General features: G+C 36.9%; 1 protein-coding gene across 1 annotated transcript; it reads left to right on the top strand.

The window, feature by feature from the left end:
* The first annotated feature begins 14,802 nt into the window (after positions 1-14,802).
* On the top strand, positions 14,803-44,243 carry LOC145597745 (uncharacterized). Its single transcript, XM_081653990.1, has 7 exons — positions 14,803-15,258; positions 19,540-19,787; positions 22,211-22,375; positions 22,466-22,622; positions 30,478-30,617; positions 31,051-31,086; positions 42,610-44,243. Exons 1-7 carry the CDS (start codon positions 15,180-15,182, stop codon positions 43,516-43,518), a joined length of 1,734 nt encoding a protein of 577 aa, XP_081510116.1. The 5' UTR covers positions 14,803-15,179; the 3' UTR covers positions 43,519-44,243.
* The last annotated feature ends 27,846 nt before the right edge of the window (positions 44,244-72,089 follow it).

Here is a 72,089-nt window from a genome sequence, read left to right as displayed (position 1 = left end):
CTGCTATCATGGCCTTCCTCATGTCTGACTTTTGGTAGTTTGCTTTGCTGAATTTTTCTGTTCCTTGCTCCTTAGTATTTCCTTTTCCTTTATCATTTTCCTAGAGGGGACAGTCTCTGATAAAGTGATCTGGGGATCCACACTTGTGGCAGCTGTAGTCAGGTTTTGGATTTGAGGTCTTTTTCCCGAAATTCCTTAAGGTGCGGCCTTTCTTGAACATCTTCTTGAATCTTCACACAATTAGGGCAGCCTCATCCTCATCCACTTTAGAGTCTTCCTCCTCTTTAGCTTTTAGAGATAACTCCTTGTTCCTCATGGATTCAGTGTTGACTCCAAGGTGTAACTCATGAGTCATGAGTGAAACTGCCAGTTGTTCGATGTTGAACTTGGTTAAGTCCTTAGTTTCCTGAAGGGCAGTCAACTTAGCTCTCCATCTCTCATCCTGTGGAAGACTTTTAAGAACCTACCTAACCTGCTCATCTGTAGGAATCCGTCTACTAAGGGAAACCAGCTCATTTATGATGTTAGTAAAACGGGTTAGCATCTCTTGGATGGTTTCCTTAGGTTGCATCTCAAATATTTCATACGTAGACATAAGTAGATCGATTTTTGAGCGTTTAACCTCATTGGTTCCTTCATGAGTAATCTGCAGCAAATCCCAGATTTCCTTAGCGTTCTTGCACCCCATAACATGATTATGTTCATGAGGTCCAAGTCCACAGTGGAACAATTTCACAGCCATAGCATTTATTTCCATTTTATCAATATCCTCTTTCTCATATTCAGACGTAGGCTTAGGGATTACCTCATTCTGAGCATTTGTTTTGGTGACTTCGAAATCACCAACCTCAATTACCCTCCAGACTTGGTAGTTCTCCGCCTTGATAAATATCTCCATGCGGCTCTTCCAATAGGTATAGAACTTGCCATTGAACATAGGAGGCCTTTAAGTTGAGTATCCTTCCTCGAGCTTTTCATGAGTATTCATTTTCTCCAAGACCTTTCTTCTTTAGGGTTTCCTGATTTTCCTAGAAGTTAGGCTCTGATACCAATTGTTGTTTCAATGAATACTACAAGAAGGGGGGTTTAATTGTAGTGTGATAGTTTAGTCAAAATTTTTGTGGAATTAAAACTAAGTAAGCTAAAGGAACAGAAAGATAAACTGAAGAAACTAAAAGATGCAAGAGAGATTTTTACGTGGAAAACTCCTTGGCCCTAACAAGGAGAAAAACCACTACCACTTGGGACTTTGGGAAAAGAATCTTCACTAGAATAAAGAAAATGGACCTATTACAAACTAAAGACTCAAACTTCAAGTTCCTCAACGAACTTGAAACCCCGAGGAACAAAGCACCCAACTTGTTACTTTTCTCTTCTCTTTCTCTTCTCTATATCTCTTCTCTTTCTCTTCTCTTTCTCACTTCTCTTTCTCACTTCTCTTTCTCACATACAAAAGTTCACTCAAACTTCCCCATTCCCCAAATTACAATTCGAATTAAATTACTCTAGTATAAGAACATAAGAACACTCTATATTACTTATGTGGAATTGGACTCTTAACTCAAATTAAAAGCTTAAAAACTTATGTGATCAAGGGTGAGTTTTTCCATCATATTTCAAAGACTATTTATATATCAAATTCGTTTAGGAAAAACTCCTTTGTACAGCAAATCCATTACGCCACTACTCCAACCCACTAAGAAGGTCATGTCCCTAAAATTAAGGAAACATGAACTCCTCAATGTGTAAGACCATGACTTGAAGAAGAACATGGGGGAGTAGGCCGCAAGTTTTGGAAAACTTAAAATTAGATTTTATTTGTTAAAAAGATATTTTGAAAATCAGAATAAAATAAAATCCTTTTTTGTTAGAAAAGATAAACGTTAAAAAACTATTTTCCTAAAAACATGCTAGCACTATTTAGACTAATTCCACACAACAATTTTCGAGTACAATTCTATCCTTATACTTACATAAATCCTAAAATATAAAAAATATTTAGTCTTCATGTTCTCTGATGAAGCTTCTACTCCGAGGCTTCTGTTCCTCAAGGGGAACTTCTCTTCTCTGGTGAAGCTTCTGATCTGAAGCTTCTATTCCCTGAGGGGAACCTTCTCTTCTCAAGTCTTCATCTCTGAAGCACCAGTTCCTCCAAAGGAACTCTTCTTTTTTAATAGCTTTGCTTCTGGCCTTCTTGTTCCTCATGGTATCTTCACAAGACACTTAGTTCTCCTAGTCATTTCATCTGATCACACACTTAAACAATCAAGCTCTTATTAGTATGTAAGTAAGTGAGGTTGTGTCATCATCAAAACCATTAAGTCGAACACCCAACTTGTTGCAAGCACGACAAGCAACTAGATTTCCATCACAGTCCTTTCCAGGATGGTTATTCTTGCATCTCTTGCAAAAATAATGCCTCTCATTTCTGTTATTCCCTTGGTTATTGTTTCTAGCCCCTCCATTGAAGTTACATCCTCCTTGACAATTGTTACCTTGGGAATTATTATTGTTTCTGTGGAAGTTGTTGTTGTTGTGGTGGTATTTCTACTTCTTTAAATTGTTCTGGTTACCCTATTAGTTTCCAAAACTATGTTCTACCTCTTTCCTCTTTTCTTTCACTTCCACATCAGCCAGTTCCTTCTTTTTCTTCATCTAGAGAGCATACAAGTGCGCAGCTCTACCATACACTTCATCCAAGGTTTCAAACACTTGTCCACACAACTTTAGCTGCAAATCAGTAGTCAGACCACTCTCAAATTTCCTAGCCTTTACCTATTCTGTAGAGACAGACTCTTCAGCAAAACGTGACAGTTCAATAAACTCGGTATAGTACTCAGTCACTGTCATTCCCTTCATTATGAGGTTTGAGAACTCCTCAGCCTTCTACTTCTGTAAGAAGCTAGGGTAAAACTTGTCTCTCACCTTTTCTTGGAACTTAGTCCAATTGAATCCAGGTAGCGCTCTAATAGTTGTCTCATTTTACTGCCACCAAAGATCAGCTTCACCTCTCAAGTAATAAGTAGCACAGCCCACCTTAGAATTTTCTGGGCACCCAACTGCCCCAAATAGTTTTTCAAACTCCCTTAACCATTTTTCTAATATAGTAGGGTTGGGTTCTCTTGATAGGTTGGTGGTTTGCTTTGAGCCACCTTCTTAAAAAGCTCACCCTGTGCATCCACATTGTTGGTTAATTTCTAGCCAACTGTTAGGCTACAACCGCCAACTGTCTCTCTACTTCACTCAAATCATTTCCATCATTGCCGGAATTAGTCCCCCCTGCCATTTTGCTTCTCCTAAATTAAGATCAAGGGTTTATATTAGATAAGGCTTTGGTTTTCTCTCAGGGTATACACTCATCTATTACTTAACACCCTTGAAACAATCACAATAAAATTTGAAGCTAACAAATTGGGATAGCAAAAGCTAAGAATTCCCCGAATTTGTAGCTTTGTCAATCATTTATTGATTGCTAACAAACCATGCATTTAATCAAGCATCACATCAAAAATAAAAAGTAATTCCCATAGATTCCCATAGTTTAGAAATAATGTATTGGAACTAATTTGCTTTGAATTTTGGCTATTGGGATGGTGATGTGAAATGGAAGATTTTTGGAGAATAAAATAAATTATTTATCAATATAAATAGTTTAACAAAGAAATAAATAGGATTTTTTTATTAATTAAAATAAACTAGAATTATCAAAATAATATTGAGTTCTAGAACTTATGTACTACGTAAGCTCACTGACTCAATGTGGTCATGCTACTTATTAATTTAAAACTGAAATAATAGCAATAAATTGTAATTAAAACTGATTATTCAAAATGACAAAACTATGAAATCTAATCCTTTTGGACATTGTCTCTCTTGTCGGTGGATTGTTTGTAGCTTTCAGGATCGAACTCAGAATCATATGTCTCTTCCATAGGTTGAGGTGTTTCAGGTTCGGGTTCTAATTACACAAACTCTCCCTCTTCCTCCTCATCAAATGAGATGTCTATAACAATCGGAGTTGGAGGTGGATTTGGATTTGAGATCTCCATAAGTGAACCATCTTCCTGTTGTTGTTCCCCATTTTTTGCTTGATTTCCCACTGAAGAAGAAGAAGAAGAAGAAGAAGAAGAAGAAGAACTATCGGGCTGATGACCTGGTGGAGGATTATTCCCTACTGGATTGTTATATTAATAATCAGGGTATGGAAGGTGCAAATGTTGACAATGTGCTTTTTCAACCCTGACAAGGTAATTGGTTAAGAAAGCATAATCTGGGTACCATTGACCATAATAATCTTTGTATTTGTGGTAGTTTGGAATGTCTCGTAGAAGATAAAAGTCGGAAAATCTTTCTTTGATGGCAAGATAAGGAGGCTCTTCTGGGAGACAATGAACAATCATTGTTGAAATGCGGTCAGGGGTGTCATAAACTATGTCTCGTAAGACATTACTCATATAGGAACAAAAATATTGGATCCTTTCTATATAATCATAGGGGTGTTCATTATGTTTCTTAACGAGTGTGCCCAACTGGGTGAATTTGCTAGGTAAGATTGGCATCCTATAAAGGAAAAGACTTAGAAAGAATTCCCTTCCCAAAAATAAAAATAAATAAATAAATAATACAATTCTCGCATGAATTAGGTTCAATGTTCAATCAAACAATTTTAATCATTCGTAATCACATAATCACATGCTCACAAGTTATCCATAAAAATGATTAAACATCATAACCTAAATATTAATGCATACAAAAACATGATTATTTCTAACTTATATGCCCAAATTTCTTTCCTACCCAATCTCACCAACATGCTTTTCAAAAGCTATTAACACATAATACTTACCTTAATCCTTGCTTTCTTGCAAAATGAACAAACAAAAAATATTTTTGGCTCCTTTATAATTAAATTTTTCGAAATTAATTAAGAAAGAAGGAAAAATTTCAGACCTCCCTAAAAATGAAATTTTGACCTTCCCTCTTAAAAAAAATTCGGACCATTTAAATAAATAAAAAATTCGGCCCTTTTAAAAAAATTTCAAACCAAATAATAATAAAAAAATCGGTTTTAAATTAAATCAATAAATATTTAATCTTCCCAAAATAAAATAATTAGAATAAAATAAAAATTAGTTCTCTAAAAGTTTTACTAATAAATAAGTACTTGGCCAAGTTTACAATTAAAACACTTTAAAACACGTTTTTAGCTTTAGTGGTAATAAAATCTCAACCAAAGCTCTGATACCATTTTGTAACACCCTAGAAATTCCTTCCTTTTAAAATATCTGTTTTGCCATGTTAAAAACTTTTAAATATGAATATCTAAGACATTACCGCCATCGTGATAACGGTTAATGCAACTATCAAAGACACACAGCGGAAGACTAATTTCAAAATATTTCAAACCAAGTCAACATTGAAAATCAAACAACGAAAGTAAAGTCAAACCAAAGTCAAGGCGAAGTAAAATAAAGTCAAGCTACAACTTGGGACCATTGTAGGCCCTTATTAAAACAAAACCAAAATTCAAAATCCTTTTCGTTAGTCACATATAATAAATTAAGTTATAAATAACTAAAGTAATAACACATTCATATACTTATGGAAACTAGCATGATTCGCGATTCACTCATGCCCATTCTTGAATATGCTTCATCACCTGAAAAGCTTATCTCTACTTGTTTCCACTACTCTCCACTAAAATGGGTCATCATAGGGCTAAGAAAAAGACAAGGCCAATAAACACACAAAATACACAATCAGCAAAGCTGACATAATCGTAATTAACACACTAACATACAATTTCCTATCAACACACAACTTACCTCGTTGCACCTGTTTTCCAAGCATACAACATTCAATAAAATTTCTCTCTAGACACTACATAATTTATTTAATGTTGACTACTGTAGACACCTAAAAATGTCTCCCCAAAACAAAACCCGAGGATGAACAACCTTTCACCGCCGTTATTGGCCAAGTTAATTATTTCATCTTTAGAGTACTTAAATCCATGTTCTATCCAATATATTTTATGAACCAATCAATGTCTAGCTCATTTCCCTAAACCATAACCTATTTTCCACTTTTCGTATCCACATCACAAAACCGAGCTGAACAGATTTTATGGCTATACAATTTTGATCCAATTATTATTTGGTTGGATAGGCCTTTTAATAATATTTCCAACCATATATCATAAGCCCAATTCCGAGCAATAACAAAAAATATATGAGCAAAACACTAAACTCGGCCCAAAACCGACACCCTTCCACTAAAACGGCCATATTTTAAAATCTACAAATGATTTTGACCTGATTCTAATTGGGATGGAAAGTAAACTAGATAATATTTCCAATGATATATTATATTCCTTATTCTAAGTTACGGATCAAAAGTTATCGCAATTTTAAAAACGCGTAAAAAACTGGAATCGTCGCACAAGTAACAAAAGCACCACGTCGCGGGGAATATGACGTGGCACGGGGCCAGGTACCGTGTCACGGCAGTATCTACCCTACCGTGTTGCGGTACACATACCGTGACACGGTGCTTTTCCGCGTCATTCCCACGTGATTTTTTTACCGTGCCACGGTGGACCTTGCCGCGTCGCGGTGTTGTTTGCCGTGTGTAGACACCCATTTGTGTCTACCCAAAAGCAAACCCAGTGATGAGTACCTTTCGCGTCGAATCATAATCGAATGAAGTGAAAGTGTGGAAAGTCTAGTGTTGCGGATAGTTTTATTTCTTTTCTCTTCTCTCTGTTTTTGAAAACTTATTTTTAGAAAACAGCCAATCCAGTTTGGTTGTTCCATGATATGGGTCCAATAGTAGGGTAGTTGGATGGGGCTTGACAAGACCTTTCCAACGATATATTATAAGCCTAATTCCGATGAATATTGAGGAAGTTATGGCCAATTTACTAAACTGGGCCCGGTTTGAGCCTTATATGCGGCCCAATGATCTAGGGGAGGGCCTAATATGATTTATCATTCCTAATGCAATTAGGAATTGTTTTAGTCTTCTAGATTCTTCTAGAAAGTTCTTTTCATTCCTAATTCAATTAGCATTGATAAATTGACTTTTGTTGACTTTTCAGAGTTTTAATTAAAATCAAGTAGCATTTTTTAGGAAAATATATGATTTTATCCTCCAGTACGGCAAACTTATCTGATTTCGAAAACGCGTTAAAAACATGCTTGGCGCCTGACTCCAGGCATTAGCGCCTGGAACCAAGCCTGGCGCCTGGCGCTAGCCATTGGCGCCTAGCGCTAGTTAGCCAGGGTTGGCGCCAACTATGTTTTTTGTGTGTCAGACTCTGTTTTGTTTATTTTATCTTTTTGGCTGATTTTCTCTATAAATAACGTATTAAAAACTCCGTTTTCATTCACCAATTATCATCAACAATCAGTTTTAATTGACATTCGCCTACAATCAGTTTCCATTCAATTAATCCTCTCATTCTCTTAATCAATTCCATCTCTCTCTTTTCTAAAATTGCTTTTTTACATACAAAATTCCACATTCGCAAGATCTAGAAACACCTAGCCATATTCGAAGTTGCCTTCGCCCTAGACGTGAAAGGTTTAATTTTTGAGGGTTTGGTCCCAAATCTCTCTTTCAATTATTTAATTTAATTGTTTTAATTATATTTTCCTTGAAGTTACTAACGTGTGTATTTTGTTATTAGAAAGAGGTACGAGGCATCAAAGTAAGTACTTTAATGGTTTTTATTGATGTTATGATGTAGAAATCATGTTTAAATTGTTATTACGATATTCCTAGTATCATGTCTAGGGTAATTTTAATATCAAATATGCTTATTATGATTGTTACGATGCTTCCTATGCTCTTCCTAATATTTGTGATTATTAGTATCATGTTAGGGTTAAATATTTGATTTTTATTGCTTAGTGACATGCTAGGGTTTGTTATTAATCTTGTTAGTATCATGCCTAGGATCTTGCTATTATTATTATGCTTTAATATTAACATGAACATGATTATGATTATAATTGTTATAATGATTATGAATATTATTATTTTGATGATTATTTTATTTATGATAATTATTTCAATTATTTTTAATATGATGATTATTTTATCTATGATGATATTATTATTATTATGATTATGATGATTATGATTATTATAATTATTATTCATGATATTGATTATTTATTATGTTGCTTGATACATTATTTATTGTTATTGCTTGATCACACCTTTTGTGCATGTTTAAAGGGAATTGGTACTTGTAATCACACTTAATAAGATATTTAATAATCTTGTTTAGGGTTAATGTGATTATAATTTCAAGTGATCGCCAATAATAGATTTGTTTGTGCATTAAATTCAACCAACATAGATAAACAGGTTTAGGGTTAACCCTATTGATTGCATGTTAATTAAAAAGCGCACATGAATACGATCAGAATAAAGTAGAGGCCTATTATTAGGGCAGGTTCAATCTCTTTTAGGTTGGATTTGTACCATCATCCCCGAACCCTTATTTGGTTCAAGACCTTATGGAGTTGACGATCTCTTGGATTGTTAAGGGGTGTAACCTTCACCCTGTGAACGGTTTACAAGTTCCTAAAAAAAAACTTGTTGGCGACTCTTTTGCTCTATCTTCTTTCCCTTTGGACGCCACCGTACTTTAGTGTATGATCACAGTGGGGTTTAAGCTAGGGGTTAACGCTTGAAATTTATTCCCCACACCGTGTCACGGTGCTTTTTGCGTCATTTTCCACGTGCTTTTTTCACCGTGACACGGTATAATGTACCGTGTCACGGTGGACTTTTCCGTGTCACGGTGCCTATATCTTGATACGGGATTGCTCCGTGTCCTTTCCGCGTAAACCCTTCACGCGTTTTTACTCCCGTAACCTAATTTTATCCCGCGTCACTCCAGTTTCCCCCGTGTCACAGATTTTCCCCCATCTGACGGTGTTTGGCACCGTGTCGCGGCGTGCTCTGCCGTGTCGCGGTGTTATTTTTTTAGGTTTTTTTTTTTATCTTTTTAGGGTTCCGTGTGTTCCTTCTACTCATTTTCCCTATAAATACCCCACTCCTTTCTGCAGTTCGGGGCATCAAATCATTCTCTCTTCCTCTCTTTTACACCAAAAATCATTTTTTTCTCTCTCTCTCATATTCTAAGCCTAAAACCTATATTCCTAATTACACCGTTCTTCCCCTAAGCACTCCAAGGAGTCCATACTTAACCCGTGGTTCCGTCTTTAAACCAAGGCGTGAAAGGTATAAATAACTGAGGGTTTGGACCAAATCAACTCTACTTTTTATTTAATTTAATTTAATTTTCATTTGAATTATTATTTATTGAAGTTATTAACAATTTATTCATGATTTAGCGATTTAAAGTAACGCTCGGAATATGAGTGATTAATTAATTTAATTACTCTTATTTTATTTTAATATTGCTAGTATCATGATTAGGTTAATTTTATATTTGATTTGACTAACACTATTATTGTTGAATTGCTTCCAATATTAATGTTTATTTTATTATATTTGTTGATCACAATATTGCATGTTTAAAGGGAATATGTAATTGAAAATCACGCCTAATAAGATAATTTGGACAACCGGTTTAGGTTCCTTTTAATCTTGTTATTAATTCAAGTGATCACAATATTTTAGAATAATGTGTTGCATTAATATTAAACCAATTTAGCATAATAATAGTTTAGAGCGAATTGAATCTCTGTTTGTATGCCTTTGAGATCGCAGGAATGTTTTTCACTATAAGAATCGAGTAGAGGCCAATACGGGCGAATGTGACTCCATGACTCACTTCGTACCATCATCCCCGATCCTCCTTTCGTGGTTCCGAACCATATGAGTTAGTAATCTCATGGATTATGAATGGGGTGTAACCTTCATGGGTCAATCATTGTTGCCTATCGTTGTCCCTTTATCGTGGTTGCCTTTTATGATTCGTGAACGGTTTACAAGTTCCTTACAAACTTGTTGGTGGCTCCCTGATGTCCCTTTATCGTGGTTGCCTTTTATGATTCTCTCTCTTAAATTCTCTCAACTTTGTTCGTAATTCCATTCCATAATCCAGATTTCTTTTGGTAACAATTTCTTCTCTTTTAATTTCAGTTATTTCTTTCATCATGTTTTATTTTATTGTTTTGATTAGTTTAGATTTAATTATGTTTGAGTAGTTTTATTTCTAGGGTTTATGGGGATCTAATAAATAATATGAAGGGGTAATTTGTGATTGTTGATTATTAATGCTTGATTAATTTCCTATTGATTGATTTAATGTTATGCAATTAGGTTTGGCCAGATTTAATTGTATGAGTTTAGAAATATTGATTCGAGAGATCAGAATTGATGTTTAAGCTTAGTTTCAATAGGCGGACTAATTTATAAATGGTTAAGTCGAGATTCGAGAGATGAGAGTTAATACCGGTAAATTAACTCTGTGATTGTAATACGTAGCGAAAACCCTTTATAATCTGATTAATTGATGCATTGATGATTGCTTATTATGATTTACCCTGGAATATTGTTTATTAGTGAACCTATGCCCTAGGTTTTCTCTTCATTGATTTATCTCCTATTTTATTCCCTTCCTACTCTTACCTTTTAGTAGTTTAATTACCTTTTTACAACAATTTGGTTACTTGATAATTTAGATTGCATTTAATTAATTAGGAATAAATTGACTTGTTTCCTTGTGGTTCGACCCTTCTTCCCTATCTACATAGTTAGTGGATTTAGGTTTTATTTTTTATTAGGTGAATACGACTTGAGCCTGTCACTCCCTACTTTCCTCGTCCCTAATCGTATATGTCAATTCCCACTTCCTATGAGTGCCAAGCATATTCACACATGCTTAATGTAGGCGCACTTCAAACGACGCCTACAACTACGCATCGAACCGGTTTCCCACTCAACCTCCCCCAAATAAATTTGAGGTTACTGACACGGGAGCTAACCGTGCCAGCATCAATAACCACTCGTAAGTGGCGAAATTCCTGCGCATAATACTAATAAAAGGAATGTACAACGTCCTATACTCCAGTAGAAGTTATGGTTAAATATAAAACCCCATAACTCCCCCCCCCATATGTTCATACTCAGGGTGTATACGTTCCAAGAGTTTTGTGCTTAATCTTTTTCACTTTACGTTATTTACAGATTATTAAACTTGGTGATGACTCTCAAACCATAGTCATTCAATCAACAATAATTATTCAATCAACCAAATATACCAGTTTAATTCTTGAATAATTAGTGACCACATAATATTTAATGTTGAATCCTTTTTAATTCTACCTCGGTGCCAATGACACCTTAAACGCATAAAGCGCCACAAATCCTATCCCTCGGTGTTAAAAACACCTTAAGTGCACTAAGGCACCAACATACAATTTATTCCTTGTGTACATAGACACTTATATAGTTCTTTCCTCATGCTTATAGCATCAATAAAAATTATATGAACCCATAATAAAATTCCTTTTCAATATTCCAAACCAAATTAAACATTTAGTTTTATTAAACATGCTCTCTAACATGCCATTAATAAATATGTGGTTCATAAATAATATTCCAAACTATTATTTTCCATTCAATAATCCATCACAAATAAATCATGCTTCATAATCCAATCACCAATAACATCCAAATCATAGGTTCCATTCCAAACCTAGCATGATACTACTTGTAATCAATCAAACACATTTAGCATGCTACTACATCAACATAATTATGCTAAGTACGCGAACGTACCTTGTATACGACCTTAGAATCGCCACGACTAATAAAAATCGCTCACTTCAAAGTCTCCTACAATTTAAAATTGTAGAAGAGTATTAAAATCCACTTTACACAAACTTTCAGCAATATATACTATTATAAAACCCCTCATAATTTAATTAAAAAAAGCTGAAATTATATTTAAAACATCATACTTTAATCCCAATTAATGGGTAATTAAAATTCCTTAAAGAAACTTGATTTTAAATGCTTTACTAAAAATTTCAACATTATATTTTAATTAAAACTTGTTGTAATTAAGTCTTAAAACACTTTAATCAAAGGTCTAAACCATTATACATCATAACCCTTCAATAATTTACAAATCAAGAACCTAGGATCTTAAAAATTGGGGCTTTTTAATTAAAAACATAATTTGAAAATTAATTAACATAATACTTATAATCAAACATCAAAGTCAAATCCCAAAACTCATAATTAACAATTAGAATTAGGCATAGATTAGTTTTCAACATTAAAGTTTTTTTTATATGTGTTCGAAAAAGGGGGAGAAAGAAAACAGCGGCAACCACTACGCCAGTGGCTGCCTGCAGGCGGCGGCGGCTACCTGCTGTCGGTGGTGAAGGGGCAGCCGAAAAAAAAAGAAAAGGGGAAGGGGAAAAAGGAGAAAGAAAAAGAAAGAAAATAAGGAGAAATGAGAGAGAAGTTTATCTTGGGTTTTCGCCACTCTAGGTAAAGTTGATTTGCCTCATAAGTGATTAGGCAATCAAACAATTTGATTTCCTCAAAGAACGAAAAGGAATCTTGTAGAGACAAGAAGTTTAGTGGGAGTAATTGGTCTTCTTGGTCATGTATGTAGATGACATACAGTTCATATGAAATGACTCTAGTCCGACTTTGTGAAATGACTTGAGTGGTGTAGGATAAGTGGGAGCTTCGGCGCAAGTGAAATACCACTACTTTTAACGTTATTTTACTTATTCCATGAGTCGGAAGCAGCCCGCAGGTGGCGCGCCTCACGCAATCAATTTACATGCGCGCGACAGCTGCGTGCAAGACATCCAGTTATTATTATACCAATATGAGATCTAATTATACCAAACAACACTTATTATTGTCATTGATGACGAGAGTAATTATTGGCTCCCTTTATAGGTTGAAGCAAGCTCCTACAACATGGTATGAAAGATTATCTAAGTTCCTTTTGAAAAATGGTTTTAAACGTGGTAAAATTAATAAAACTTTGTTTTTAAAATCAAATGGAACTGGGATGTTTATACCCCTTCTCTACAAACCCTTTTTCCCTAACTTTCCTCTTTTAATTTTCCTAATCCCATCCCTAATAAAACTTTACTAAATTAAAAGTTTCTTTAAATTAAACCCCAACTTAATTAAATTAATTAATTAAATAAACTTTCCTTTTATAATTATTTCCAAACTTATTTAAAATAAACAATTTAAATACTTTAAATAAAACAATTCAATTTAATTAAATACTTCACAAAATACTTATTTTAATTAAAATACGTATAAAAATACGATGTATTACAATGTATGTATGTTCGTTGAACGAAAAGTGCACATAAATATTAATAAGAATTGAGTAGAGACCTATTTTAAGGCGAGTTTAACCTCTTTAAAGGTTGAATTCGTACCATCTTCCCCGAACATCCAATCATGATTCTAGACCACTATGGAGTTAACAAACTTTGTGATAGTGAATGGGGTGTACTTTTCACAATCGTGAACGGTTTACAAGTTCCTAAAATTTGTTGGCGACACTTTTTTCTCTAGCTTCTTCTCCTTGGAGCACCGCCATGCTTAAAGACATGATCCATAGTAGGGCGAGTGAAAATTCCCTACATTTTGTCACATGTTTATCTACTCGTTTCTTTAAGCATATTTAACTTGTTTTATTTTCTTTGGGAAAGCTTCCTTATTGTTTGTGTTCTTACATTTGCAATGCTATCAATCTTTGAAATCGATAACTCAAGGGGAAGCCGCCTAATACTCTAGAACAAGATATATTTTTTGACTTATTGGCAAAGAACAATATTTGCCTCAACAAGATCATACTTTTTTTGTGGGATTTTACAAATTTTGATTTTATTCAAGATTATGAATGTGGGTTTTTGTTAAGGGGAAGCATATCGATTGCTGTTCTTGAAAGTGGTGATAAATCTGATTATGATAGATTGGGGGGAGGGGGCTCTGATTGGTTGGTTATGGTGATGATAGTAGAAAAAAATGAAAAGGGGAGATGAGGGGGGGGGGGGGGGGGGTTGTGATGGGTTGGGGTTGGTGAATTCGGGTTGAATTTGAGGTTTTCGTGGTGGAATTGTTCGATGGTTGATGTTTACTTTGGGTGGTGGCTAGGTTATCGGGACTAGGGGGTGTAATCTTTGGGGTCAGGGTTGGGTTTCGGAGCGGCAAGAGGGTAGTGTTGGGGTTTTGGGATAGCTAGTGGGTAGGGCTTCAAGGCAGCATCACAGGCAACATGGGGGTTTTGGGGCAAAGGGAGGGACTGTCAACAAGTGGTTTTTGGGTGGTGGCTATCATGGAAGGGAGATAGGGAGATAGGAGGAGAGTGATTTTTTTTTTAAAAAAAAAAAAATAATAATTTTAACCTGTTTAACAAGTTATAGGTCAAATGAATCTTTAAATGAAGATTAGGGACAATGGTGAAATTGTTTTAAAATAATCCGAATGTTTGATTTTTAATTTCCATTCTTAAAAAAAAAAAAAAAAAAAAAAATTCAAACTCCACCTTTCTTGGTATTTGAAGAGGGAGCCCCAGTTAATCTCAGAGATTAACAATTTAATTTATCTCCTTTCACAATTTTATATGTTGAAATCTGTGCCACTTTATTATTTTACTTTTATCATTTAAAAAATAAAACAAAATAAATAAATTGTGAGAGGAGATTTATTCACATCATTTATCTCAGAGATCAACTTGAATTTACCTCTATTTGGAAAAACCTTCCTTGATAATTTGGTAATTATATTTCCTCTCCTTTCACCACCTTCCTTTCTTACCTCCTGTAAACCCCACGAACACCACCACCACCACAATCCATCCAACTAAACATCCATCCATCTTTATTTCACCCCCCACAATTAAAACCTAGAATTTCAAACTCAATTACTTTTCTATTTCACTCCACCAAAAACCTCTCTTCTCTTTAATCCGCTGAATCTAAAATTGCTCTCCAAATCGCTCTGCTAGGGGTTTTGTGCTACTCGACAACGCCAAATAGGGAACAATTTTTGCGACAATCACTTCTACTAGTTGCTTCAATTGTTGAGTGACATTATTTTTTGCGACGGCTCGGGTTTTGTTGTTGGTGCCCGGAGCTGGTTAAAGGTTTTTAATTTTCGGTGTCGCGGCCGGGTTTTTGTTTTGTTGATGTGAAGGTGGCAATATGAGTAATGATGTGTTTGATGGTAAGGTATTATCTGAGAAGTTGTCTAAACTTAACAATTCTCAACAAAGTATTGAATGTATCCTTTTGCAAAATTCCCTTTTATTTATTTTATTTTATGCAAATTAATTACATACAGTAGTTTAGTTATAATTGTCTGTGTTATCATTTATTTGTGTCTCAATTTTGTTGCTTTACTGTGATTGTTAACGATATTCAGGTGTTTCTGTTAATTTTGGTATTTTTTTGTACTTGAACTTTGCAAGGGTTCTGAAGGGTTTTAGGTTAGTTAATTCGGTCTGAGACGCGTTCGTTGATATAAACATTGTTATTGAACTTGTTGCTAAGACATTTGTTACTGGATAAATGTTGATGTGACTTATTTTCCATATTTATGCTTTTTAGTGGCGTTGAGTTTTGGCTGTCTAAGGCTTTCAGGTTGCTATTTAGTTCTTATTGTTGCTTTTTCGAACTACTAGAAGTATCGAGTGGACTTTGAGGTTGTAGTCTTGCAGTTTTAATTTTTATTTCAAAATGATTGCTGTATATCTCAAAACATGTTGATAGGCTTTAACAAAGATTCGAATCATTTGGTAACAATATATTTAGTGTCTGGAGGGTGGATTAGACAATTTCTATGGCTAGTTCAGAACTTCAAATAAGTTACACATTTCCGAGTGCTAACAAGCAATAAATGAAAGGACTTTATTATTGGCATTTTGGAGTCTTTTAATCTCTTAGGTTATCTTTGGAGGATACTTGTAGGAGTAATGCTATTTGAGATCTAGTAATTGAGGTTCGCCAATTGGACAATAGAAAGGTTAGATGAAAGAGGGATTATTATACCTTTTTCTCTTTTTTGAGATCTACACTGAACATTACTGTCTTTAGAGCATTCCCATATATTTGTGTTCCTTTTTTAACTTTAAAAACAGATATGTGGGAGAGATAGGAGAATAACTTAAGCTGTTAAGAGAGAATATTCTGCATTATGTGTCAAGTTATACTTATGACCACCAGGTTTCAGTCTTTGAACTTGCAGCTTCTCATTTGCTCAGAAGCTATGCTTTTTAATTTTTTCCGTCAATAAATGATTTCTACTACTCCGTATACCATTAAGGTGTTCTCTTCTGCTGTTATATAAAAATGTGCCGAACTTATTCTAGCTGGCAGCTTAGTGTTTGAGGAAGCTGAGAACTGTTGGTAATATGATTAGTCTTTTTGAACGTGTAGTTTAGGAGATTAGCATTTGGAAGTGGGTTGTTTAGGGTTAGATTAAGGGTTTATGGTGGATATTTATATTGGAAAATAGGGAGCTAGTGCTGCAGATTAAAGTAGCTCATATAATATGTTTGGATATTGTTTCCAACGTAAGTTGTTCAGTAGAGTTGGCTTTGTTTAGCTATTATTTTAGGCTAATTTACCTAGGGTGTTAACGTCTATTCACACTTCCAAAATTCAAGTTGCTTTAAGAAGGTAGTTATCTTACACAGTGCTAGAAGAGTACTTGGGTATTCAGCTAAAGTCAAATGTGTGGAATTAACCGATATTCAAGTAGTTTGCATGCTTTGAGGTATGTAATTATTAGTTCTAGTTCCATTATGTTCCAGGAGTACCTTTTTTTGCTTGTTTTAAATGCAAGTACTTTCTTTTGATTAATGTTAAGAGTTGGAAAGGAACTTTAGAGCCTAATCTTCAATAATAGTGAAGCATGATTTGGAGTTTGCCTTATTTTTGGCTTAATTGAAACAGATCATTTCAGTTTAAAAAGCATTTCAAAAAGCTTCATCTTGATCGAAAATCTATATCATCCATCATGGAATAACAAATTTTGATGATATGAAATTGTAAATGAAATCTAGTTTTGTTAATTTTGATGAGTGTTATTGTGTGTGCGGTAACAGGCTTTAATGTTATGTTGAGGTAATCACAAGTTGTTCTTTTATGAGACTGCTAATGTGAAGAGAAGAGTGGAATTCAACTAGGGTATATTCATGATAGAGAAATCAGTGAACTCACCTTGTTTTTTGAGGTTCTACTACCATTATTATTGGAAGTACAACAATCTAGGAGGTCGATGGGGGATCCAAAGGGCACTTACTCTTGGAAGTCGTTTTTGGTTTGTCTATCTTTGCCAATGAGGAGCCCCTTTTCCCAATTCACAATACATTTGGAAGGCTAGAATTCTACAAAGATGAGACTATTTGAGTTTTTGCGTGGACCTTGGGGTTGTGCAGCACTACTACTTTTATGGTCCAAAGGAGAAGACCAAAGATAGCTATTTCATCAACTATGTGCATCTTGCCGTTAGTTAATCTTGTTCTCATCCCTTTTGTCATTGTGAGAAGACAAGTAAATTTTATTTATCCTTTACTGTTTTGCATTTGCTACAACTTCTTCTACAAGTTCACTTTGTGGGCTTGGAAAGGTAAATGTAAAAATTATATAGTGCTTTAATGCTTTTAAGGTGATCTTGTGGTGCATTAATACAAAATGCAGTCATCTCATACATTGATCAATTGGTTTATTATGGGATACCAACATAGCATTATACTTTTAGCTTCTTTGTGTATCAAGTCAGCAAGGGCTTTTAAGGTGTGTTCTATTCACCTAAATTTCATTTATTAGAATATATATGATCTGAACTTATTAAAACATATTTTAGCTGTGATTTGAACTTGGTTAACCCTTATCAAAACTTTTCCTTAATTGAACTTATTTGAATGAATTGTACTTATTTGTACTGAACTCTGAAATACGTGAAAATAAGGTGAACATAACTAGCCCTTAGGGCCTTAGTAACACAACTAGCTAATATGTATTCTGTATTTGACTGTTTGGGACAACTTTTCATCTATTCTTGTATTCTTGTTATCAAATTTTGTGCTTTATCAAAAGTAAAAAAACTAATTCTCATCCAAATTTAAGGTGTTGATCAATGATTATGAGTCTTGTGATGCTTTATTGACCATACACATAGCTTTGTAGGAGATTTTCTTCTCTAAATGCTAGATTATTTCAAGTGGGGAGTAACAAAGGTGTTATTAAGACCCATTGTGGAGACATTCTTTGGAATCTTAGCTAGAGTAGAAGTAAGATAGAATATTCGGATTTTGGAGTGTAATTTAAAGTTAGAAGCAAGAAGGCCAAGTGATCTTTCAAGGTGTTGATTTCTTTAGCTATTCTATTATCCAAAAAAGACGGGGAATTTATTGAAGATGTTGCTTATTGAAACAAAGCAAGATGGCTGAAGTGAAAGAGTGCTACATAGTTTTTGTAGTTTATGTGTTATTCTAACATGCCTCTGTAGGTTAAGGGAAAACTTTAGGATAAGACAATTAAACCTTCAACTGTGACATTGTCATATGTATGTTGTGTTGGATGTAGGGCGACTATGGTCATACTCATATCAATTGGTTATGGAATGAGGTAATTAGGAACATAGTCTGGGTTGCGCCTAATAAGTATAAGATGAGCGAGAATCACTTAAGATGGTTTGGTCATGTAAGATAGAGATCTATTGAGGTTAAGAGCCTAAGAAAATCTGGATGAGGGAGATTAAAAGTAATATTGAGCTTATTGGGAATTTAGGAACACATGATGTTTGATAGAGTGGAGTGGAGGGAGATAAATAAAAGAATAAGTGTCAAGGATATGCCATGACTTTTATACGTATTTATTCTCTCAAATTCATTTTCAATCTTTTTATGTTAATCTTTGTATTTTGCAAATTTTTTCTTCCTTACGCATGTCTTATTATCTTTTGCTCTTTTTTTCCTCTTAAATTTTTCATTTGTTCTCTTAACATTTTATCATTTTTACTTGTATTATTATTATTTTTTTTTTCATTTTTCTTACTCATAACATTTATTTTCATTCCCCCTTTTTTTCTCCACATTTGTTTTTCTCCTTTTTTTATAAAACTTGTCGCTAGCCTATTCTCAGCTTGATCTTTTGTGTTTTACTATTCCTGATTTTCTCTTCTAAGGGACCATTCTATCTATGGGAGTTTGATTACTGAAAAGAAGTATTTAATAACTGTTTTACCATATTCTTCTTGACTTGAAACTCTATACCGACTCCAAGTAATTTAGATACTTTATTTCTAAACCCATTAGCATGTTTGTTTAAAGAACATGCATGCCTTCCAAACTCAAAGCTGGAGTACTGTATGACTTACTAGTACATTTCAAATTGGGTGCTGTAGAAGCAATTAGGTTTATTTAATAGATTCTATTTTATAGATAATTTATACAAGTTTCTGAATTTCTCTATGAATTTATACAAATTCTGCAAGTTATGCTATTCTTGTTGCTGTGACTATCTATATGGCATCCTGTTTTCTTTAACATGAGATCAGCATTGTCTCGGTGGTGTATTTCCAATCGAAAGAAAGCAAGGCAGATTGTTGAAACATGGGAGAAAATGTTCAACTCTTCTCAAAAGGAAAAATGTGTTTCTTTTCTTTTTCTTGCAAATGATATATTGCAAAATAGCCGGAGAAAGGGCAATGAATTTGTGAACGAGTTCTGGAAAGTTCTTCCAGCTGCACTTAAGCATGTATATGACAATGGCGATGAAAGTGGAAAGAAAGCAGCGAACAGACTGGTTAGTACTAAGTTTGACATCAATGCTATACATTTGTCATTTTCTACACAAACTTGCACATAGCTAACATAAGTGAAGTAATTTTGTGTTATTTATCAATTTTGTTCTCATGTATAAGCAATATCACTTTTTTTTTTTTTACATTCAACATGGTGCATCCCCCTCCCCTCCCCCCCTCTTTTCTCTGCGGATTTCTTTCTTTCTTTCTTTAAGCTCTGTATCTAATCATAAATCTGTATCCATCTATTAATTTCATTTACATGTAATAGCAATTTGACTTGCTTTTCTGCACCCAATTGAACGTCTTCTGTTAGGTTACATTGTCTAGTAACTTTCTATCTTTAAGTTCTGAACTCTTTCCTGTGTCACTTAATGATAAATGATTAAATTCGTGAAGTTTCATCCATGAACTCTGTAGTACTGAATAATTAACAAGTAGCCTTATACAGCTTCTTAGAAGGTGAATATATTCCATTTTTGGATTGCTTCTTCTTCTTCGCCTTTTTTTTTTTCAATTCAAAGCAGGCAAATTTCCACCTGCCTACCTTTTGTAATTATGGGAGAAAACGAATGCATTCAAGTGTTTTATATCTAGTCTATTTGTTTTAAGTAGCTCTTGTGTATGAAAAGTTTATGGTAAGATTTGGGGTAACTTAATGGCATATGAGATGACTTTTATTCGTCACTTAAAAGATCAAAATATGGATTGCCATTTTCTTAGATTAGACTATTGAGTAATTTGAGTGTCCTAAACAGTTCTTTATCTTTGTTTTCCTTTGACATATAGAATGTGTACACTTTTATAAATCACCAAATACTAAACTATACAGTAGCCAACAACTACCTCATAACTTTTTTACAAACAATAAACTAGATAATATGAATGTAAGTTAAACTGATAAGTTTAGTTTTTTTTTTTTTTTTTTTTTTTTTTTTTTTTTTTTTTTTTTGTCTGTGCACCACTTGTTGACGACTCTGATACTCAATTTATTTTCGTTGTGGGCTAATAGGATGAATAATTGAAATTTTGGTGAGCAAATTGAACCACTTATTCATAGAAATTAGTGATATGGAGGGAGATGGTGTACATTAAATCAAGCTGATGGATGAAAGGAGTTGTTTTGGATTCTTTTGTGACAACATTTCATAGTCTTGTGCAATAAGAACTAACCCCTTAAATTCTAGGAAATTTTTGTAATGTATATGGTTGTCAATCCATCTTTTCTGTATGACACTAAATGTTAGCCAATCAAGCAGATGCTAGATTTCAAGCTACTGGTGTTAAAAGGAGGATGCTTTGTTGGATCTATTACCTTGTTAGAAAAGATAGGATAAAGAATGAAGTGACAAGAAATCAAGTTGGCTAATCCTGTTGTTGGTAGACAAGACAAGTGAGGCTTTGGTGCTCTTGGTGTGTGTGGAGAGAAACTACCTAGATGTCTTACCTAGGGTCAAAAGAAAAATTTGAAATTCAACATAGACATGTTAGTTAGAAATGCTGATCCAATTGTACATATCTTCTGTCTTTCCATCAACCTTATATCTGATCCCGTCCATATATTAAAGTATGCTGCTCACTTCTTTTAATCCTTGGTTGCACTCAAACCAACCAAGAACACTAATGAACTTGGTATTGTTGAACCTCCTTTGTTTCCTTTATCTCCAACACCAACCAAAGTTTTCAGCACCTCAAACTATCATGCTAACTTCACGAAACTCAAGCTAATCTTTTCTTCAACTGTCTCCACATTGTATACATCATTAATCCAGTCGAAGCTCAATTTATATAGGTCTAGTGGTGATTTTGTTTAATTCAAATTTGTTTTTGAGAACACTAAGACTGGAGTAGGGCATGGCCCTTAAGAAGTCTAGGACAATCAATTTGTAAGCCATGGATTCATCATGAAGTATCAACTGGAGGAAGTCAATTCACTGTTTATAACTTGATAAATATTGCACAAACTGTGGTTGATATCCAGGTAAATACCGTATAAAATGTGTATAGAAATTTAGTCTATAAGGATTTTGTTTGCCTACATAGTTTTGATTTTAAATTAAATTTTAAAACTTTTTTTGGCTTTTCAAACAGATTTATTTCTTATTTTACTAAATGAAATATTATCCAGGATCAATTTTATTTGAGAGAAGTTTGAATCGACTATGAACTTATTTATCAAGTTGAGTATACAGTAGAATTTGCAATTCTAGTATCTTCCTAACACATAGTTTGGAACTAAATTTCAATATTTCAATTCAATGATTTGAATTCATTGGGTTGAACCGTTGAAATGAAATCCTGCGATTCAAGCACAACCTTTGGTATTTTGATCTTAAATGGGGCATGCACCTCTTTGACTATTCATGCACAACCTTATGGTATTTTGATCTTAAATGGGGCATGCACCTCTTTGACTATCTTGTAGGTTGACATTTGGGAAGAAAGAAAGGTTTTTGGATCTCGTGTTCAGAGTCTTAAAGAAGAACTGGCAGCTAACCAGATAAAAGATCCAGCCCCACAACCTGTCAGCAATGGAAAGAGCCCTAATCCCATAAAAATTGTGAAGAAGGATGCTCAGTCGTTGAGAATTGTCAGTTTTTTTGTTTCAACTGGTTTTTCCTGGCTATGTATATTTTGGTTTACCTTGGCTCAAAATTGCTGCTTATTTATCATATTTCAGAAATTGGCTGTTGGAGGATTTCCAGAAAAAATTGTGTCAGCATTTCATTGTCTCCATGATGAATGTTCAAATGAAGAATCTATGCTGGTCAATTGTAATGCTACTGTTAATTCTGTAGAAAGAATTCTGAAGGAAATAGAAGCTACAACAAGTCAAGGTATGTCATGTACCACTCTTGTTTTAGACCTTATGGTCTATCTTCCTACTAGATGGCAGATAAGAGATGCTTTACAACTTTCCATTTGGAAGTTGGAACATTTTATTTCCATTCTCCATTCAATGACTCAGGTTTACTATCATTTCTATCATGTTATATGGGCTGGGTAATTTTCAAGATTGTTATTTTAGGTACTAGTATCATGGTGAGTGATTGTCACATCTTTCCTTTTCATACTCTAAAGATCCCTGTTTTGGTTAGCTCTTTCCACAACACGTGTGGCATAGAATAAGCCTTTGTCTTATAGCATATTCTTCTGTTCGTTTGCATCCATTGTTCTCTAATCCTAGCTACGGTTGTTGGACACTCTTTTCACAATCCATCTGCCCCCTCGTACAGTCCATGGACTTCCTAAGTTGGCACTTTGACAACTCTAAACTACATTACAACCTTTTGGTAAATCAAATTTTTGGAGTAGATTCGCATCTACATCCAGAATTTTGTCCAAACGTATGTTCACATAGTTTCAGAACCCTGTTATCGGCGTTATACTGATTTTTATACTAGGAAACAATAATATCCGTTGAATCATAAATGGTTAATGAGAATGCAGAAATTACGGGTTAGCATTTCGTTTGCCATCCGTAAACGTAGATCTGTATAACTAGAATTAGGCTTGTTCCAGTACTTGTCACATGTGCAATATTGTAATTTGCCAGTTAACATATTTAACTACACCTTAGAGAAGTGGTGTACGTTAATGATCCAGTATTGTTGTTCCATAATGGCTTTGCTTGGAGGTTGAATGAATCAGGTAACACTGATATAGATCTTAAGCTTTGTGAAAGCTTTAGTTGATTGCATGAAAAATCTAAAGTCAAGCCATAATTTGGGAAAACCAAGGTGCAAAAGGTCCTTGTGGCACAGGCACAATGCCAAAGGAAAAAAGTTACTGGTCTTCTATGGTATTGGGAAAAAGATTCTTGAATGAAAAGAGCTTTGTTTAGACTGATATGTGTTGCTTTGGCTCCAAATGTATGGGCTATGCAAGTTTCAGAATTTTCTTGCCGAAGTGTTAATGCTGAACTAGTTTGAATTAATATTTCATTCTCTACTCATCTTTCAGAGGTCTACTTGAATATGAAAGTTCTATTCACAATCTTTTTCATGAGTGATTATTTAGCAAACACCTAATATTTCTTTGATGAAAGTAGGACCTTTACAGAAAATCATTGCCATGAGTTAGGCATGGTGACTATCTCATCTATGGTGCTAGACATCTAAGTCCACCTCTAAAATTTTCCTCTATAATATAATTAGTCCACTTTTTATATTAGATTTTTGGACTAATGTACCTTTTTGTCACAGATTCTGGATTGTGCTCTAGGGCTAGGATTTATTTCTTTATTTTATTTATTATTATGTTTTTGCTTCTCATTTAATTATGTTCACCACTACTCTTGTAAAGAATGTATTAGGTAATATTGATTTATGATTATTTATTGTTTTGTTTAATTTTCTGAAATTGATTGTTTAGGACTTGTTCTCAAATGTATAAGAAAACACTATATTAGATAAAATTTTGTCAGAGTCGGCTTAATGTGTATTTTTAATATTTTCATAATTTTTATTATTATGCAATCTAAGATATATATAAAAAAAGAAAAAAAATAAGATCGGTCTAATTTCTTAATTTTTGAAAGCTCGCCTTAGGCGCCTTTAGGTGCAAGGCACAATCAGGCGAAGGCGTAAAGGCTTATTGAAGGCACGCGCCTATACGCTTTTTCTAGGCTGTTTGTGTCTTATTTTGTAAGGCCTTAATAGTTAATGTTTAACATAATCTTTTTTGATTAACACTTGTCTTTGCAATGATTAGATTTACTTCAATATTAGGAGAGAGAGAAGCCCCATATCCCCTAATTTCATTTGAAGAACCTAGTCATTGATCACATGCCTTTTTTTAGACTTATTTTATTGAAATTAATTACTCTTTTAATGTAATAAAGTGCGCCTTACAAGTGGTGCACGCCTCTTCCGCCTTGCACCTAGGCTCCAAGCAGTGACGTATCCAGGAATTTCGAACCGTGGGTTCGAAATCTTAAAAAAAAAACGACGATCATATATTAATTAAATATTAAATACATAAGTTCAAGTTTTGTGACTGATGCCAGGATAAGGATTCGCGGTGGATATTGAATCCGAGGAAGGAGGATAGACAAGTAAGGCACTACATGTTCACCGAGCCGGTCATCACTATCAGTAGTCACGCAAAAAGAAGCAACGACACCGAAAGGGATACAAGAGCACGCATTCGACCAGCTTCCTGCAACCAAGTATAGGCAACCAGGCTGCTTTTTTCAGTTCCTATAAGTTCGAGGAGATTCCAAGCTGGTCATTCGGCAGCTCACTGGTGAATCTAGGGTACCAATTGTCAGAAGTTGAAGTTCCCCAACTGAGGTACAATAGGTCTCAGGATCATCCAATCGCTAAAACTCTGAAATAAAGCTCGTGGAGCCTGCCGTAAACCATAAATCGAACGAGTTTACCTGGTACTAGCAGCTTTATCGGGGAATTTCTCATCTTAGTAGGAGCTTTCCAAAGAAATAGCTTAGTAGTGCCACCGTCAAGTATAGGTATAGCGCGAGAAGGTGTCTCAAGCTGGTAGGGGTTCACCACTTCCTGATGAAAGGGAACGCACTTTGTTTCGTTTCCGGGTTTATGGATTGGATTCCTAAGTAGAACGAAAAGGAAGATTTATCTTTTTGGAGACCCACATTCTACCGAACTGAACTAAGAGCCCTGCCACCTCTTGGCAAAGTAGGCTGATGGGCAAGCTCCCTCCTGTCGCAACGGTGCGGGGCGTCAGAGGCTGGACGATTGCTTCCATTACTGACCAGAAAGACACCAAATTCTCCTTTAGGTGCTTCAACTGCGGTATAGGTAGAAGGAGACATAATATCTTCTTTTACTACTGCTGGAGGATTCCTTGAACTAGGTGAAGAACAAGTAGAGGACTTTTGCGACTTCCCGGCACGTTTCCAAAGACTTTAAACTCATGGTAAGTTGGTAACAAAAGCTCTAAAATTTACAATAATACACAAAATAAACAATTAATTATTTAATTATCTAAACAATCTAATAATTGTTATTTTCAATTTTTAAAGTCTATACTAGTTATAACATTACGACTTGACTACTTCTCTAAATCTATAATTCTATTGCAAAAAATTATATTACACATAAAAGAAAAATCCCAAGTCCCCAATAAACACATATTTGAAGATATAAACTTCTTCTAATTATCAATAAAAAGACCAAGTAAAAATTTAAAATTCTAAGTATCTACAACTCAATTTGTCAACAATTCAAATATACAACAATATATCAAAACCAACTAAACAAATCAGTAATTAATCTTATTATCACTAAATAAGAAAGGTTCATATTTAGTTTTTTGAATGTTAGTCTGAAATTTGAATGTAAGGTGGGAAAAAAAAAAATGAGGGCAATAGGAATCGAACCCTAACCTATGAGATTCTCGCTGCTCTACAATCAGCTCCTTACCTTTGCGCCAAACTTACACAATAGAATACTTATCTCACATAAATTCTTTTAAACCTTTTTTTTTTTTTTTTAAAAATTTTTTTTTTTACAAAATTAAAACTTATAATTTTTTTTCCAAAAAATCCGTGGGTTCAATGAACCCCCTTGAACCCCCCCTAGATCCGCTCCTAGCTCCAAGGACTTTTGCACCTCGTGCCTTTTAAAACTAAGTCTAATTCTAACAAGACTAAGTAAAATATATTTGGAATAAAGTGAGTAAGAGTTCAGGTTCTTGGTGGTAAACTTCTGTGATTCAAACTCATTTTCACTTCACAGTTCACATTACTTTCTTTTCCCTCTTGGCACCCCAACCCTCACCACCTCCCTGCCATTTGACCAAAGCACTACCACATCATGTGACTTCCTCAGTCACCAAATTAACCCCATCCCTATTTGAATGTCAGCACCTTCATCACCAGATCTTATATGATTGTATTTTGCTATCGAGTTTTCTCTAGTAAAAAATTTAACGGTGCTTAATACCTTGCTGCGAATTTCTGCTATAAATGACTTCATTTTATGATGGAAGTTTGTGTTTAAGATTGGCCCATTTCCCATTCTGTTATCCCATCTCAAGCCCTTTCCCATCTGCCATTTTCTACGTACAACTATGTAAACTACCTCTCCTTTTCTCTTTAATGTCATTATGCTCTAATTAACTGTTAATTATTAAAATTGTTATTAATATCCAATTTTAGCCGTAACTAACCCTTTAGAAGAATTTTGGATCCTTAATAAGTAAAGCTATGTTACAGGGACTTGCCAGCTTTCATGCCATAACTGTGATAACATGACATGGTGTGGATATGTGTGAAATTTGTGTCAGACCCAGCACTGTGCACTTGGGATAAACAACACAGAAGTTAGAGGGAGAAGTGAATTTAATCCAAATTGTATATAGGGACCAAACCGTAAAGCCTAGATTGCAATGGGTTATAGAAGACATTTACTAAGCTGAGGAAGATTGGGATTTTGCTCGCCTGAGTTATGTGTTATGTGATTCCACTGGTGAATTCACCGGTACATTGTTGCATGTTGTAGCGTAATATTAGAGAGAAATAGGTAGAAGGAGCATTAACTATTTCCTGTTATCTTGGGGTAGGAACTAGGAAGTGTTTAATAATTACAAAAAAAAAAAAAAAGAAAAAAAAAAAAGAAAAAAAATAGAAAGAGAGAGAGAGAGAAAAAGAAGGGAGCAATACACTATGCATCTTGCTGGCCAGCTAGCTAATACTTAAAACTAAATCTTTAAATATAACCATCTCCACCATGAAATTGTCCCGTTGGCAGCACCTATTTTTTTCTCCCCTTTTTAGCACCCTTCCCCATTTTGTCTTCTATTGTTTTACTTCTTTTTTTTTAATTTTCTTTTTTTTTTTCCTTGCACTCCTCCTGCCTTACATTTTTTATATGTTACAATATATATGTGTGGCCTTATATCTGACTCCAGATCTCAGACAAAGTCCTTGTGTCTTGTTTTTTTTGGAATTGTCACACCAGACCCTTTGATCCCCATACCTGACAAGGCGTGTCCCGGTAACACAGAATTAAAAATTCTTTCTTAACTTACACAATTAAGAAGTCTTCCTCTCTCTCTCTCTATATATATATAAACAACAGCAACAACAAAGCCTTAGTCGGTTAGTCCCAATATGATTTGGGGTTGGCTAACATGATAAGGAACTGTACGATATAAAAAGGGACATAGCAAAATAGTCAATTAAAGGAGTTTGAAAAAAGGTGAGTAAAGTGGGGAAAAGAAAGAGCATTTAAGAAAAATCAAGGGAATTTTCAAAGAGAACAAAAAAAATAAAATATAATAAAGTTTTGAAGAGGTGATTAAAACGTTTAGAGTAAAAAAAAAAACATAATGGTTTGAGAAAACTTGAGCAAAGTCTACAATGTAACCTAAAAATTTTAATCTACTTCCTCCGTCAACTATTATTTGCAACATTTACCAAAAAAAGAAGCTAACAATTAATTACAACAAACTTATGGTCTGTTTGGTAACCAGAAATTCTGGATTTGGCCAATTATGTTGTTTGGATGTACTTAGAATTTGGGAATTGAAATTGGCCAAATCCAAGATTATAAAGACATGAGTATATTTTGATATATTGAAATTGCAATCCTAAACCTGTCATTTCAAATTTTAATATTCAACGAAAAAGCCCAACTCTCTTTCTCTCCTATGCCGTACAACAGTTTTCATCCGCTTCCCCAATATTTTCTCTCTCTTAGGGTTCTTCACCATTGAAACATACACAAGTTCTCTCTCCCCTCCATTGAAGCGAGCTTCGAATTTCTTGCTTGACCATAGAGTGTACCTTATTTAAAATAGCTGAAACTTGATCGACCAATTTCTGAAATTTGCTCGACCAATTTCTGAAATTTGCAGCAGCTCTTCGAATTCCCCATTGAAGCGGCGCACGAGCTTTTTCTCTCTATTGAACCAACATTGCAACTTGATACCAACATTGCAGCAAGTAAAGCGAATTTGGGGATTTAAGAATGAGGAGGAGAAAGAAAAAATTGGGGAAGAGGATGAAACTTTGGGAATTTAAGATTTGGCAGAGGAAGAGATGAAAATTTGGGAATTGAAGTTTGTACAGGAGAGGGAAAGGAAATTTGTGTGAGTTAAAAGTGTAATTTCATTTGCTTAATTCAAAATTTCACTCATCTCCAAACATAGGTTAGAATTTAAAATTCTGGAAATGAAATTCTGATATTTCCCAAACACCCAATATTGAAATTGAATATTAAGATTTCAAATTCTAAAATTCAATTTCAACATTTGAAATGAATATCATGTTTCCAAACACAACCTTAGTTATTTCCTATTGTAGTAACTTTTTCGGTTAAAATAACCAAAATACCCTCATTTAAAATTCATTAACACATAATACCACACATAATTACAAATCCTTATAACCCTAATCTGAATTAATTATCTAAACCTTCCCACCCAAATAATCAGATTATCTCTCAATTTCTTCTCCCTCTTCATCTTTCATTTCATCTTCTTCATCTCTCATAATCAAATTGCCGACCATCCGGTTCGTGATCGGTGGTTAGTGGGATTTGGTGTGTTGTCAATGATTATGGTGGTTCGTGGGGAGTGGTTTTGGTTGTTTGTGGAAGGGTTTTAGTGATTCGTTGGTGGTTTTGGGTTCGTGGTTGGGTTTCATGGGCTTTGGTGGTGGTTTTGAATTTTGGTGGTTCTGGGTTTTGGTGTTTGTGGTGTTGGTTATAGGTTTTGTGGTTCTGGGTTTGGTGGTTTTTGGTGGTGGTTCTGGAATTCTAGGTTTCGACGATTTTTGTTTTTTTTAGTTGGATTAATATTTAAGTACATGCCCATATGGTTCCATAATCATGCTTAAAAACTTTTTCCTACGAGTCTGCGCGGACCCCCTTTGTTGCAAATAATAGTTAATAGACGAAGTATTATATTCAAGAATGGAGTTTGCTAGATTAATTTAGTTTTCGAAGAGCATATATGGGAATTATATGATGTTTAGGAAGATGACTAATGAAGATCATGAGAATATGCATATGGAAATCCTCGGCTTTTCGGTCAAAAGAAAAAGAAAGTTTAGAGAGGGAAAGGGATGAAGGTGGAAGAAAGGAAAGGAGGAAGTAGCAAAAAACCCAATTTCGGATAGGTGTAAATTTTTACGATTAATTGATCCTGACATTGACGAAAGCATGAATCATTGTTAGACTCATTTAACTAGTCACTTCTTGTCTTTCTACCCCCACCTACCCCCTAAAAATTGTACCTCCTCCGCTCTCTGTTAAATTGTAACATTTTCCTTCTAAGGAATCTGCAAATTAATTGTAACATTGTTTTATTTGGCTAGTAGTTCTCTGTAACTCTCATTACATGGTACTTTTTCTCTTCTTTTTTTTTTATTTTAGTCTCATTGCTCCTTATAAATTGTGCATCCTTCCTTTGTAGCAATTAAAAGGGGATGAAGTATAAAATAACTCCAACAATGGGTATAATTTTAAGATTTTTTTTTGCTTGTGTTTATTGTTGTTATTCTTCCTTTCTCTTTCCCTTCCCTCTTGGAGTGTTTTTTTTTTTTTTTTTTTTTTTTTTTTTTTCATTGCTGGTAGGTAGGGGAATGGTGGCGGGGTAAGGAGAATATATATATCCAATGCTTCTTATTGAAGGTTGAAATCCCCAATTATGGAATTGTGCCAATGGAATATCATATGCATTGACAATTCTTCTTTTCTTTTGGATCAGGTATTCAACCAGGGACTGGTATGACAGATGAGATGGAGGAGCAGGAACATGCCCTTAAGCAATGTGTCGGACAACTTGAAGGTGCAGAAGCCATCCGGGTAACTCTAGTTTCGTTGCTTAAAGAAGCGGTTCAGGAGCAAGTATGTTATCACTTACCTCTGATATCAATTTTCTTTGTGACTGTTAAATATGTAAGAGACTAATAGCAATAGGTAGAAAAAGGAATATTCATATGTTTTATGTGTGTGACAGTCTTATCATAAAGGGACAGTCTTGCTTTCTGGGCTACCTAAGTCTAGAATTGGTCATGATTTTTGTCATCATCAGTGTCCTAGAAAAGGTATTTACTTTAATAGTGACCTTACAATTTGAGATGCAATTAAAAGCAGGAGAGTTTTTTGGTTGGGTAGGAATTTTAGAGCATTAATGAATTGAAAGTAAATTTCCTAGGAATACCACCAAAACCTTTGCACTAAGGGTAGTTGAAAGGATTCCAGGGTTTCCTGCATTTATTTGTTGTTTTTGTAGTTTATGGTCCTATGATACCTCTTCCTAATAGTTTTAATCTTTCAGGAATTGCAGCTGCAGACTCTACGGCGTCAATTACAGGTAAAGTTCTTCTTCCCTTCTGAGGGCACTTCTGTTATATCTCCCATGACTGTTATTTGCTAAACGTTCTCTTCATGAGTATGAATTTATGATACATTTGTGTGTCACATCTTTTTTGCTCAACCTACCAAAACTCTTTAATGGTGACAATGGACCATGTGACCCTACATAACCTTTTTCATGTACCCTCCCTTAGAGTGGGAACCCATTACAACAATAATGGCAGCTTAAACTTAACCTGTTTATTTATTTAATTTTTTTTCTGGCCTACTTAACAGAGATAAGTGTTGTTGAAGGATTCTTGCCCCTATTGACCAAATTTCAGTGACTATAGCTGTCTATACACCTGTGCTGACACAGTATTGCTTGCTGATTAGACATGCAAAACTGACCCAATCTTAAATGGTCTGACATAGACCCAACCCAACCTAACTTGAGATTGGATAACTCCATTTTGACTCTAACCCTCAAACTGATTTAATTATTAAAGTATCTTCTACTGTGAACTATTACACAATGGACCTTAAACTACTCATCATCATACCTTAACTTATATAACATGAACCAAACCTGATTCAAATGACTTGTTTGCTATCTTACCTGTGAATCTGTGATGATGTGTTGTAAAGTGTGCCTAAATATAGAGTGTACCTATTTCGATTGCCTTATATTAGTTGAAATTTTTTCTTTTACAAGGTATTATATACTCCCTGCATCCTTATTTTTTGCCCCTTTGCAAATTAATGGGTCAAACTTTAAAACTTTTGACCATTAATTGTCATTAATCTATAAGTGATTTTATAGTCATGTGGGTTCTTGTTGGATTCGTCTCATTGTATATATATTTTATAATAATATCAAGTTTTTATAATTTTTACCTAGATAGAAATAGAAATATGTACGCTTTAAGATGTGGGTCTTGGATGCCATTGAAAGTTAAATGGGGCAAAAAAAAAAAAAAAAAAAAAAAAATAGGGACAGAGGGTGTAATATGTTATTCTTTGTACAATATAATGTTTCAGTCTTTTCTTATAATCTATATAAATGTCCGTCATTGGTTGATGATAAGCAATGTTTCTATGGTCCTTAAATGGCTAAATAATACAACAATCCCTTCAATTTTACGCTTTCCTTTTTTTCATATATTCCAAAATAATTTTTCCACTTGTACTTTGGAAAGCTTCCATCATTATTTAATCTTCCTTTTCTTTATATCTCAATGTTTGGAATTTATACTTCCTCCGTTTTTTAATAGTTGCAATACACTTTTTCACGGTATTTAAGGTATGTCGGGTTCATATGATTTAATACACTTTAAAATGGGGTGAGTGGTTGTTAGGAGTGTAAGTTAGTGGGCCATGTGCTTTAAATAAGGGAAATAGTATAGCTTTCCCTAAAATAACTTTCCATTTATGGTGTGTTGCAAGTATTGTGACATTTCTATTTTAGGGAAGTGTTGCAAGTATTAAAAAACAAAGGAAGTACTATATACACACACTCTTTTGACTGTCTTTATTTATTTATATGTTTGGAAAAATATAATTGAAGATATTAAGAAAATAAATTTTCATTAGCAAGTATGGAATCCGTAAAATTGCATTATATAGAACAATGGAAGTACATCTCTCTTTCCTTTGTAAAAAGTTAAAGCCACTCAATCACACGTAATATAAAGATTCATACTATCGTTTATCACATCTTTATTTTTCATAAAATAATACTGTATACATTTTCATGTCTACTTTTTCAATAATATAATGATTTATAACCACATAAGCTATGAAAGGGGGATTATAACTATGTCTATAAATCCTTTGACTTTGCTTTCAAATTCCCAAAAATACAATTCCCAAATATATTTTATTCTCATCCGAAATAATAATAATAATACTGCTAAAACCTTGTTGATTATTATTTTATAGTAATAATAGTAATTACCGTAGAATATAGTTGAACAATCAAACAATGCTAACAAAATCTACAATATTCAAATAAAATCAATTAGTAACCTAAGCACAAAATATCAAGAGGCTAATGTAACATCATAAAAGTTAATGTTACATATATGGGTATCATATAATACATCATAAAATTCCAAAAGATAATGTTTGATTGCCTTATAAATAAACTCCAAAACAAGGACGAGAAGAAAAGTGAATTGTCTAATTATAGACTGCTAGTTTGCTTACAGGGGCACTGCATGATTAGATTTTGATGCAAGATGAAATTAAATTTTCATATGGTATGTTTGGGATGTAGGATTTAATTTAAAATTCTAAAATTGGACCAAATAAAGTGTTTGGCAAAACAAAAAAAATTGTAATTAGATTTCATTCAAACACATGACACTTTAAAACATTCTTTAGATTTGTGAGGCACACCTTATCTCCCTCCTTTCCACTCTTATTTTTCTGTGTCTTTTATTTGTGGCTAGGATACGAACCTCTATAGCTATATGAAACGAAATTTTATTTGTTTATCAATGGTGGTTATGGATTGATAAACTGATGGGTGAAATATGGAGTTTAAGTTTAAAAGGAGGAAACTACCATGCTTGATTAATAATGTTTTTTACTGTAGTTGTAGGCTAAGGATTATTTTAATGCTGCACCATTCCTCACTACTCCCTCTTTCTCTATACTACCCAGAATTAATTTTCTTTCTTCCTTTTAAGGGCAAAGTGAATGGTTGCCAATTTACTCTCCTCCTTCTCATCTATGGCGAACTCTATGCCCACTTATGACCATGATCTCCCATAAGTTATGTGGACATAGTTTTTCTCTCCTACTTAGGCTTGTTCACTTCACCTATAAAAATAATATTCAGTAAAAGTTATTTCAATTCCGTAAAAATAATTTCAATTCAGTAAAAATGATTTACTACCTCCGTTAAATGTTTTCTGCAACTTTGGGAGGGTTTGTGGTTCACGAAGCAAAATTTGATAAAGGTAATTAATGTATTTTAGGGGTATGTAATTAAAGTGGAGAGAGAATATTTGAATATTTAATCAACCACCCACTACCACCCCAAGACCAGCCAACACCACCCACTGCCACCACCAAGACCAGCCAACAGTCCCATTGCCTTCACCAACACCACCGCCGCGGCAGCGCCTTTACCAACACCACCGCCGCCCTCAACGCCGTTTTCACCACCACCACTACCACCCCACAATACCACCAAGAAACCACGAAACCCCCACCATCATCATTTTAGATCCGACGGATTCCACCACCACCACCACCATTCTCACGAAACCCCATAAACCACCATCAGCCCCACGAAACCACTACCAACCCATAGATCCGACGGAAACCACCACCACCATTCTCAAACCACGAAACCCCCCATGAAACCCTCCACGAAACCCCACGAAACCCCCTACGAAAACCCCTACGAAACCATGAAAACCACACGAAACCCCCCACAAAACCCACATTAGCCCCACGAAACCACCACCACCATTCTTATGAAACCACCACCATCATAGATCCGACGGAAACCCACTACAAAATCATCACCAACAATTCAACAAACCCATCACAAATTCAATTTCTTGAAAGTTGAAGAGCAAAAGAAAAAGAGAGATAATGATATGGAAAGAGGAGAGAGAAAATATGGGGGAAGATGAAGATGAAGATGAAGGTGGTTTTGGGTTTCTTGAGTTGAAGATGAAGAGTTGATAAATTAGATTGGGTTGGTTGGGGTAAAAATTGGGTGAGAAATTAGTGATTTAAGTAAATCTAATTGTTGTTAGTAAATTGTGTTTTAATTTTTTAAATGAGGGTAAAATTGACATTTGACTAGTGTTTTTTTTACTAAAAGAGGAAAGAAATATTTTTGTTGCACATAATGTTTAGTGGACTAAAATAGTAAAAGTTGCAGATAACATTTAACGGAGGTAGTAGTAATTTTAAAGAACTATAATAAGGAATTAGTAAGAAAAATTTCACTTCACCAAAAATAATTTCAATTCAATAAGTAAATATTAGTTCAGCAAAAATGAGGTGAAAATAAGGTGAAGTGGCTTGTACCCTACAAAGTTGTCAACAAAGAAAATAATAATAATAATAATAATAATAAAAAAAAACCCTCATCCGTGAAAAGATACCATTGCATACCCATTTTCTTATTGTGGTTATGACTCTTGAATCATCTCTTTTTTTTATTATCTCTCTTCATGCCCACATAAAATGGGAACCAATGGCCTTACTTTAAATGAAACTTCAACTATTAGTGCCATAAGATTTCTCAATTCTAGAATTTATAACTTTATGATTCAAAAACACAATGTGAATTTGAAATTAATCAATTACGATTCCATAATTGAATTCCATTATTTCAAATGAAAGTTAAGTTCCCAAACGCACTCTTAGGGTAATAGGATTTGGATTTGACGTGTATAGATGGAAGGATTATCATCTATTTTGCGATGATTTCCATAAGAAGTATAATTGTTTAATGTAATTATAGCCAATTTGATAACCGAGCGAAGTAAATAAAGGTCATATTGTTTCCATATGAACAACTCATATGATAAAGCTTTTAATTTATTTCTTAATATGGGTATCAGTGATGGAGATAAGTCTTTTTTTGTTGTAATGTAGAACCCTCATGCTTAAGACTTAGAGAAAACAAACGGATGCAATATTTTTCTAAATAAGTGGGTATAATAATTTTTTCATAAGACGGGAATTAAGTGTTTTATTGTATATAGATTAGGGTTCACATACTTGCCAAAATCATAAATGTAGATTAAGTAAAAAAAACAAAGTTGCTTAGAAATTAAAGATAACTTCATATGTACTACCCCCTCTTCTTTTTATTAATTATGTTTGGAAATCTTTATTTTGTGGAGAGAAAAAGTTAGAACTATGAAGAACCTTTATTATTTATTGAAAATAACATATACATATGTAACATTAGTAAATTCTTGTTATTAAATAGGAAAATTTAACAACAAACCAACCTTTGCTCCATTCTCCCAAAATGAACCAACCTTTAAATCTGACCCAAAATAAACACAAGTTTGTATTTTTTTCTCTCGTAGTAAACCTTAAAAACTTGTGACCTGAATAACCGGTCACTTTTTTATTTTCCATTTATTATCTTTTTTAAATAAATAAAATAAAATAAAATTAAAATAATTAAAAAAAACTCAAACCCCCAATCCACTGCTAGCCACCCCTCCTCCCTCCGTCTGTCGGCAACCACCCCCAGTGCCGGCAACCCCACCCTCGAACCCTAAATCACCTTCTCGAAACCACCCTCATACGCCACAATTCACCCCTTAATTATACACCAATCACCACCACTTTGCCGCAATAGTCCACATCCCCTGCCTTACCACCATTCACCACATACTCCTCCAGCCACAACCCAAAATCGCCACCAATCACACCCAACAACACCGACACATCTTTCACACCAATACCTCATCAATATTGCAGCCACGCAACAGCCTACATAGTCAACGCTCAACCTGCAACGGACTCCCTTATAAGGCTGTAATCATCGTTGTTGATTTTATAACACCTCAACCCGCCGGCTAGCAACACCTCAACTTGCAACCCGCAATCTGTCGCCGGCTAGCAACACTGCCCGTCCCTCAACGTTGTTGATGAAGAGTTTGATTAGGGATTGTGAGATTGGTGGTGGAGTTGCGCTGGGAAGAGACATAGGTGGTGGGTGGCGATTGTTGTTGAGGTGAGGCAGGGGTTGCGGGTCTTGGCGGTTGTAGGTGTGGGCTGCTGGTGCTGCTTTGTTTGTGCGACGGGTGGAGATTGTGGTTGTTGGTAAGTGATGGTGGTTTTGGTGGCAAGAGGTGGTGAAGGTTAAGGTGTGGGTATAGCAAGCACCGACGACTAGAAGAGGGGGGTTTTGGGCGGGCCGGCACCGGGGGTAGGGTCAGGCTTCGAGTGGATAGTAGTGAGGTGGTTGGCATGTGGAAGGGTGTTTGGTGTTTTTTTTTTTTTGTTTTTGTTTTTGTTTTTTTGTGTAAAAATTAAAAAAAAAAAGCCTTGACCAATGATTTAATGACACGTGGATTTTTACCTAATATAACAGGTAAGGTGACCTGTTGGGCTCATTTTGGGAGAATAAAGGCAAAATTGTGTTTATTTTGGGCAGATTTAAAGGTTGGATTATTTTGGGAGAATGGAGCCAAGGTTGGTTTATTGTTAAATTTTCCTATTAAATATGAACTTAATGGTGGAAATTAGAGGACAGTCTTGAAAGGCAATAATTTTTAAATAGAAAGGCAATGGTTTTTAAATTTTATCTGACTAGCAATGATCCTAATACCTTAGTTTAAAATTGGTTTAAACCTTAACAAAGTTTTCTTCAAATAAATCTAAGATTTTATTTCAGTCTAACTAAAATAATTGACCCATGATAAAAATATGTAAGAAAAGCAAATGAACCACGATAGCTCATTAACCAATTAATACAACTCTAGATGCCCAAGACCCCATATTTAGTATGATTAAATGCTTCATAATCTAAAAATTTGTAAAAACTTCTACTTTTAAAGTAATGCAAAATCAAGAGAGTACCTTCATAAAGCAATACTGATAGTTATAAGGAGTATTGATTCTCATCTTTCCGTTGCCTTCAAGTTTCATCGGAGGACATGGCACCAAGTCACTAGCATCATTGTGCAAAATTCCTTGGAAAGTACCATAATTCTTCCCATGCAATCTTGAAAGTCCCTTCCTCGATTGGCTCATTTCACCTCTTGGATCATTGAAGATCGTCTAAAAGCATTCAAATACAAGAAAACATTGTATGATTATATTTAAGTTATGGAAATTTTGTCAGAAAAAACCATTTATAACAACTATTTTGTTGGAAAAACCTTTTAAAAATTTTTTGGCAAGGAGAAACCACATTGTAAAATATTTTTGTTGAAGACAACTTGAGATCTCTAATCGCATAATTAATCACTAATTTACCGTTAATTCTTCTAATTAGTCATAACTTTCACTAACTATTTAATAATTAAATTGATTTATAAACTAAATCAAAAACCACCCTCACCACCACCACTCAACCACCCCCACCTTCTCCCCCCCCCCCATGGCAGCAACCCCTCCCTCCCAGCCTCCACCATCCCCAGCCGTCGCCTAAAATCCCTCACCCCTGCCGAACTGACCCCCTCCCTCTCCCCTTTACCCTGTTCCCTCGCCGACCACCCTCATCCGAAAAACCACCCACCAATACCACCTTCTTCCATAACCACAACCCAGAAACTACCCCAACTCCAACCCGAGGAGTGGGAAAGTCTGCCGGAAAAGCGCCGCCGAATGAAGGAATATAGGAAGAAAAGAAGGAGAGAGAAAATTAGATGAACATAATCGTGACAATAGCTTTAACAATTGAACAATGTTGAATTGGGGAAGAAGAGGAGAGCGAAAATGGTGAATTGGGGAAGAAGAGGAGAGTGAAAATGGTGAATTGGGGAAGAAGAGGAGAGACATAAAGAGAAAGAGTAATTAGAAAAATGGTGAATTGGGTTCTGGAGGAAGGTGTGGTCGGCGAGGGTGAAGGGGAAAGGGAGGGAGGGGGTGAGGGGTTCCAGGTGGTGGCTTGGGATGGGGGAGGCCGGGAGGGGGGGTGCTGCCATGGGAGGGGGAGAAGGAGAGGGTGGTTGAGTGGTGGTGGTAAGGGTGGTTTTTGTTTTTTTTTTTTTTAAAAATTTTATAAATCAATCTAATTATTAAATAATTAGTGAAAATTATGACTAATTAGAATAATTGAGGGTAAATTAGTGATTAATTGAGTGATTAGAGATATCTGGTTGTCTTCAACAAAAATATTTTACAATTTGGTTTCTCCTTGCCAAAAAAATTTTATAAGGTTTTTCCCAACAAAATAGTTGTTATAAATGATTTTTTCTGACAAAATTTCCTTAATTTATACATCAGAAACAATAAATTTAAACTTTAAGAGGATTATATTTGTCATTTGCTCATTTGGGGGCATGGTAATAAATCTTGGTAGTATCTTAGCATTGCGACCGAATTTTAAAGTATTTCGAGTTTACTACAACTCAGATATTAGGGGGCCGCAACAACCATAGTTGTTATTCGACCAATACTGCGATTGGAATCACATCCAAGATATAATACTTCCTCCGCTCTAATAATATTGCAACAATGGACTTTTAGCACTATTCATCACTCTTGTTTGACCATACAATATGATTTATACGTTAAACAAAATATAGTCATGTGGGATCTTGTTAGATTAGTCTCTTAAAATGGTTTCATAATATCAACTTTTTATAATTTACTCTTATAGAATTATAGATATTTAACATGTAAAATGTGCATTGGGATGCGTAATTTCACCCTTGTAATATTAATAGGACGGAGGAAGTACATGTATGAGGGTGCTCCAAAGATAAATGACCAAATACTATTTATAGAAGAATGTATTATTTGCATGGTACATCGAACATATAATGGGCAACCCTCATGTTGGGGTGGTTGGGTTTGGGCATCATTTTCCCCCTTTTCAATTCTACAAAGGAATGAAGTATTTGTACTTTTTTTTTTTCAATATATATGTTTTAGTCCATTTTTCTACTAATTTGTTTTCTATAACTATTAGTGCATTATTGTTATTTCCTTTTATAAATTTCAATTTATAGTAGGTTGTAAAAAAAAAAAAAAAAAAATTTATAGTAGATTGCAATTTTGACAAATTGTTTTTAAAGAGAATTTAAGCCTTAAAGATCTATGTAGTATAGCTATAGCCATTCAAGTCAGACCAAAGAAAATAAAAATAAAAAATCTTTGTAGTTATTAAAAATCATCTGACGACTTTTGTCTCGTAAATAGATCGGCTTATGTATAAATCCATGCATGTAAGCTATTTTCTCAAAAACCATAGTACTTATCACCTATATTATTCTGACTCTTCATTTCACCTCACGTACCCGTGTCGAACCCTCGACACTCGGATATGGGTGGGACACTTGGACACTTCATTTTAGTTCAAAATCATTTAAAATTTTCAAAAAATAGTCAAGTCGGACACTTGGACACGTATCCGTGTCGGACATGGGTACCCGAGTCCAAGTGACATAGCTTCTCACTGGGGTGCCTTGTAGTCAGATGTGTCACTAGCTTAGTTTTAGTAATACCCTTTGCTGTTATTATCATTTGATCTAGGAAATTTTGCCCTTTGGTGTCGTGCGTTTGCCATAATTACATTTTGGTGCTTTATATTTCACTAATTCCATGCGTTAAAATTTATTTCATGGAGGATCTTGTAGTTAACTGGTATTAAGAGCTTCTTTGAGTATTTCCCTTGTTCCTGTTTCGTGTTTAAATTTTTTTTGCTTGAGTTCCTAGTAGTTAGCCGCGTCAAGTGCCTTGTTAACCTACTACAATGTGTGATCAAACTGATCAATTATTTAGATGTTTCAAAGTGCTGACAAATGTCTATATGACCTACCTGATGAATCCCATCAACATTTGCATCCAATAATTTATTGCTATTGGACTCCGAAAAATCTCCCGTCTTTCTTTATTAATTATTCTCTCCATTATCAACTCCTTGTTTTTCCACCTCAATAAATCCTTTCCCCATCTATGTGAGGCCGATAAAAGACTTAAGACATCTATGAGAGGCCAAGAGTATAACAGCTGCATATACTTGATGTGTTAATCTACTTGAGAAGAGCTTAATGTTTTTGTCTTGCCATACCACCAACTATTTTGTTAGAACTTCCCTCTGCTTATGTATGCTAAAGGAGTATTTTGAGACTTCGTCTCAAAAGGGTGATTGGATGATGAGCTTTTGGTGAAGTAAAATAAAATAAAATCTATACTGAGTATTTAAAAACTCAAATCGGGAAAAATATTTGCCTCATCCTATTACACTCCCCGATCTTCTATTGCAATCCCATGTGTCACATGTCTATTTACATTTTTGATTTTATATTATATTTTTTTTTCTTAACTCTTTCATTAAACTAATACTTTTGTTTTTCAGAATACCCACAACAATCCAAACTAATTGTACTTCATCTCCCACGTACACTTCATCTCCCACGCACACTTCATCTTCATTTCCCGTCTTCACTTCTACCTTTTCCTTTTCTCTCTTTAAGTTTCCCTCCACCTTTTTTAAGCCTCATTTTGAATTCAAGTCCCAAAAATTTGGTTTCTTTAATTATGTATTCAGTTACACGTTACACACCATAATGACTAATTGGTATTTCCTCACTATCTCTCAATACAATTTCCTGTGAACAACCTGTGCATTCTACGGACAGAAAGCTAGTTATATTAGAAAGATCAACGGTGATAAGCTATTACTTGACTTCGTTATTATAAGCCTCAAATTTTCTCTAGTGGGGTAGGTCATTAGCAAGGCATGTTGCTAGCGGGTCACATCACGTCAGGGCCATGTACAAAAGTATAGTGGGTTGTTAGAAGGCTTAAACCATTTTGCAACCAATTTTCTTTCTCCTCTCTCTAAAAGTCTAAAACTCCGTCCTCCTTCACCTTATACTATGATTAGTCGATTACTATGGTTTTTAATCGTATACAACTATACAAGTATATAAACATACAAAGTATAATTTTTCCTTCATTTTTATTTTACTTTTAATTTACCTTTTTTGAAATTCATAAAAAATGGTGTCTGTACAACAGTGAAACATGTCGTTGCACCACCAAAACCACAATCATTAACACAACAGCCACAATAGCAACTCCAACACCTACCAAACTGGCTAATCTCTACATACCTCCGTGATGCTAGTGAAGCTAGTAAATGGTTAAACCTCCACTTGATGGACACTCCAGCGGGGATGTCTATGATTATGACACAATCAGGTGAGTTGACTTACAATGAGGAGACCAGAAATCCAGAGATTGGCGATGGCGGTGTTTCCTTCAGTGGCCAGAATAGCAGCAGTGGTGGCGTGTTTGAGGATCGCAACTTGGTACAAAGTCGAAGAGGAGAGAGAGAGCTATGATAATGGGCATTGTGTGTAGCCCTTTATTATTGGACTCAAATAAAGACCTTATAAAATCTTTATAAAATAAGACCCTATAAAAGCCATGTCCATTGAAATTAAAGTGCCAAAGCCCTTGCCTAAACCTTTTTCCATTTTGTATCCCTGTCCAATAACCAGGTCTACCCTCAAATTTCTGTTAGATGGCAGACTTTATGCAGTTTGGGAACTATTTGTACATCTGAACCGTTAGATTGTGTATTTGTGTTATAGTAAGGAAGTTGGGAACTTTGTGCTCGTTGGTGCTGTTGGGTCATTGCGTGTGGAATTTTATTCCCAGTACCGCAGGATTTGGAATATACTTGTATATGTAAGATGCAGATCATGCTATTAATTGTCTTTAGAAAGGCAATAGATTTTTTTTCTTCAAAAATTAAAGTTTGTTCTACATTTTTTTAAAAATGTGATTTTTATGCATTTTGTCTACAATTTTTGCTTACTTTCTTTCAAATAGTAGTTAGGCTAAGTTGGTTATATTCTTGGGGTTGCAGATTGCTCGTAGTCGAATCAATGATGTGGGAATTATGAGACCAAAGGTATTATCACATCATTCACATGATCATGGTGTATCAGCTGCACCAGTTCCTGTGTTGACTGATCCGCAGATGACAGGAGAGCTTAATAGCTCTGCTTTGCAGCCAACAAGCAGTCTTCAGATCCCTTCAAGTCAACCAATTGGCAGTAACCAGATTCCTGTTCATCAAGTCCCTCAAACTCCCACTCAACACACAACTGCTTTTGCTGCACTTGCAGCAATTGATGAAGAGAGTAAAAAAGCTGCTGCTGCAGCTGTTGCTGCTAAGCTTGCTGCCTCCACATCTTCAGCACAGATGCTTACCTCAGTCCTTTCTTCCCTTGTGGCAGAAGAAGCTGCTTCAATGAATGATAGCTTGAGAAAGGTGGGGTTTCCTGCTAACTTGTCGATGTTCTCTCCTGAAAAACGGCAGAAAATGGAACAGCCATCATCAGGAGCGGATGCTGCAAACCTTGATTCAGGTAGCTCACCCTATTTTACCCCTGTCCAGCAACCGATCTCAAGCAATCCACCCTCCCAGTCCAGCATGCAGGCTTCATTGGGCCCACCTCCCCCGCCACCACCTCCCCCAGCTATGCTACCTGCCAATCCAGTTCTGAATCAGTATACTCAGTCTGCTGGTATGATGTTAAATATGATGCCTTATGGGTTTGGTAGCAACAGTCTACCACCTCCACCTCCTTTGCCATCCCATGTTGCCATGGGCCTTGCCCGGCCACTAGCCCCACAAAGCTCACAGCCACTCCAGCCTCCTCAACAACTGTCTCAGCAGCAGAATGCAAGTGGAGGATTCTACCGGCCCCCTGGCATTGGTCTCTATGGGTCAAGCAGTCAACCATCAACACCACCTGTGCAGCGGCAGTAGCTCTATGCTGAAACTTTTGGAGGGGAGTGGATGTTTTGATATTTCTCCCGCGCGCCTGTACATTATTAGGCTCTTGTTCACTTCTAGGCTATACACCTTTTGGCACCATACTGTATTAACTGTGATGGATATTGTGTAGCATTAAGGGGTTATTTTAGTTTTTACAAAATAATTTACATTTGTAGCTTAGACATGTATCCTTTAAAAACAAGTAGCTTTTAAATCTCTTAGGTAACAACGAACATCTTAATTCTTATTTAGCCTTGTGATATTCACAGCACCGTGCCTCCGAAATCTGAGTTTAGAACACTAATGGCTCATTTGATAATCGGTTTTGAAATAATGGCAATGGGAATGAATTTATATGAAAACTTGGAAAGAAAATCAATGTTAATCCCATGATAACTCAAGATGGCAGAAATTCGAGCTTCAATGTTGCTTTTTGAGCTTTTAATGCATCGATTTTGTCAAGTAATTTAGTACTGGGCTCTTTGTGTAACTACATTGCTTTCTATAGTGAAGATTGAAGATAGAGAAAGAGGAGAGATTTAGGGGGCATTTGGTATCAACTCAGTAAAGGTAACGGAATGGAAACAAATTAGGAGGGGAAAGAATAATATATAGTGTTCTCTTTACTAGTTGTTTGGTATTACTAAGGAAACACAAACGATTACAACCAATCCGTTTCCTTTTGTTTGGCATAAAAAAGGGAAAACAAATTTTTTTTTTTTTTTTTTTTAAAAAAAAAAAAAACAAAAAACAAAATTAAAATATTAGTGGGCGACATTAATCACAATTCACAAGCTGCTTTATAATTGCTTCAACATACTCAATTTTTTTTTCCCCTCTTTTATCTTACTCCAATTTAATTACTCTTATCCAATGACCAAAATCATTAGCTTATAAAATGATGATTTAGGTCACTTTTTTCTTTTATTGATCATAAAAACACAACTACACAGATTGAAATCAGTAGACCATCAAAATTATCAACATCAAATCATATAATCGCAAAGGCAGCAATCTTCATCGATCATTATGAAATGATAGATATTATATTTAGGATAATATTTGTCGCAAATTAGGATATATTTAATGTATATTTTGTAAGTTTATCGTATCTAGGATTCCTTATCCTAGAGTTGTAAACTCTATATATTTGATCAATGGTACACACTCCAGATTGAGGAGTTTTCCCGAAATCTGACATGGTATCACAGCTTAGGTTAGATCTTGGGATCATATACAAAAATTCTCACCCTGCCGGTGGGTTAGAAAATTAAACCCACCGGCGGGATATACAAAGTTTTTTATGCTTCCGCAAACACACATATAGATTTTTTTTCTTTTCTCAAAGTTTTTTTTAGAATCTTTATGTAAACCTTGCGCCTCCTACGTAGCAATCGCGAAAGCCTCCTCCATCGTTGTTGTTGGCAATCGCATACACTACCGCCTCCCACTACTGGCAGTAACCACATCTGCCAACCTACTCCATGTGCCGCACTCTATTTCCACCTCCCCATGACCAACAATGATTCTTACATTGCCTTATTGGTTTTTTTTTTTACACATAATCACATAGATTTTGTTTTGGTGGTGGTATATCACAATAAGGTCAACTTTTGCACATCTCTTTTGCTATCAAGTTAGCTCCTTTTATTGTTGCAGCACTTGGAATCTTTGTGGAGTATTAATTCTTGCTACCTGGTTTTTCTTTTGAGAATTGATTAATTTCAAGCGGTGGGATTTAATCTTTTCTTGCGCAATTTTATTTGTTTTTCTTCAACTGTGATTTCACGTAGTAGTGTAGTGTCTTCTCTCCGATGATGGTTTGATCCCTTAACTTATTCTTCTCTGGATCTACAACTTGGCCCAAGTATATGCGTGACTCTTCTCCTTCGGCCTAAAAGCGCATATCTCTACTATACGTAGGTCGTGGTTGTTGCTTCTCATCGTCATCACTAGCACACGTCTACTACTTCTCTTTTGATCATGGGTTACTATACTATCCTTACCGTTCGATGCGTGATTCAGATCCAGTCTGAGCATCCGATTTTCTCCCGCTCTGACTGCGGGGGTGTGATAAAGAATATCCATAGAATATTCTCATCCTAGGTTTAGGATATATTTTGTATAAGATTATCTTTGATATCTGTACATATCTTATAGTTACCTAATATGATTAGATTTCTCATTGTAACCCTATAAATATTGATCAATGAAAATCACTCTGATGAAGGAGTTTATATTATCTGACATGGTATCAAAGCTTAGGTTTTAGATCTCAAATATTTTTATTTTTTTTCCCAATTTTATTGGTTTTTTTTGGTTTTATTTGGGACCTTGCCTTCACCAAACTTCCGCACTTCCTTCTTTATTTTTCTTCTGATTTCGGTTTCCTATATTTATTGCCTTTTGCTTTTATTCTCTTTTCTTGGTTCTCTGCTACAGTGAAGTCTCATGGCCAAGGAAGATGAAAACTCTGCTCCACCACCTCCACCACCAAACACGCCGGAATTTCACCCTGCATTGGCGGTAAACAACATTAAAAATGCAATTCCTCTAGTTCTTGATTATGAGAAGGTAAAATACTCAAATTGGGTTGAGCTTTTTGAGAACCATGCTTGCGCTTACAATGTGTTAGATCACATTGACTCCACCATTCCCCGCCCTACCGATATCTCGAGCTCTTTGTGGGAACGTCTTGATGCAATCGTCAAGCAATGGATATACGGCACTATATCCACCGACCTTCTTGAGACAATCTTGTCACGAAAAACAACTACTCAACAAATTTGGGATCGCATTAAAGAAATTTTCCAAGATAACAAAAATACTAGAGCCGTTTATCTTGAAAATCAATTCAATTTGCTGCACCTTAACAATTTTCCCAATATCACCGCATATTGCCAACAGCTAAAGAGCGTATCTGATCAATTGGCTAACATTGATCAACCCGTCTCGGAGCAAAAGATGGTAATCCGTCTAGTGTCTGGTCTCACTAATACTGACTTCGATACGGTGGCAACGATGATACAACAAACCGATCCCTTGCCCTCCTTTAACACTGCCAGGTCTCGACTTCTTCTTGAGGAATCTCGTCGAGCCAATGATCAAGGCCAATCGCAGCAATCGTCCTTTATTGCTACCCAAGATTCGACCTCATCTCAACAACCACCTACCAATGGTGGTCGTGGCACCGGTGGCCGTGGTTCAGGTGGTGCTCGTGGGGGACGCTCAGGTGGCAGGGTCGGTGGGAAAGGACGTGGCAGAGGTCGAGGAAATAACTCCACAAAGCAAGCTAACACATCCCAGCAGCAACAACAAGGCTCCACTCAACAGCCAAATCAATCTCAGTGGGCCAACCCACCCCTTTGGCCCAATCAGCCTACTCAACAGTGGACTCCTCAACAATGGCCAGGTTATTGGGCCGTACCCCCCTGCCTATATCCTACGGCCCAAGCCATTTTTGGGCAGCCCAGATCAGTTGCAACACCTAGCCAGAAAACTCGTGGCCCACCTCAGCAGGCCTACATGGCTGGGCCGCCTCAATATGGGCAACTATATACTCCTACTGAATTGGGCTCTTCTTACTCGTCCATGACTCTTGCAAACCCGGATAACGGATGGTATATGGACTCCGGTGCTACATCTCATATGACTCATAACTCAGGTACTCTCATGCCCCTATTTAATTTAAGCACTAATAATAATATTTTAGTTGGCAACGGACACCGCATTCCTATTACGGGTTATGGTCATACTACCCTCCCTAACAATAAATTAATCCTTCGTGATGTTCTCTTAGCCCCTCAAATCATTAAAAACTTAATTTCAGTTCGCAAATTCACATCTGATAATAATGTTTCTATTGAATTTGACCCTTATGGCTTTTCTGTGAAGGACCTTCGAACGAGGAGGATAGTAACGAGATGCAATAGCAAGGGAAACCTTTATCCGGTCACCACCACCGCCACACCTTCATCATGCCTTGCCTCTACACTTATGGCCACTACCCCAACCACTTAGCATAGTCGCTTGGGTCACACTGGAGCTAGTTCTTTTAATTTTTTTAAGGAGAAATAATTTAATTCATTGTAATAAGGAGTCAATCTCCAATTTTTGCAATTCTTGTCAATTAGGAAAACATGTTAGACAACCCTTTTATGATTCTACTAGTCATACTACTTGTGCCTTTGATATTATTCATGCCGATTTGTGGACTTCCCCAATTCGCAGTGTTAATGGTCATAAATATTATTTAGTTCTCATTGATGATTTTACTCACTTTGTTTGGACTATTCCTCTTGCTTATAAATCTCAAGCTTTTCCCACTTTTGTTAATTTTAGTAAATATGTGCACACTCAATTTGAACGGCCCATTAAAGCCTTTCAAAGTGACCATGGCCGAGAATTTGACAAAGATCCTTTCAAAAAACAATGCTTAGATATTGGACTGGTCTTTAGGTTCTCTTGCCCTCACACCTCTTCACAAAATGGAAAAGCTGAACGCATGATTAGAACCATTAACAATGTCAAACGCACACTCCTTTTTCATGCCTCCCTTCCACCAAACTTTTGGGTTTATGCTCTTGAGACCGCTACTTATCTCATAAATATTTTACCAACCAAAGCTCTTAGAAACATAACCCCAACTCAAGCGTTGTTTAGAAAACAACCTTCATATGATCACTTACGGGTTTTTGGGTGCCTTTGTTTTCCTAATTTGTCCTCTACCGCTCCTAATAAATTAGCTCCTCGCTCTGCTCCATGTGTCTTCTTAGGATATCCATCCAATCACCGTGGCTATAGATGTCTAGATCTCTCATCAAATAAAATTATTTTGTCAAGGCATGTCACTTTTGATGAATTCACATTCCCGTACTCAAACTTGGGTAATTATCAAATTAGGGACTATGACTTTTTGGGGTATGATGAAGCTTCTCCACTTCTCACACACATGTTGATGCGCCACTTTCACCAGCCCAACACTCCAGCCCATCAACAAAGCCCAACCCCAATTCATCCCCACTCCCCGCACTCCACTTCCTCACCCCAACAGTGCAGTCCGCGGGAAGCCAGCGGTTCCCCAGCCACTGCCGCAGCCGACCTGCAGACACCCCTTCCTACAACTCCTGCTGGCGGCAGCCGGCCAGACCACATCTACGACAGCCCAGCCACGCCCCTGTCGCGCGACCAGCACACTTCCCCACCCTGCCGAACCCCGCAACCCACATACACCCCTCCCCCAGCTCGGGGTATTCCCCCCATTCAACCCACACGCCCACCACCACCATCCCCTCGTGTTACTCGTAGTCAACGAGGCATATTTAAGCCTAACCCAAAGTATAGTCAAACTTCTTTGCTCACTTCGGGTCTCTCTATTCACAAATCACCTCTTCCAAAAAGCTATAAAAAGGCCTTAAATGACCTTAATTGGAATGCGGCGATGTTTGATGAGTATAGTGCTTTAATTAAAACGGGGACATGGGAGTTGGTGCCTAGACCAACGGGGGTGAATGTTGTTAATTGTATGTGGCTGTTTAAACATAAATTCTAGTCTAATGGTGACCTTGAAAGGCACAAAGCTCGTCTTGTTTGTGATGGCAGGTCGCAAGAGGTTGGTGTAGATTGTGATGAAACTTTCAGTCCGGTAGTTAAACCGGCCACTATTAGAACTGTTTTGAGCTTAGCTATGGCTAAGAAGTGGTCGATACATCAACTAGATGTCAAAAATGCCTTTTTACATGGCGATTTGCAGGAAACTGTTTACATGCATCAACCTCCGGGTTTTGTTGATCGGAGGGCTCCCACTCATGTTTGTCGGCTCCGCAAGGCTCTCTATGGTTTGAAACAAGCTCCCAGAGCTTGGTACCAACGCTTTGCGAATTTTCTTATTAAATTGGGGTTTGTCATCGCTAAAAGTGACAACTCTCTCTTTACTTTCCGGCAGGGAGATGATATGGCATATTTGCTCTTATATGTTGATGATATTATTTTAGCTACTTCATCTGACAGGTTGCGCATAGGGATCATCTCTCAGTTGCAAACTGAGTTTCCCATGTCTGACTTGGGGCCTCTTAGCTATTTTTTGGGTATTGCAGTAACCCGAAAACCTTCTTATATGCTACTTTCTCAGGAAAAGTATGCACAGGAAATTTTAGAGCGTGCAGGGATGGCCTCTTGTAAACCTGCCGCAACTCCAGTTGACACTAAGTCCAAACTTAGTGTAGATGCAGGGCCACCTTTTCGGGATCCGACTTTGTATCGCAGTTTAGCAGGTGCTCTTCAGTACCTCACTTTCACCAGACCAGATATTTCCTATGCGGTACAACATGTGTGTCTATTTATGCATGATCCTCGGGAACCTCATTATGAGGCATTGAAACGCATTTTGTGTTATGTTCAGGGTACCATTGATCACGGTCTACATTTATATCCTACTGTTTCACATCGACTAATTACTTACACTGACGCTGACTGGGGAGGTTGTCCCGATACCCGACGTTCCACATCGGGCTACTGTTGTTTCCTTGGGGACAACCTCGTATCTTGGTCATCTAAGCGTTAACATACATTATCTAAGTCGAGTGCAGAAGCAGAATATCGAGGTGTCGCAAATGTTGTCTCTGAGGCGTGTTGGCTCCGTAATCTTCTACTAGAGCTACATTGTCCTCTACGGCAGGCTACTATTGTTTATTGTGATAATGTTAGTGCTATCTACCTTTCTGGCAACCCAGTACAACACCAACGCACCAAACATGCGGAGATGGATATTCATTTTGTTCGAGAAAAGGTTGCGTTGGGACAGGTTCGGGTTCTCCATGTTCCTACTAGATATCAGTTCGCAGACATTTTCACTAAGGGCCTACCGCGAGAATTATTTCTGGAATTTCGATCCAGTCTTAGCGTACGACCTCCTCCCGCTACGACTGCGGGGGTGTGATAGATATTATATTTAGGATAATATTTGTCGCAAATTAGGATATATTTAATGTATATTTTGTAAGTTTATCGTATCTAGGATTCCTTATCCTAGAGTTGTAAACTCTATATATTTGATCAATGGTACACACTCCAGATTGAGGAGTTTTCCCGAAATCTAACATGAAACTTCATTCATTATTTCTTTTTTTTTTTGGTGGGTAAGATGTTAGAATGATGAGTTGTTGTTGAGTGATTTTATTTGACCTAATTTTGACAAGTCTTGAATAATGAAGCAAGATCTTGAACAATGACATGCTGAGAAATCGAATTCGGAAGAGAGAGATTGGGTGAGTAAGAGCTTTGGGAGAGAGAGTGAATGAGAGATGTTAACATTGTTAAATGAAGGAAACGGAATTTGTTTTCTTGGGTCAAAGTGCGGAATCAAATTGGGTTGAACTGTTACACCTAGCTAACGGTATTCGTTACTCTCTAACCTTTACCAAACAAGCGGTAGCGGAGTGGGTTATTTGAATCCGTTTCCATGGCTTAAAAATTCTATACCAAACACCCCCTTACTCTGTATAAAACAATATCCAATACAAATATTGCAAAATATAATTTAAATAATCTACTGTAAAAAGTATCAATTTCAAATTTTAAAATGTCAAAATTTGATATTAGAATTTCAAAATCTAATATAAATAAAAAAAATGATATAAAAATAATATAAGTCCAATCCGATGTGAAAAAAAAATAAAATCTGAAATGAAATAAATAAAATCTAATATGAAATTGTCAAAATCTAATACGAGTATAAGTTTATCAAAATATGATGTTTAAAACTATAAAATTCGATGTAAAAATGACAAATCATAATTTTAAATACTCAAATTTTGATACTTCCTCCGTTTTTTTATTATTGCACCATAGGGGTTGGGTACAAATATTTTGGTAGTGGAAAAAAGTAAGAGAGAGAAAGGTAAAAATACAAAATAGCCCATGTGACATATTGATAAATTAAAAAGTAAGTGTGAAAAACAAGGGTATGTTGGGTATTTTTAGTGTGAACACAAATAATTTTTTTCCTAAAGAAGAAATGGTGCAATATTTGTGAAACTTCCTAAAAAGACAAGTGGTGCAATAATAAAAGAACGGAGGAAGTATTAGAATGTCAAAATCTAATATAATTAAAAAAAAAACAGAAAGAAAATCTAAATCTAATGTAAAAGAGTTAAAATATAATATTACTGATGGGCGTTAAAACGGTCGCATATTCCACACTCAATCAAACACATTCATAAACAAACATCCCACAATCCAAGCACAACGATAAGTAAGAGTTCGTTCAACAAAGAACCGGATATGATTGCTAAGGATTTTAATACTTAAGCTAGTTCAAAGTCTTTGGTGATTTGAGGTTCGTCAAGTAGACAAAAAACTATATTTCTAGCTCAAGTGATTAAAGATACTAGGGAATAGAAGATACTAGGGTATGGGATCCACTCAACCATGAAAATTAGGCAAATTGGGAGTAAAATAGACAAGAGATAGCAAAGACTATATGTAAAATCAACCTCATGCAATTAGGAAACAACTCACACTACTAATCTTGGATTCCTCATTAGTTTAGAAATAGAAGATACATAATCAAATTGCAATAAATAATGTCATACTCAATTCACATTTCCATGTCAAACTAAGCACACCATGCTATCAAGCTCCTAAATCAAGGGTAGCTAATTCTATCATGCAGAACTAACAAGCAATCTCATACAATTAATTTAATTGCAAATCAAACATCAAAACTTCTCCCAAGTTTACATAACTAACCATTAGGTTGAGCCTCACCCAACCCCTAGCAAAGAGGACTACTCACAACTCATCTTAAGTAACATGCAAACAAGGGTTAGGGTTCTAATTACTTCAATAATTGGGAAAAAGTGATTAACTAATGAATAAACTATCATCCAACAACAAATTATCAAGAGCTAAAGACACTTAACTAACACGCAATGACAAAGTAAAATCAGAAATTAATTAGAGAAAAGTAGAAGAAAGTTACTAATTGAAGCTTCCAATGTTGAGTACAATGTGTTGAATCTTGAGAATAATCCTTGAAAACCAACTATTACAATGATTAATTTGGTAAAAACTAAGCTAAATTATCAAAATGGATTGTTTCAAACTAAGAGGAAACGCTAAAAACTATGCTACTGCTGTCTCTCCTCCAAATGAATTAAAGGGGAAGTATTTATACTCTCCGAATTACATAGGTTAATCCGTCAAAATAAAACGGATTTTTAGCGAGGAGCGCCCGCTCCTAACAGTTGCACACCTGATCCTGATTGCCTCAGAAGAAGTTAGAATTCAAATAATCGGGGAAGAGCGCCCGCTCCAAGGGCTCTGCATGCCCGCTCCCATGTTCTTCAGCATATGGCAGATTCAAGTTGCTTGGGGAGGAGCACCCACTCCTCCCTGCTTCACCTTAAGGCAGAATGTATCAGAGCAGCTAGGAGCGCCCGCTCCAGCTAGGGTGCATGCCCGCTCCTCACAGGTTTGAATTTGGGGAAGAATATCTTGATTTCGATGGAGCGCCCGCTCCTGGAGAGGTGCACGCCCGCTCCACCAGGAACGGGCTTTCCTTTCTGCGTTTTCACGCCTTGAACTCCATTCCGAGCTTTGATAGCTTGTCAAAGTGATTCATAACACCTGCAGAACATGGACAAACACATACAAAGAGGGGGCAAGGCCGAGACACAACTTTTATACACAAAACGGGTCAGAAAAAGGGGAAAAGGTTGCAAAACCGGGTTTAAATCAACATAATAAGTAGTCAAATAAACCACTTATCAATTACCATTGTTAAGTATTATCTAATCCCTCTTCTCTCTCCTCTAGAGTTTTGATTTTCTTGGACGTTTAGGCTGAAAATAGTTAAATTTCTTCGAAAATTAGACTTTTTTTTTAATTTTTTTTTAAAATTTTTTTATCCTTTTTCTTTAATTTAATTCAATTAGTTGCTTGGTTTGCCGTTTGTTTTGATTGCTTTTTTCTCTCCATTTGTGAGGGTCTGTCCCAATTTTTTTTTTTTTGGGTTTTTCTCAATTTTCTGGAATTTTGATTCTTATTAATAGATGAGAATTTTATTTTTAGGGTTTTGATAATTTTTAGTAAGGTGATTTGGATTCATATGGATTTAGGATTTTTCATCAACTCTACGATCAAAACATCAGCGCGAGTTGCGAAGGTCTCTAGTTGGAAAGATGCAAAGACATCGAAATCAGTTTATGATTTTTGTTTCGGGTAATTTTGTGATTCCCTCGGACTCTGGTCACGTTCTTCTGACAAGTAGACTCGGACACCTGCAAAACACGAATATTCTGGTGACAGAATATTCGCCTTCGACGGTTAAGTTCGTAACATGAAACCAAAAAGGCTAGAGAGAGAAAGTAGAGAGAAGTTGGAGCTGTTTTGTGCTCTATTAAATGCTGTCTTAATCCACCCCTCCCATCATAAATTATTGGGGTATTTATAGGGTGGGAATCTAAGCTTTTTAGGGTTTGTACCCTACAATGACGTTTTTTATTGGCGGCGTAATCATGCAGGGACACATGTCCTTGGGAAGCGCCGTTTTGCTCTTTCTTGGGACATCAGGAGGCCCTTTATCTCTCTTATTTAGGTGCTATTTAATAGGGTTGCATATGTGGCTTCTTCCTAGAGTAACACGTGTCGCATTCTGATTGGGCCACGTGTCACCATGGGATTGGTCCACGTGATGGGGCGATTTTTGCCCCTCAGAGGGGGTGATTTTTTCACTTTAGAGGGGGTGGCTCGTACTTTATGGGCCGCCTCCTCTGATTTTTCTACACGTCCAATCATGTCAAAGTAGTTATAGAGTTTTGAGCATCGCGTTGGTATGCGGACGTTACCATTCGTTTCATTGGGAGATTTCTCCTTTGGGCCGGACGCTTGGTCCCATCCGCTTGTAATCCCTCTATTTGGACACTTCTTGGTCCGGAGGTTAGTCGGACGCGGCAGGCCTACTACCTTTTTAGAAAGGACACCTATTGCCTGGAATTTCAGGATAACGGTTTAGATTCGGCTGACCTGTCCGTCTATTTTGACGTGCCGTCAACCCGTTTGTCTTCTCTTCCGTTTAAAGTGACGAAAGAACGTTTTTTACATATTCGGATTCAAGGTTAACTTTTCCAAAAAGTAACCATTCGAATTGTTAGCGGGAACACTACAAGAAAACAGCTTAATTCTGACGGAAAAATTCCGTCGGAAACACCCTGTTTTCCGTTGGAAGTCGTAAGTGTCGTCGTAATAGTGTTCGTAGGAAAATCAACCTTTTCCGGGGGAAATTTCGACGGATTTCATCCATTGGAAGAGGTTTTCGGGGTGTGGAAAAGTCCGTCGAAAATTTCCGACGAAAAATGAGTTCGTTGAAAATTCCCGACGGAAATTCCGTCGGAAAATCCTTTAAAAAACAAAAAAAAGCCTCCCACCACCCCCACACCACCAGCTACCACCCCACACCACCAGTCCCCCTTATCCTGACCCCACTGCACACCGACCCAACCAGAACCACACACCACCACCAACCCTATCCTACAACCACACAGCACCACCGACACCACCAACGACCCTATCCCACCACCATACACCACTACCGACACCATCACAACCTAAACTAAGCCCAAAAAACGAAAATCTCCAAAAAAAATATTGTAAATTAACCCCAAAAAAAGGAAAATTTACACAACAATATAAAAAAATACCACACAAACACTCAAAACCAGTAGATCTACATATTTAATCAGCATTTCATTATGTAAAACGATAATTAACCAACAAAAATTAAATCAAATATATAAATATACAATTATCCAATAAAATTTACAATCTATCATTACAATTACAACAAGATCTACAAAAAAAGACCTTGAGGATGGAGGGTGGTAAGCTTGTCACGGTGGTTGTTGGGTTTGCAGTTGATGCGCGGTTGTTGTTGGTGCTGCGCCGCTGTTGCGGTTATTGATGGTGGTGGTTGACGGAGCTTGCTGTTGCGGTTGTTGTTGTTGTTGTTGTTGCTGTTGGCTGTTGCGGTTGTTGTTGGTGGTTGTGAAAGGAATGATGTCCTTCGAACAAGTGTACTATTCCGTTAGTGGGTTCAGAATTATTAGAAAGCTAATATATTCAGTGAGGTCAAGTGATCGGAATGCCTAGGTGGAAGCCGCTTCCGATAAGTAATATTAATGAATAATTAATATTACAGCTTAATCTTGACTGAACCCTTCGGGTCACACCCAAGCATTCAACAAACCGAACCGACGAATTAATTCGGAAGGAATTAATGAGTCGACCGAGTAATATTTATTTAGACGTCGGAAATTCGAGCTTAGAGCGTCGAAATCGAGCGTCGGAAGTCGAGTCGAAAAATAGTGAAAGACGAGACGAGAAATAGTAATAAATCAACAAAAGACCAAAATACCCCTAGCATCGGAATGCCCAAGCAAACCGAGTACTAAGGGCGTATGGCCTAGCATGGTGGCTAGCATGCGCACCAAGCCGAGCCTAGGCTGGCTGGTGCGTGCTAGCGCACCCATGCTAGCATCGCAAGGCTAGGCGCTGCCTAGTGCGTGCTAGCATGCTAGGCGCAACCTTGTGCGCGCAATGGCTAGCAAGGCATGCCGCAACAAGCTGCAGCAGCTAGCACGCTAGGCGCGCCAGCTCGCCACAGCTAGCAGCAGCATGGCTAGGCCATTGCTTGCTGCCTAGCAGCGCTGGCCAAGGCCAGCAGCAGCCCGCACAAGCATGCTGGGCTTGCTGGCCAGCAGCGCCTAGCAGCCCGCATGCGAGTGCTGGGCCTGCTGGGCTTGCTGGGCGTGGCTGCCACGGACAGCAGCACATGACAGCCCACCTTGGCTGCCTTGGTGCCCAAGGGTGGGTGCCATGTGGCTTGTGGTCCTTGAGTGTGTGTGGAGTGAGGTGGCCGGTTATGGGAGAGGGAGTGGGGAGCAAGTTTGGTCCCCCCCTTCTCCAAGTGGTCCTCACCTAACCACTCACATGAGCTTGCCACTTGTTGATTTATTACTAGCTTGATTATTAATTTTATTTTAGCTTTAAAATAAAATGGAAAAATCATACTATCCCACATTGATGGGAGAGTAAATGATACTCCCATCATTTCCTATAAATACCCAAGTATGGGCATTGGGAATGATGCTTGAGTAAGAGTTGAAAAAGGCATCACAATTAGTGAAAACCTTTGAACTCAATATAATTACTCGGGTTTTATTGGTCGGGTCTTGCTAACCCCAAGACATTGGACCTAGTCGGTTTTGTTGGTGCGGGTGGACTTCGTTGGAGGTCTCCGTGTGAGCGGGACTTGAAGCTTTCAAGTAAGAGCTCATTTTGGAGCGAAGCACGCGTCAAAGGTAATTAGCTTATCTTAATCTTGTGATTAATTTAATTATGTTTATGGTTTTATTTATTGCGAGTGCGGTCTTGTTTTTTGGTTTGTTTCCGCGGTGAGTCGGACTCACCAAACCCCAACAGCGGTATCGGAGCCTCGCTCGTTTATTTTTTAAAATCATAATATTTTCAAGGTGTTTTTATGGCTTAATTTTTCTGGTTTTAAGTTGCTAATTAGATTAGTAACTCGTTTTTCCAATTTTTACCTCGTATTAGAGCTGTCTTCAGCTCCCGAACCCAGATTTCGACCCAAAAATAGTGAATTTTGGGTGGAAAAGGCGTTCTGGAAATGGTTTTACCCTTTAAGGGCTCGGATTTTAGCCAAAAAAACGACCAGAAATGCATTTTTCGAGGGATTTTTCGTTTTGACGAAAAATTTGAAGTCTTTCTAACATTGAAAATTGATTGCATATTTATGGTGGTTATGTATTTGGTTCTTTCCTTAATTTATATGCAATTTTTAGACCACTTTTAGCATGATTACTTGGTAGTAATTGGTGCTTGAAAGTTTGGTTTTATTTTTTCACATAATTGCAAATTAATTGCATTAAGTGTGAAATAGTTGTTCTTTGTTGCTTCCAAGTACTAAAGATTCAATCTTTATTTATGATAAGTGATTGAAACTTTGAGTTACTAAATTCCATGAATTTTGGTTAAACTTTGTTGATTTAATCATTTTTTAGTTGATTGGAATCATAAAGTTTAAAACTTGTGATTGAAATTGGTTTATCTTCATATTGGAAGATATAATTTTTCATGAAGTCACAAGTATTAAAGTTGGAGTCTTTATTGAACTTATGTTCATTTTTCCAACTCCCTTTTATTTTGTCAAAATCTCAAGATTAATTTAAAGTGATTAAATTAATAGTGAGAATTGCCCTAATTTATTTTATTACACCAAGTTAAACCAATTTTATTAAAGAATGGTTCTTGGAAATAAATTTGGTTAATTGCATTTGGGTGAATTATTTAAGTTGGACTTGTTATTTTTCATTTTTCCTCAAAATTGATTCTAAAATTAATTTAGAATTGATTTATAATGTCACACACAAAATCGATAATTTTCGAAGCATTAACACGCAACACGAGGCCTAAGAGCCCCGAGCTAGCTCTCGGCCAGCTGGGCTGCTCACGCAAGCCATATGTGGCTGCCGAGGCTGCTGGGCGCTTCGTTCTTAGGTGCGTGGTGCTGTGCGTCTGTGTGTGCGAGGAAGGGCATGGGCTGCTGCTCGCTGCCAGCAGCAAGCAGCAACATGGCGCAGCAGCAGCATAAGGCTGTGCGCGCTGTGCGTGCTACTACGCTTGGCTGGGCTGGGCGTAGCGCATGCGAGCACAAGCAGCCCACATGCATGCTTGGTGTTGCGGGGGTGCGCATGGGCATACTACGTGCTTGTTGTACGGTACGTACAATCCCATAATTGGCACAATAACCCCGGGTTATTAAGGCGATGCTATTTTAAAGTTAATTTTAGCATTGCTTAATATGTAAATAAGGGTATTTTTTTTTTTTGGACTCCAAGTCTTAGTGCTAGGCACTTAGACATTTTGGAATTCGTAATTTTGCTTAAATTGTCGTTTTAATTATTTTAATTATTTTGTTTATTTAATTAAAATTTTTGGAGGCTAGGCCTCGGTTTTTGAGCGACATTTGCAAAAATTAATTTTGGCAAATATTTGGGTTCACCGACTTAATTAATTGGATTATTTAAGTTGGATGCGGAATTTAGTGGGAGCGTTTCTTAGTTATTTCCATAACCGGTTAAAACAACTTTGACTAGTTTAATTAGGCGTGTTAATTGGATTAACCACCTAGATTAGTTACTAGTTCTCGCGCGTTTTATGCATTGTTACTTGTTTATCGTTGTAAAATGCATGGGCCATTCACAGATAGTGAATGGATGAATGGAATGTAAATTCTGTCACAGGTTTTATGAAATGGCAACTAGTGGGGCCCGATTAGGATAGAAAATACGGACTGTGATCCGTGATGTATTTTTGTAAATCTAAATACGGTCTGCGAACCGTTGAGTATTTTTGTACCTTAATACTTAGATTAGTCCTAATCGTAGATACTAGCAATTGTCAAGTCTTGAAGACGGGGTTCTTAGAAGACAAAGCCATGAAGTTGCAAATGAAGACCTTTTGAAGACTTGAAGATCTCAAGGGGTCATGCTAGTTGCCAAATGCATCTCTATTTATGTTTTCGATATATATTTATGTTTATATATATGAATTATATGTTAGATGCATGTTTAGGATTTCGAATGTTGAGATGATTAATTAAGTTCACTTAAATCAACCAACATAGAAACCCTAGGTCCCTAAAATATTGAGTAAAACTTGCCATTCCAAAACACACTTACCAACCGAACGAGGGTAGTGGTGGGCTACGCCAAAGCGAGGCATCACTACTTCTCCAAGGAACGTAAGGCATACCGGGTATGCAAGGTGGTTTTGGTTATACTCAACGATATGAGTGATGGAGTCCTAACATGTCGTGGCAAAGTGAATAAATTGTTTAGAGAGCATTGGATGCGACGATTTATTCAACCAAGAGTGGCTTGGAGCCATTAGCAAAGCGTTGCCTACCTTAGGAGATTGAGTGTTAAGACAAGCCAAAGCATGCTTAACCACTCTTTGTTTCTTTGGATCTTGGAATCGACTTATTCTCACCTAAAATGGGGACAATCTTTAATGTGTGAATAAGACGTTTTAAATAAGTTTGATTAAAATGCATGAATTCAATCTTATTTAAGTATAATGAATGGTTTTTTTATTTCAAATTCTTTCAATTGTAGAATCATGTCTTCAACTAATGTCAACAACCTTATGCTCCCGGAATTGCTCGAAAAGTTGCCAATTTCTCTGAACTTGGTAAACTTTAAGGAATGGGAAGAGGAACTCCGAAAGACCCTCCGAAATTGCTACCTAGAGCACATTCTGGACACTCAAATCCCGAGTTTCTACTAAAAGGGGATTATGAGTGATGAGGCACATGAGGTATGGAGTGTGGATTGTAAAAGAGTTTCCAGACTCATGGCAAGCTCCATCCCGGTACAATGGAAGGGGAAGTTCTCCAACTATTTTCCGGACATGATGCTCAAAGCTCTAGAAGATGTAGTCAATTTGAGAGTCACCAAAAGTACCAGAGGCAACTATGATGGACTTGTGGAAGATGTGACTAGGTCACTCTCGAACATGAGGATCAAGCCACCGCAAGATGGGTGTCTCACGAAAGAGAGACAAGAAGTATGGGCTAAGGTCTATAATGCAAGACTTAGACCCGGGATGCCACTTCAAGCTCATGTGCTCAACATGACAAGACTATTCACCCATCTGGAGCTAATTGGCAAACCAGTGGACGTTGAGCAAGCGGCTCTCATGCGACTAAGCTCACTCCATTCGGGGTATGTTGCATTAAAGATGCGACTTACGGCCAAGCGGAACAAACTGTCCTTGATGGAAGTTGTTCAAGAGCTCCAGAAAACCTATTCTTGCAAGAAGGCTAAGGTTGCTCTGAGACCAAAGAAGAAGGAGTTCAAGAACAAAGCTAAGATGCGCTGCTTCTATTGTAGTAGACCCGGACACTACAAAAGAGAATGTAGCATGTATCTAGAAGATGAGGCGAAAAGAAAAGTAACCTCAATCTCAGGTATCATCTTTACACTTGAACATAAGCCATTTATAAGGTATTAGATACCGGAAAATTGGCTCACTATATGCTCCTGTTTCAGGAACAAAGTGAGCGGTGCTTTTCAAGTGGATATGAGTACACAAGTGGAAGAAGAAGATAATCTTTCAAAGAAAGCTTGTAATCTCATATTTTGTCTAGATTTAAAACTTGTTTAGTTTTATCTACCATATTTTGATCTTGTGGCGTTGGACGTCATTTTGAACTTGATCACAAGACATATCATCTTGTTTATATTTATGGAATGACACGTTTGTGTCTTTGGACAAATTGTTTATAATGATACCAAAAGAGCTAAGACCATAGAGTCAAATCAGACTTACTTGTGGCATTGTCGTCTTGGCCACATCAACATCAAACACATCAAGAAATTTCTACAAGAAGGTGTTCTTGACTCTTTCGATTTAGAATCGTTTGAGAATTGCGAGGGATGTCTATTAGGCAAGATGATTAAACAACCATTCTCCAAGTTGGGAGAAAGGGCAAGTGACTTATTGGGTCTTATGCATACCGATGTATGTGGACCAATGAGCTCAACCACAAGAAATGGACATCGATATTTCATCACTTTCACAGACGACTATAGTAGATGTGGCTATGTGTAGGGAATAGTTTCAAGCCTTTAAAATCCCACTAGCTTGAACCCCACTGTGATCTTACACTAAAGTACGGTGGCGTCCAAAAGGGAAGAAGATAGAGCAAAAGAGTCGCCAACAAGTTTTTAAGGAACTTGTAAACCGTTCACGAGGTGAAGGTTACACCCCTTAACGATCCAAGAGATCGTCAACTCCATAAGGTCATGAACCAAATAAGGGTTCGGGGATGAAGGTACAAATCCAACCTAAAAGAGATTGAATCTGCCCTAATAATAGGCCTCTACTTTATTCTGCTCGTATTCATGTGCGCTTTCCGATTAACATGTAATCAATAGGTTTAACCCTAAACCTGTTTAATCTATGTTGGTTGAATATTAATGCACAAATAAACCTATTATTGGCGATCACTTGAATTATAATCACAATTAACCCTAACAAGATTATTAATTATCTTATTAAGCGTGATTACAAGTACAAATTCCCTTTAACATGCAATAAAGGTGATCAAGCAATAAAGAATAAGCATCAAGCAACATAATCAATAATAATGAATAATAAAATTATAATCATGTTCATGTTAATATTAAAGCATAATAAAAGTAAGATCCTAGGCATGATACTAACAAGATTAATAACAAACCCTAGCATGTCACTAAGCATTAAAAATCAAATCTTTAACCCTAACATGATACTAACAATAATAAATATTAGGAAGAGAATAAAAGGCATCATAGCAATCATATTTAATATTAAAATTACCATAGACATGATACTAGGAACATCATAACAACAATATAAACATGATATCTACATCATAAATCAATTAATCAATTAAAGTACTTACTTGGATGCCTCGTACCTCTTTCTAATTACAAAATACACACGTTAGTAACTTGAAGGAAAATAATAATCAAAACAATTAAATTAAATAATTGAAATAGAGATTTAGGACCAAACCCTAAGAAATTAAAACCTTTCACGTCTAGGACGAAGGCAACTTCGAATATGGCTAGGTGTTTCTAGATCTTGTGAATGCGGAATTTTGTATGAAAAAGCAAGAAAGAATTGAAAAGAATGCTAAAAGAAAGAATGTTTTTAATTAAGAATCAAAGAAAACTTGTGAATGAAGAGAGTTGATGAAAGCTAATTAAAACTAATTGTTGATGAGAATTCGTGTATGAAAACGGAGTTTTTAATACGATATTTATAGAGAAAATCAGCCAAAAAAGATAATTTAACAAAACAGAGTCTGAAGATCGCAAAACAACATTGGCGCCAGCCCTGGCTAATTGGCGCCAGCACCAGTGGCTAGCGCCTGGCGCCAATCCTGGTTCCAGGCGCCAAGGCCTGGGGTTGGACGCCAAACTGTTTTTCAACGCGTTTTCGAAAATCTGATAAATTTACTGTACTGGAAGATAAAATAATATAATTCCTTCGAAAATGCTATTTGATCTTGATTAAAACTCTGAAAAGTCCTAATTGAATTAGGAATGATAAGAACCTTCTAGAATGTTCTAGAAGACTAAAACCATTCCTAATTGCATTAGGAATGATAAATTATATTAGGCCCTCCCCTAGATCATTGGGCCGTACATAAAGCTCAAACCGGACCCAGTTTAGTAAATTGGCCATAATTTCCTCAATATTCACCGGAATTGGGCTTATAATATATCGTTGGAAAGGTCTTTTCAAGCCCTATCCAACTACACCACTATTTGACCCATATCATGGACCAACCAAACTGGATTGGCTGTTTTCTTAAAATAAAGTTTTCAAAAACAGGGAGAAGAGAAAAGAAATAAAACTTTCCGCAACACTAGACCTTTCCACACTTTCGTTTCATTCGATTATGATTCGACGTGAAAGGCACTCATCACTGGGTTTGGTTTCGGGGAGACACAAATGGGTGTCTACACTATGTCTACCTCATGTCGCATAAATCTGAATCATTTGAAAAGTTAAAAGAATTTCAGAGTGAAGTTGAAAATCAGCTTGGCAAGAAAATCAAAGCCCTTCGATCGGATCGAGGTGGTGAATACTTGAGCCAAGAATTCGATGACCATCTGAAAGAAAAGGGTATACTTTTAGAATTGAAACCTCCAGGAACTCTACAATGGAACGGAGTATCCGAAAGGAGAAATCGAACCTTGTTAGACATGGTACGATCAACAATGGGTCTTAGTGATCTTCCTATCTCTTTCTGGGGACACGCACTTCTAACTGCGGCACTAACACTGAATCGTGCTCCATCAAAAGCTGTAGAAAAGACTCCATATGAATTATGGACGAAGAAACCTCCTAGGTTATCTTTTCTAAAGATATGGGGATGCGAAGCATATGTCAAGAAATTGATTTCTGACAAACTTCATCCCAAATCTGACAAGGTTTACTTTGTGGGCTACCCAAAAGAAACCAAAGGGTATTACTTCTACAACAAATCGGAGAATAAAGTGTTTGTTGCTCGCGATGGTGTCTTTTTGGAGAAGGAGCACCTTTCCAAAATGACAAGTGGGAGGAAAATCGAACTCGACGAAGTTCGTGAGGATGAGCAACAAAATCATAATGACAGTCAAAGTGCTCAAACAGCATCTGTTGACGCAGGTCAAAATGATCAAAATGTGCAAAGTCGAACCGACAATGCAAATGCTCAATCCATTACCCTACGTAGGTCTCAGAGGCCGAGATCTCAACCTGATAGATATCTTGGTTTAGTATTAACCGAGAATCAGGACATCCTGATTATGGATGGAGATGAACCGGCAACCTACAAGCAAGCGATGGCAAGCACCGACTCTGCTAAATGGCAAGAGGCCATGAGATCTGAAATGGATTCCATGTTTGAAAATCAAGTCTGGGACTTGGTTGACTTACCCGAAGGTTATACACCTATCGGATGTAAGTGAATTTTCAAGTTGAAAACCGACAAAGATGGAAATGTATTCATTTACAAAGCTAGATTGGTGGCAAAAGTTTACAGACAAGTTCATGGTATTGATTACGATGAAACCTTTTCACCAGTCGCAATGTTTAAATCCGTTCGGATCCTCCTAGCGATTGCTGCATATTACAATTATGAAATATGGCAGATGGACGTCAAAACCGCCTTCCTTAATGGTTATTTGGAAGAAACTGTGTATATGACACAGCCTGAAGGTTTTGTCGACCAAAACAATGCTAGGAAAGTTTGTAAGCTTAAGAAGTCCATTTATGGACTAAAGCAAGCAAGCAGAAGTTGGAATCTGCGATTCGATGAAGCCATCAGTAAGTTTGGTTTTATCAAGAATCCAGATGAATCTTGTGTTTACAAGAAGGTTAGTGGGAGTGACATCGCCTTCCTAGTCTTATATGTCGATGACATATTGCTCATTGGAAACAACATTCCGTTGTTAGAGTCTGTAAAGGCCTGGCTTGGAAAGTGCTTCTCGATGAAAGACTTGGGAGAGGCTCAGTACATACTAGGCATCAAGATCTATAGGGATAGATCGAAAAGGATGATTGGATTGAGTCAGAGTACTTATATTGATAAGGTACTTGCTCGATTTGGCATGGAGGAGGCCAAGAGAGGTCACCTGCCAATGTCACATGGCATAACCCTAAGCAAGAAGCAGTGTCCACAGACACTTGATGAGCGGGTAAGAATGAATCAGATTCCATATGCTTCGCTTATTGGAACGATCATGTATGCCATGATATGTACTAGGCCAGATGTATCGTATGCCTCGAGTGCTACGAGCCGTTACCAATCAGACCCAGGAGAGGCGCATTGGACTGCGGCCAAAAATATCCTAAAGTACCTGAAAAGGAACAAGGATAAATTCCTGGTGTATGGTGGTGCAGAGGATTTAGTTGTGGAAGGTTATACCGACGCAAGCTTCCAGACAGACAGAGACGATTTCAAATCGCAATCTGGATATGTGTTCTGTCTAAATGGAGGGGCGTTTAGTTGGAAGAGCGCAAAGCAGAGTACAACTGCAACTAAGGAGGCTGTTTGGATTCGTAAGTTCGTTGGTGAAGTTGATGTTGTACCCTCTATAAAGGGTCCAATAGACCTCTATTGTGACAACAATGGAGCTATTGCTCAGGCCAGAGAGCCTAGGGAACATCAGAAGGTCAAACATGTCAAGCGGCGATTTCACATGATTAGAGAATGGAAATCAGAGGGTGAAATCAGAATTTGCAAAGTTGGAACGGATGACAATGTAGCCGATACACTTACTAAACCTTTGCCTCTAGTGAAGCACAACAAGCACGTTGAGGCAATGGGAATCAAGCATGTAGGAGACTGGCTTTGATTTCCTTGTTTAGTGTTTTAGTTAATTTTGAGAAAAATTAATGTAAGACGCTAAGGAAAACCATTCAAGTTTTGGAGTAATATAAAATTTCATGCAATATTTTATTACTCCGTTATGCTATTTAATTGTGGTTTAGGATTAAATAATGAGTCCATTCGATTATGAGAATATTCAAAATAGGGTATCAAGACCAGTCTTGGTAAGGAAACACCTATTAAGTGAACATTGAATATTATAATCGAAAATTATCCCTAATCAAGGTCATTTAAACGATGGACGATTAATGACCGATTGAGATTAGTGTGTAGTTTGATTTATAGCACCGTTTCATGTGCTACAAGGACATGATTGTCATAAATCATTTGCACAGGTATTGGTTTAGAACCATACTGGATCGACCTATGAGAATACTTTAAGAAATTAAAAAAATTTGTCATAAGTATACTTCTCATTATGGCTATCGGAACCTATTTCCTCGACCATGAGTATTGTGAGTTCTCTTGTTTGAGTACTAGTTCGCTTTGATGTTGTCAAACATCTGCCGTAATAGGGGATTATAACGGCAACACTCGGGCGACTAGGTCCTCTCAGTAAGAGGAGCTACATTACAAGACTGGGAATGTCCCCCTACTAAAATAGGGAAGATATCTTTGTTGTATACAAGGCCTCTCGTAGAGCGAGACTGTAAAATGCATGGCCGTGCTCGGATGGATTTTAGAAATCATCTGTTTATTGACAGTCGGACTCGGAATCGGGAAACACTTCTGGACGTAATAAGGATTACAAAATAAATCTTACCTTATAGTTCATGAAGAGACATTAAGCGACATAGGAAAAAGGATGTACACAAAATGCGCACTTGTCCGGAAGGACAAGTGGGAGATTGAAAGGAATGGTGTCCTTCGAACAAGTGTACTATTCCGTTAGTGGGTTCAGAATTATTAGAAAGCTAATATATTCAGTGAGGTCAAGTGATCGGAATGCCTGGGTGGAGGCCGCTTCCGATTAGTAATATTAATGAATAATTAATATTACAGCTTAATCTTGACTGAACCCTTCGGGTCACACCCAAGCATTCAATAAACCGAACCGACGAATTAACTCGGAAGGAATTAATGAGTCGACCGAGTAATATTTATTTAGACGTCGGAAATTCGAGCTTAGAGCGTCGAAATCGAGCGTCGGAAGTCGAGTCGAAAAATATTGAAAGACGAGACGAGAAATAGTAATAAATCAACAAAAGACCAAAATACCCCTAGCATCGGAATGCCCAAGCAAACCGAGTACTAAGGGCGTATGGCCTAGCATGGTGGCTAGCATGCGCACCAAGCCGAGCCTAGGCTGGCTGGTGCGTGCTAGCGCACCCATGCTAGCATCGCAAGGCTAGGCGCTGCCTAGTGCGTGCTAGCATGCTAGGCGCAGCCTTGTGCGCGCAATGGCTAGCAAGGCATGCCGCAACAAGCTGCAGCAGCTAGCACGCTAGGCGCGCTAGCTCGCCACAGCTAGCAGCAGCATGGCTAGGCCATTGCTTGCTGCCTAGCAGCGCTGGCCAAGGCCAGCAGCAGCCCGCACAAGCATGCTGGGCTTGCTGGCCAGCAGCGCCTGGCAGCCCGCATGCGAGTGCTGGTCCTGCTGGGTTTGCTGGGCGTGGCTGCCACGGACAGCAGCACATGACAGCCCACCTTGGCTGCCTTGGTGCCCAAGGGTGGGTGCCATGTGGCTTGTGGTCCTTGAGTGTGTGTGGAGTGAGGTGGCCGGTTATGGGAGAGGGAGTGGGGAGCAAGTTTGGTCCCCCCCTTCTCCAAGTGGTCCTCACCTAACCACTCACATGAGCTTGCCACTTGTTGATTTATTACTAGCTTGATTATTAATTTTATTTTAGCTTTAAAATAAAATGGAAAAATCATACTATCCCACATTGATGGGAGAGTAAATGATACTCCCATCATTTCCTATAAATACCCAAGTATGGGCATTGGGAATGATGCTTGAGTAAGAGTTGAAAAAGGCATCACAATTAGTGAAAACCTTTGAACTCAATATAATTACTCGGGTTTTATTGGTCGGGTCTTGCTAACCCCAAGACATTGGACCTAGTCGGTTTTGTTGGTGCGGGTGGACTTCGTTGGAGGTCTCCGTGTGAGCGGGACTTGAAGCTTTCAAGTAAGAGCTCATTTTGGAGCGAAGCACGCGTCAAAGGTAATTAGCTTATCTTAATCTTGTAATTAATTTAATTATGTTTATGGTTTTATTTATTGCGAGTGCGGTCTTGTTTTTGGGTTTGTGTCCGCGGTGAGTCGGACTCACCAAACCCCAACAGGTTGTTGGTGTTGCGTCGCTGTTGGTTGAAGGAGAGAGAAAGGACAGTGAAGAAAAGAAGAAAGGAAAGAGAAGGAGAAGAGGGAAGGAAAAGAGGGAGAACGAAGGAGGAAGGAGAAGAGGAAGGAGAAGAGTGAAGTCAGGGAACGAAGGAGGAAGGAGAGAGAGAGCTGAAACAGATAAGAGAGATAAAGAGAGGCGGAAATATGAGATAAAGGGGGAAGGGACTGATTTTAGGGTTTGGGAAAATGAATTTAATTTAAAATTTTTTTAATTATGTTCCGACGGACTGTAAATCCGTTGGAAACTATAAATTCCGATGGAAAATTCCGTTGGAAAGCACAGTTGGAAATAAATTCCGTCGGAAATTTCCGACGGAACTGTTGATTTTATCGGAAATATTCGACCAAAATTAAATCCGTCGGAAATTTTGCTATTTTCGACGGAATTTCAGGTCCGTTGGAACTAGTTTGTCGTAATTTACTTGTTTTCTAGTACTGGAAAGGTAGATTTACCATTTTGCCCCCATAAATTTGCCTATAAATATTGGGTGTTTGACTTAGCTTCATTTTCTTACTTTGGAACTTTGAGATTTTTAGACAGAAGTCAGAGCTTTTAGAGAGAGAAATTGACTTCTTCCTTGAATCTTCAAAAGCTCTGTCGTACGAATGAACTTTCTGATCACAAAGTTTGAGTTTTCCGGTCAACTTCTAAGACTTTCAAGGATTTTCAGAATTTTTTACACGTACAGAGGTACGCCGACTGTCCTTCTTACTTTTTCTTTGTATTTGCCTTATTTTTTCTTTTTGTTTAAACTTGACTCAACACTCGCCTTTGTCCGTTTCTCTTCATGAGGCCGTCCGTTTGACTGGGACTGAGGAGTCCAGAGTGGACGGAGACGAGCTGTCTCCTTCATGGAGTGGGTCCCTTTTTAGTGTGTACCAATTGTCATCCATCTACTCTTCTCTGTCCCTGCAGTCGAAAATAGCCTGGACGATGTAGACGTACGACAAATACGCCAAAAGAAACCCAGACGACAGTCTAGTAAACCCTAGAGTCCCCCGTAATTACAATAACACGGATAGGGAGACATCCACCACCAAAAACACAAACACAAACACTACCACAGTTAGTGGCAGCGAATGTTCGGCGATCGAAGTGACCTTCTCATTCGAGGAACGCCAGAGGCAAGGCGTCCCCTCAGGCAAGGAAGCGTCCGAACAGGCTCCTAGCCTTCGCTTTCCCCAATTTTCCAACTCGGTCATAAACCTGGCCGAGTTGCAGTCTCTACAAGAACCTCCTTATTCTTCTCAGGAGGACGTTAATGCGTCCGCTCGAATTCCGAAACAACCCCTTCCACAATTTACCAGGTTGGCCAGACGTAGAACTGGCATTGTAATTTATGAACCAGCCAACCTGCCATCTCGCAGCGCTCCTCTTCCTGGAAATCAGGCGGACACTAGGAGGAAAGATAAGGGTAAAGGGCCCTTAGTTCTGGAGGGAGTTTCTATCTCCGAAGGCGGCCGAGGTTCTAAAATTAGGATCTCGGTCGAGGCTGCTGCACTACACACCGTACTGTCCTCGGAATTTGGGGCTGCCCCCCACCTTGATGAAGGGGAGGCGGAAAATCAAGGAGTGGAGAATGACATGCTAAAGTCGTATCACCTAGTCAAAAGTATTACATAAGTGTTCTAACTAATGTAGATAGAGAAGTAGGGTCGAATCCACAGGGAAACAAGTCGTTCTATTTCTAATTAACTAATATGATCTAAACTATTGAGTAACCAAATTGTTGTGAAGGGAATTAAACTAAGAAGAATAATTAGAGAGAAATCAATAATAAGAAGCCTAGGGTCACATGTTCACAATTAATTAATACTCTGGATAACACATAACAATCAATAATTAATATTGCAAACATAACATGATTACCAGGTTCTCGCAATTTATTAATCAACATAGATATAACAAGCTCTCATAATTTACTAGATCTAAATTCCTATTGAAAATAGCCTTTAATATGAAATTAACATCTGCTCGAGTCCTCAATTCAATATTGCTATACTTTTACAATCAAATCACATCTGCTCGATTCATAATCCAATTGTAAAGAATTAAAACAATTCAATAATAAATTATCATGCAATATCAATAATCAATCAAAAAAAAAAAATCCCTTTATATTAATTACGGATCCCCCAAGAACTCAAGAAATAAACTGCTCACACATATTTAAATCTAAAATAATCAAAGCAATAAAAGAAGCATGATAAAAAAACAATAATAATAAAAAGAGGGTAAAAAGCATTAATATGAAAACTAAGAAGAAAGCAGTAAATTGAATTAAACTAAAAACAATAATAATAAAACAAGGAAAACGAAAGTATTTTAATACTAAAACAATAATCTAAACTGATGTAAACTAAACCTCTAACTAATACGAAACTAAACTAATAAAAGAACAAAAACGATTCGACTCCAATGTCTTCGTAGAGGCTCAATAAGCTTGGGAATTATCATAAATTTGCAGATTCTTACAAAATAATACCAATTCTACAAAATCACTAGAAAACGTATATTAGTAAAAAAAAAATAGCTCCGTAGAGCTCAAATAAGCACAAATATGACCATGGGATGGGGAATAAAAATATATATAATAGACTCATTATAGAACCCAGAGTCCAAGGACGCTGATGAGGAGGCTAATGCGGACAATTTTAAGGATCCGTACACCTTTCCGGTTGGGGACACAACCCTGGGCTTTGTCAATGATGGGCTGGTGGAGTTCAAGAACTTTCTTATGCTGGGGGAAGGTTATGAGCTCGAGGATCCTAAACGCTCCCATTCTGTGGCCGACTTGGAAGATGAGCGGCCGCGTAGGCACGCCTTTAGCGTGTATCGCGCTTCTCTCAAGATTGGACTGCGCTTCCCCCTTCATCCATTCGTCTAGGAGCTCCTGGAAAAGTATAACATTGGCTCTTCTAATTGATGCCGAACAGCTGGTTGAACATCTTTGAGATGCACTCCATGGTTTGTCTGGACAAAGGGACGGACGGTTGGTTTATCTTAGGCACCACTAAGGACTACATGGTGGTGATGGGCCGAGTGTCCATGTAACACCCCCGATTTACTAGCTAATAATAAACAATAAATAAAGAAAAAATAGACAACCTTTAAATAAAATTGCGGAAGCATACTCCTAAATCGGAGGTATTACTGCCACACTCAACAACCTATCAAGTGTTAAGGCTTAACTACAAAATCCCAATATTTACAACTCAATAAACTAGGTGAGCTATTTATACAACTTTACAAACTCGTTATAGCATACTAATCGAAACACTTGAGTTCCTTAGCTACGGTCACTTGATAAACCTGCTTAGAAAATCTTGACTGCTCACATTAAGGACAAATTCCAAAATAGATCGTCGCAGGGCCACCATACGAAAAGACATGGCCGTAAACACAAATAGCACAACAAAGTAACACACACGTCAGCAAAAGCTGAGTAATCACCACGTATCAGAATACAAAAGATAATATAATAATTAATATTACTAGTTCAATTAAACATTGTAGCTCAAAACTACATTACACATTGTAGTCTGAAAAAAATAACCTTTATCAACTCAACCTTGAATAATAATACGAACTTTTACTCAATTAACTCATATAACCCATAAGTGTGCCATGCTCTTTGTTTTATACCTAGCCTTGGACATGGGTAATTCGAACAAAACCAACAAGTATAAAAAGTTGAATACTCCCAATAACTAGAAAACACCTTGAACCAGACCACATACGGGCCAATTCCCACTGTAGGGGACCATAGAAAAAAAAATAAATAAAGATTGTACCTCATTCTTAACTCATGATTATTACCCTTTTACCAACAAGCCAAAGACTAAGTTACATAACGTCGAGCCTCAAACCAAGAACAAAATAAATAATTCTCAACCTTTTGATCTCATACTTGATCAAATAATCATTCACAAACTAATAATAATAACTCAACAATGGCACATGTTCCCAAATAACATAACAAGATCAACTCAATTCATAAAATTAATATATCAACTCTTATATGGCAATAAAACTAATACCCAAATATAATCAACTCACTACACAAAAACAATACTCTGCATTAACAACCCTAAAACCTCGATAACACAATACTCCCTATAACAACAATATGAAAACCCCTAGAAATAATCAATCATAAACAATAAAAGTAGTACGATACTCATATCCAATCAAATCATATAATAT

The sequence above is a fragment of the Chenopodium album genome, chromosome 2 (assembly GCF_948465745.1).
Source record: "Chenopodium album chromosome 2, dcCheAlbu1.1, whole genome shotgun sequence".
NCBI classification, from domain to species: Eukaryota; Viridiplantae; Streptophyta; class Magnoliopsida; order Caryophyllales; family Amaranthaceae; genus Chenopodium; species Chenopodium album.
The sequence above is the reverse complement of the archived record's forward strand: the minus strand, read 5'-3'. Positions and strand labels throughout refer to the sequence as shown.

Bases quoted from the DNA above. Each gene is read 5' to 3' on its own strand.
- LOC145597745 (XM_081653990.1), top strand. From the start codon at position 15,180: ATGAGTAATGATGTGTTTGATGGTAAGGTATTATCTGAGAAGTTGTCT. The intron at 19,788-22,210 runs GTTAGTACTAAG...ACTATCTTGTAG, and splicing joins AGAAAGCAGCGAACAGACTG to GTTGACATTTGGGAAGAAAG. The intron at 22,376-22,465 runs GTCAGTTTTTTT...ATCATATTTCAG, and splicing joins ATGCTCAGTCGTTGAGAATT to AAATTGGCTGTTGGAGGATT.